At 32.1% G+C, this 72,089-nt stretch overlaps 2 protein-coding genes and 1 pseudogene across 2 annotated transcripts; 2 read left to right on the top strand and 1 right to left on the bottom strand.

Annotated features, from left to right (window-relative positions):
- The first annotated feature begins 19,334 nt into the window (after positions 1–19,334).
- On the top strand, positions 19,335–20,001 carry LOC118062750 (monothiol glutaredoxin-S6). Its single transcript, XM_035076594.2, has one exon. The coding sequence runs from the start codon at positions 19,417–19,419 to the stop codon at positions 19,726–19,728; it is 312 nt and encodes a 103-aa protein (XP_034932485.1). The 5' UTR covers positions 19,335–19,416; the 3' UTR covers positions 19,729–20,001.
- Positions 20,002–33,672: 13,671 nt separating this feature from the next.
- LOC118062772 (monothiol glutaredoxin-S6) lies at positions 33,673–34,321 on the top strand. The gene has a single exon (XM_035076619.2). It carries the CDS (start codon positions 33,761–33,763, stop codon positions 34,076–34,078), a length of 318 nt encoding a protein of 105 aa, XP_034932510.1. The 5' UTR covers positions 33,673–33,760; the 3' UTR covers positions 34,079–34,321.
- A 25,083-nt stretch (positions 34,322–59,404) lies between these two features.
- Positions 59,405–67,873, bottom strand: LOC140955318 (uncharacterized; annotated as a pseudogene).
- Positions 67,874–72,089: the final 4,216 nt, after the last annotated feature.

Below are 72,089 nucleotides of genomic sequence, written 5' to 3'. Positions count from 1 at the left end.
ATCGATCAAAAACTTATTTAGTTATTTTAAAAAAATAAAAATCAAAGTGATTTTATTTTGACCATTTTAAAAAATTACATTGGATTGCTTGGGAAAACTTTTTCATCCTATAACTTGAATCTTGTTCTAGATCCATCTCAAATTAAGTTTAATAACTATGTTCAATTAAATTTTGCTCTTTAGTACACACGGAGTTAAGTTTTCTATAACTTTTTTCAAACATCTTTTGGCTAGTTTTGCATATCAAAATTGAATCTCCATTTTTTTTCTTGAAACACTTCAACACGTACGATGCATTCATGGGAGTTTTCTTTATCTTTTTGGAAGTTTCTTAATTCTATAATGATTTTTAATAGGTAGCGATATAGTTTTCAAGTGCGGCAAAGATTTTTTTTTAAAAAAGTTTCAAAATCCTTCTCGTATAAGGGTTCTTTACTTATCTTGGCCTTCATAATGAAGGAGGGTTGAGATATTTAATGACAGATTAGTTTGCTTGTTTTGGGTTATTTTGGTTTTTTTTATTATTTTGGATTTGTTTTAATTCTAATTTGGACTTTTATTTTAATTTGGGTTATTGACAACCCATTAGTCATTTGGATTTGGAAAATGTATTAATATGAAAAAATAAAAAAGAATCTAAAAAAGGTTATTTTAATGCATTTTCAAGTAAAAAATATTTTTTAAAAATATCATGTACTACAATACCAAGAGATTAATGAAAGCAAAACTTAAGCATTACAAAAATATAAAGAGAGAGCAAGAACATGATCTTGATCTGAAAAACAAGATGCCTAAATGAATGAAAAATGCCTCATTTTATAGGCTAAAATTCAGAACTATTCATTTAGTAATTGATTATTGATGTAGTGGCCAACTATTGATTTAGTGGACTTGGTGGACAATAGCACTCAAGCATTTTGGCTGGATGGAATGACATTGATGCAATCAGAATTTGGCAAATTGTTCTTCATGAAAGTTCCAAAGTGTTATTCATGAAAGTTGTTTGAAATTGTCTTGTCCTTCCACCCACCAATGTTTGGAGCATTTGGATCACTACAGCTCGAGATATATCTAAAATACAAAGTAGTACTACTGGTGGACGTGGTGGATAGGCCTCAAGCTCTTGTCTGGATGAAATGTCATTGCTACCATCAGAATTTGATCATGTCTTCTATATGAAAGTTGTTGGAAATTATCTTTTTCTTCCACCCACCAAATTTCATGCCATTTGGCCTTCTAGAACTCTAGATATGGGTAAAATTCTTAGCAGTGTTTAGGCTGGATTGCAGGACAAATTCTGACTTCTCTTTTATGGCAAAACTTTGAATTTGAAAAAGGCAGATTTGGGTCTTTCCCTATTCATGAAAGTTGAAGGCCTATTTCTTATATTTCCAGCCACATAAACCAAACTGAAATCCAAGATTTATAGCTCCAGATATGATCCAATAACTGAATAGTGTTCGAATTTGAATTGAATCGGCATCTCCTTCCTAAGCTTAGCCTTTTCTTTGTCCTTTCACTTTCAATAGTTAATCACAACAATCAATCTTTTGAATTGTGAGATATACCTGCATTTAAAATGAGCATTTTCCATAAATTAAAGGTATCTTATAATATCAGACTTGTTATTTTAAAACATGCTCTAGTTAAGGAGTTATTGATACTTCAAGTGTAAAATGATTATATAAAACTTTGGTAAAAATACACTTTTAAATACTAATCGAACATCTAAAAAATACTAAGCTTTTTTTAGAGGGTTTCATAAAAATAGAGAGGGAAATTGATTTGATATGACATGTGACTCAAGTTGAACTCGATAAAAAATGTATTGAGTTATTTTTTAAAAATAAAAATCAAAGTGATTTTATTTTGATCATTTTTAAAAATTACATTGGATTACTTGGGTAAACTTGTTCATCCTTTAACTTGAATCTTGTCCTAGATCTATCTCAAATTAAGTTTAATAACTATGTTCGGTTAAATTTTTGCTCTTTACTACACTACACACGGAGTTAAGTTTTTTTTAACATCTTTTGGCTAGTTTTGCATATCAAAATTGAGAGTACATAGTGTGGTTAGGATTCTTATTCAGCCTTTTTTTTAAGATTTTTTTTTCTTCTTATTCTCTTTAATTTCTTAGTTCAGGCCAAGTTAACGATTATGTCAAGCAGCTTAGATGCATTTAGTATATATGAAAAAGGATATCTAGAAGAGAAAACTAGAGAGAAAAAGAACCATAGGTGATACACTTTAGGAAAATGTTAAACAAGGAAATTCAAATTCTAGCGTAATTGTGCCTACTATCTAGTTTTACAATATCAAGTATTAATCTAGATTGACAATTGGATCGGGCTAAAATTTTACCAGGTATTTCCAGACATATTGTTCTACATCGAATTAAAATTTTAAGTCAATCAAAGTTTATTAAGATCTTGCGATACAGGTCAACATATGTAATACAAATTTTGTTATATTCTTTTGACTTATGGACTTCATATTCGAGATGATTCTTTTTCCAATAATACAATGATATTCAGCATCTAGTTTTGGAAGTTTCTTAATTCTATAATTATTTTTAATAGGTAGCGATATAGTTTTCAAGTGTGGCAAAGATGTTTTTTTTTTTTGAAGTTTCAAAATCCTTCTCACTACAAGATTTCACAGTTTTACCGACGGAAATATTTCGTCGGTGTGTGATAGAACTTTCGTCGGTAAAGTATTTACCGACTATATTACCGACGGAATACTCCCGTCGAAATACCTTTTGTCAGTGATTCCACATTCCATCGCTATATCGGTCGGAAATACAAAAAAAACTTTTACCGATGGACCGTGCGCGCCAAAAAAAAAAAGTTTCCCGCTTGGAATATACCGACGTAATATTTTTCGTCGGTGTTATAAAAATACCGACGGACTAACTCCGTTGGCAAAAGTGTCGGTGATATTTTATACCGACCAAATATTTTCGTCGGTAAATACGTCGGTAAATTTATACCGACGAAGTTGTTCCGTCGGTGATGGTCGGTGACGGTGGTAGACACTGTCCAATGCCGACGGAGTTTTTCCGTCGGTAAATCCCTGTGTAATTATTTTTTTTAATTTTTTTTAATTATTTTGAAAAAATAATATAAATTAATGGTAATACAAACCAATTATGCAAATAAAATTTATATTAAGCAACAAAAACTCATAGTGAAATAATATTCATTACAAAATGAATGTGTTTCAAAAAAACATTAAACAAAATTTTAAATGTAAATAATGTTTATTAAAAATTAATATAAAGGTGGAGGAGGAGGAGGAGGAGGAGGATGGGGGTTAGGCGGCCAAAAAGGATTAGGCGCACATGTTCCACCTTGTGTCATGTTCATGACCATTTGCCGAAGCTCTTCATAGGCCGCTCTTTGTTGTTCAGACTCTGTTCTGTGTTGTTCGTTCGCCAATCTTTGCTATTCTTTGAGTTGTGTGTATGCCTCTGATAGGTGGTCGCACCTTTGCTGCAAGGCCACAAACTCCTTAGATTGGGAGCTCGATACAGATTGGGAGCTCCCAGCGGTTGAAGCAGTACCGGTCGACCGCAAGTTGGCCGCGGTAGTGTTGGAGAGCCCGTAAACCCGATTTTTATAGGGTCCACCTGACGATCCAGCCTCCATCCACAAATCCGGATCAAATTCCGGATGGGTCGATGGATCGTCTCCGTATCTCTCCCTCAACCGAATATTATAGGTCTCCTGAAAAAAAAAAAATCATCATATTCAATTCAATAAACATAATAATAACTTACAAAATAAAATGGTTGAACAAACATACCACAAAATGTTGAGTACGGTTGTCAACGAACTGTTGTGTCCCCTTTTGGCGGTCATGACTTCGCACGTGCATCTCCACAAACAGCTCCATAGGGCTCGGCTCACATCCAAGAGACGTAGCCTATAATAAAAAAAAATGTATTAACAACAAATTAATTGAATGATATATTTCATTTAAATTAATCTTACCATCCGTTTTGCATGTGCAGAAAACGGAACGGAGCCGCCGGTGTGCGTTGTCACCGAGTCATGAATTGGCCGATTCCGGTTGCCAGCACCGGACTGTGAGCGTCGAGTGAACCGCTCAGACGTCACGTGCTGAAGATAGTGCGGCCATATATCTTCCGAGATGTATATTGGTTTGAAATCCCTTCAAACCGCAACATCGTTCCAGCCTTGAAACCCCTTATCCCTCGCTGTTTTTTTTGCTTTTTTCTGGGTGTCATACCAAAAATCACGCAACCTAATTCACGCATGAAAAAATTACATTTTGAAACATAAATAATTATGTAAAAAAAAGTCGTATTGTTTTCCATGTTACCTAATTGCCGCGTGATTTTCCCACACCATCCTCACAACAGTGTCATGTTCATCGTCCCAGTAGAATCGATGTTGTATATAAAAAAATAATTTTTTAAAATGTTAATAATTTATTTACAATTATAACTAGAATTTATTAGAAATAAGCTTAAAAATTATATATTAACACGAACCTCAAATCTACGAAACCATGCATTGATTTGAGGCATCCATTCAGGATGTCTGGATATCTGACTCCATTGAAACAATGGAACTCCATCGACGCTTTAAACGCCGATGATATTACTCGGGCGGCCTCAATGTTTGTGAACCTGAAAAGAAATGAAATTAATTTGTGATTACTTCATAAATTATGTTTTAAATTTGTTTTTTTATATATAAAAAAAACTAAAACCTTAACAAACTTACATTGAAAGATCGTCCTTCCACTGTGCCTCGTACTGGCGGGTAAATTGATTCCGCTTCGAAGGCACGCCGCTTCTACGATGTGAAACATCACTGGAAGAGGCAACATCGGTTGATGGCACAGGTGGTGTAGGTGCCTCTTCTTGAGAGGCACCTAAGGAAACATCATCATCGCTGCTAGACGAACTTGATTTGACTGGACGTGAACGACCAGCTCTAGTTTTCATTTTGCGCATCTAAACAATTTTATATTAATAATTGTATAATAAAATTCAAAAGTTAAAAAAAAATCGGCAGCACCTCCCCTATACTGGATACAAACAAAATCCACAAACTTGCAAATATTAACAATAGCCACAACCAATTGAACCAATCTATACTAATTATTCCAACATATTCAACTATTAATCCTAAGATAAATTCAACGTTAACAATTACAATTCACAAATTAATCAATAATTATATTCAAAACAATAAAAAATATGACAAAAAATAAATTCAATAAATTCAATAAATTCAACAAATTATAATTCAACAAATTAATCATTTTAATTCAACATTAACAATTATAATTCAACAAATTAATCAATAATTATATTCAAAACAATAAAAAATATGACAAAAAATAAATTCAATAAATTCAACAAATTAATCATTACAATTCAACATTAACAATTATAATTCAACAAATTAATCAATAATTATATTCAAAACAATAAAAAATATGACAAAAAATAAATTCAATAAATTCAACAAATTAATCATTATAATTCAACATTAACAATTATAATTCAACAAATTAATCATTATAATTATGACAACAAAACAATAAAAAATATTCAAAAAATTCAAAAAAAAAAAACCTACATCAACAAAAGGAACGAAATATACATACCTTAATAATGTGACAAATTCAAAATTTTATCTACATTACAAAAAAAAAACACCAAAACAACAAAATAACAAAAATAAAAACAACTAAAAATAAATTAAAAGTAAATAAATTAAATTGGAAATCGATAATTATTCCAACAAACACAATTATTAATTCTAAGGTAAACTCAACATTAACAATATTAATTCAATAAATTAATCAATAATTATATAGGCAATACAACAATAAATTATATTCAATAAATTAAAAAATATATATAGACTAACAATTAAATTAACAAATATTCAACAAATTCAAAAAATTCAAAAAAATTCAAATATTCAACTTTAACTAATAACAATTCTAACAACACAACAACAAAAAAATATTAAAAAAATTCAAAAAAAAAACCTACATTAAGAAAAGGAATGAAATATACATACCTTAATAATGTGTCAAATTCAAAACTTTATCTACATTGCAACAAAAAACACCAAAACAACAAAAATAAAAACAACTAAAAATAAAATAAATTAGAAAAAAAACACATACCTTTTAATATGATGAAGATTTACAACACCAAATCTTTCTAGAGATTAAAGGTGAAAGTGTTTAAGGATTGAGGGGAAAAAAATGAAAAATCTGAGGTGAAAAACGGAGGAGAAGCGAAGCGGCGGGGAGAAGAAGAAAAAATGAGGCGAAGCGGCGGGGGCTGGAACTTATAGGGCAGTTTTACCGACGGACTCACCGACGGAATTAATATCCGTCGGTAAAAGGTAAAAAATTCCATCGGTAACAAGTCAAAAATCCATCGGTATTTTTTGAATTTCGCCCCGAATTTTTAAAAGCCCTCCATATTTTTCGCAGTCCGTCGGTGATTCCGTCGGTAATATGACAAGTTCAGAGGCGTATTAATTCACACACTTTGGAAATCGTGCGGTCCGTCGGTATTTCTGTTGGTAATATGTGTGACCGACAAATTACCGACGGACCTATTCCGTCGGTATTAGCGTCGACAAATATGTCAGTGAATCCGTCGGTCATTGTGGCATTTTGTTGTAAATATTTTCGAACTCTCTGTGAGATACCGAAGGACTAGAATCCGTCGGTATACCCGTCGCTGATTGTGGCATTTTGTTGTAAATATTTTCGAACTCTCTGTGATATACCGACGGAATATAATCCGTCGGTGAAGCCGTCGGTAATGTCGTTGGTGTTGGTGGCATTTTGCGTAATTAATTTTGAACTCTCTGTGATATACCGATGGATCACTATCCGTCGGTATGGACGTCGGTAAGATTGCATGATGCAGGATAGGTTGTCTTTGTATTGCCTGTTTACCTTCCTGCAGAAACTTAACTGATAAACTGTCCAGCACATAAACACAATAACCACATTGCTTAAACAGTAAATATTTTGTTTTACAAAATACATCATCTATAATCTAAATTACATGAGACAAATGTTTTTACATAGGGCTTCATTTTCATAATTAGTCGGAATTTTCTTCTTCTTCCTCATCAGTTGAATTGTCATCATCTTCATCGCAATCTTCAATATGGATATTATCTTCTTCATCGACATTTGCTTCTCCGCTAGAGCTGAGAACAACATTCAACTCCTCTCCGTCAATATCAACAAGACTATCATCGAGAACTCGAAAATTTGAATTTTCTTCCAATTCAATCGAAGGAGCAACTCGATATGGTTCAACCAACTTACGAACTTGAAAGACTTCATCTCGCACACTTGTGTCTTTGTTCTCATCCTGAACAACCTCGACACGACCCTGTGGTTTCGTTTTTAAAATGGAAAACCAATCAACTCTTGAACGATCCTTTCTAAATGAAGGGGTGTATGTGTAATAAACTTGTTGACATTGCTTTGCGAAAACAAAGACATCGTTTATGTTGCGGAGTCTAGCTTTTGAGTTGATTTCGACCAGACCATGGTGCGGATCAACTCTGATTCCTCTGTCCGTCGTGTCATACCAATAGCATTTGAATAAAAACACTTTATTCTGCTCGCTATGATTTTGCAGTTCGACGACCTCTTCTAATCTACCATAGTAGTCAACTTCTAACTGGCTACTTGTGGATCCCTTAACACAAACACCGCAGTTGTATGTCTTTCTTCCTTGCCCGTATTCTTTAGTATGGAAAACATATCCATTAACAAAATACCCGTTGTAGCACCTAACTTTTCTTTCAGGGCCGAGGCTTAGTGAAGACAATGACTTGGGCGCACTCCTTCCCATTTGATAAACCTTGTAAATATATGTAATTAAATGTACATCAATACACAGTAAATGAACGAGAATCTCGTAATGACATGCATACGTTAGAATGAGTTTGTGATAGTGCTTACATGTGTTCTGAACCATGTGGCAAATTGTTCATCTTGTAATTGAAAGATCTAGGATTCGGTCAGCTGCGAGTTATTGGAGAGCAAATATTGTCGATGTTGCCTGCAAGTGATAATGAGTGTATGATATTACAATATATAATTAACAGTATATTACTGACAAAGTTTAATTAGTATTACACATATATAGACTTACTGAATAAATAGTCTCAGCTCATCACAGTTAAATAGAACATAGTTGTGTGCTTGTTTGAATTCTATTTCCAAAAAATATCTTCCTCTTACGGCATTTTTAGGTGTGGGTCGTCCAGTATTGGAGAATATTGACAAGTTCCCACTGGAAGGCACTTCACCGCCATCGTCATGCCGTGGAACGCGATTGATTCTTGTTCTCAGATGAGGTTCGAAATAGTACGAGATAAATGTTGATATCTCTTCAACAATATAGGCCTCAGATATCGAAGCCTCAACATGCGCCTTGTTCTTAACCTTTTTTTTTAGATTAAACAAGTACCTGCATTGAAGTACAATTCAAGTATTTTCAAATAAGAAAAACATAGAAAATACTTTAAGATATGAATTCCATTGCAACTGTAATATCTCACCGTTCGAATGGGTACATCCATCTATACTGGACCGGTCCTCTAGCTTTTGCCTCGAACGGTAGATGTATAGGGAGATGCTCCATTGAGTCAAAAAATGAAGGGGTGAATATCATCTCAAGTTTGCATAGTGTCTCGATGATATTCGTTTGAAGCATCTCAATGTGCTCAACATTCATCTTGCTGGAGCATATATCTCTGAAGAAATGACTGATCTCCGTTAGTGCATCCCATATTCCCTTTGGCAACAAATCACGAAAAGCTAATGGGATGAGTGTTTGCATAAACACGTGGCAGTCATGGCTCTTCATTCCATACAATCTGCAGTCCTCTATGTTAACAAGCCTTGATATGTTCGATGCATATCCATTCGGGAAACGCAGACTCTTAAGCCATTTGTAGACTAGCAGTTGTGCCTTTTTCTCTAACACGAAGCTTGCCCTTGGTTTTGCAACCCGTGACTCCTCATAAACCAACTCCATATTTTTACAGTTACAGTATAAAGCTATATCCAATCTAGCCTTCATGTTGTCCTTTGTCTTCCCCTTCACATCCATGACGGTGTTGAAAATATTCTCAAACACGTTCTTTTCGATGTGCATGATGTCAAGGTTATGGCGGAGAAAATTAGTCTTCCAATACGGAAGCTCCCAAAAGATACTTCGCTTTACCCAATTATGGGTCAAACCAAAACCATGAAACTTTTGCTTACCTGATTGAAGGCCAAACACAATGTCACCGTACTCTGATACAACATGATGCAATTCTTCACCAGAAAGACGCGGGGATGCAACATCTTTTTCAACTCTACCAACAAAGAAATCTTTTCTATTCTTTCTAAACCTGTGATTAAGTGGCAAGAAGCGACGGTGACAGTAAAAAAAAGAAGCTTTACCTCCGTTTGCTAGCGTGAATGCCTTGTTGTTTTCCATACAGTATGGACATGCGAGTTTCCCATGCGTGCTCCAACCAGAAAGCATTCCATAAGCTGGAAAATCACTGATAGTCCACATCAAAGCCGCCCTCATAAAGAAATTTTGTTTCCTCGATATATCATAAGTCAGAGATCCGGAGGACCACAACTGCGCCAGCTCATCTATCAACGGTTGAAGACAAACATCTATATTCTGCCCCGGGCTGCTTGGACCGGGTATGACAGTAGATAGAAACATGAACTCCGGCCTCATACACATTCCCGGTGGCAAGTTATAAACTGTGAGAATGACCGGCCAACAAGAATAGGGAGCAGCAAATGACCCAAATGGGTTGAACCCGTCTGTACACAACCCAAGTCGAACATTCCTTGATTCAGCAGAAAAGTCAGGATGAACACTGTTAAAGCGTTTCCACGATTCGCTGTCAGAAGGATGCACCATCATACCATCAACGACATCGTATGTTTGGTGCCATGTCATGTGCTCAGCAGTCCTTGGTGACATAAATAACCTCTGCAGTCTAGGTGTGATCGGGAAATATCTAAGTTTTTTATATGCCACTAGAGTTTTCCCCCTGCCAGTTCTGGGTTTGTAACGGGAATGCCTGCATGTCATGCACTCGGTCATCTCAGCATTTTCAAGGTAGTATAACATGTAGAAGTTAGGGAACATGTCAATTTTCTGGTATCCTAAACCGAGGGGTTTCATCATGGACTTCGCAGCATAGAAGTTCTCTTTGAGCATGTTCCCTTCAGGTAAAATGCTTCTTGCCCAATCAATAATTTTGTCATACCCGGCCTCACTCAACCCGTGATCTGACTTGATGGTGAACACCTGTGCCACAGCCGATAATTTACTGTGGTTTGTGCAGCCATCCCATAATGGTTCGTCAGAATCTTTTAACAAATCAAAAAACTTAGTTGCCTCTGCATTAGGTTCTTCTTCTACGATTGGACATTGATTGACATTATCTTGATTCATTCTCATTGCATCCATAACCATGTTTCTGTAAGGATTAGTGTTGTCATTTGCTGCTTCATGCACGTTGCTAGCACTAGAAGTTGACCCAACCACCGTTTCTCCCATTCTCCTATTACTAACAAATACCTCTCCATGTGCATACCAACACTCGTAATCCTCCACAAACCCTTTGTGTAGAAGATGCATCATTACAATATCTGGATGCAAATACTTTTTATTTTGACACTTCCTGCATGGACACCTAATACCGCCTCCAATAAAATTTCTGGGAATAGATGTTGCAAAATTAATAAAACCCTGAACCCCGTTACAATAATCCATCCTCCGCAATCCTTGGGGTGAATCTAGATACATCCATGAACGATCATCCATGACTTCTATCGAACCTCTATAAAAAGGACCCATTAAGCAAGCTCTTAATTATTTCAAAACATAACATGTAATTCGGTAATTCTACAAATTAAGTTTTAACAATTTTCAAACAAATACAATCTTACAAAATCTAAAACAAACCATAACAAGTATAAAATTATACATTCATATACTACAAGTTTGTTTGAGAAATAACAATAAAACATGTACATCTACTAAAAAAAATACATATACTAAAAAAACAATAAAATTGACATCTAAATGTTAAAATTTTGAAAGATAGAATTACTTACAAAAAATGATAAAATCCGTCGGTAAATCAGAACACGGATGCTGTGACCACAAAACTTCAAGAAATACAACTTGTTGTGCTAAGATGAGGAAGATTTTTGTTTTGGGGCGAGGGGGGGCTGGTTATTTTGCAGATGGGGAGGGTTAGGATTAGGAAGAAGAAGGAGAAATGGGGGAGAAGAGTGTCGGCAGAGTGGCCATATATTCACTTTTGCCGACGGACTTACCGACGGTTTTTATTCCGTCGGTGAATCCGTCGGCGAAACCGTCGATACTTCTGACGGGCAATTGACACGTCACCGCACGGACCTGCTATTCAAATCCCTCGGTGATTCCGTCGGTATTTTTAACGATGCACCGATCACGTCACCGGTACGGATCTGGCATTTCAAATCCGTCGGTGATTCCATCGGAAAAATCACCTGCCAAAACCTCCGCGCCACCTACCCGCCCTTTTTTCATTAATTCTGAATTTTCTGTCGGTGATTTCGGCCGAAAAATACCGACAGAAAAAATTCCGTCGGTGATTTCGGCCGAAAAATACCGACAGAAAAAATTCTGTCGATATGTCCGTTGGTATTTAGCGAATTTCTGGTGGTGTCTCTTATAAAGGTTCCTTACTTATCTTGGCCTACATAATAAAGGAGGGTGGAGATGTTTAATGACAGATTACTTTGCTTGTTTTGGGTTATTTTTATTATTTTGGATTTGTTTTAATTCTAATTTGGACATTTATTTTAATTTGGGTTAATGACAGCCCATTAGTTATCGTTTAGGGTTTATTAAGCATTTTAGGGTTTAGTTTTAATAGGATTCTGTTTTGAGTCTTTGGTATATAGATGATCTATTAGGGTTTTTAAGGTTGTTTGTTAAGTCAATTTAATTGTTTAATGCTTTCAAATTTCAACAGCCATTATATTTTGAATGAACTTTTGTTTTGCATGATACAATATTTTTTTTCTTTGATGGGATGAAGAAAAAATTTGACTTATCGAGATATAATTGACCTTGTGGCAACTTCACATACTTCAGATTCTTGTTTCACAAAAAAATAACGAGTCCAAGTTTTTTTTAATAGCATTGGTTCTTAGATACAATGTTATATCTAGGTCAAGGTTTCTATCCAAACTTTAATTTCAACTTTATTTGGTTGTTTATCTATTTTATTATGGGTTTTAGGATTGTTATCCTAAGGGTTTGCATCAACGAGGAGGAAGAAAACTAAAATCTCACTTAAGAAAAAAAGGCCCAATATGTTTTATAAACATATAAAAAATAATTTTTATATCATAGAATTATGCTTGTGTTGTGTGACTTTTTATAAAATAAAAATTTAACATGTAAATGCATGAAAAAAAGAAGTATCTTCATAAGAAATAAAGAAATTATGCTATGAAATATTTCAATCGGTGTATACATAAATATTTTTTAAAAAAGGTTGGAGTGTGAGAAAGAAAGGATAGGAAACATGTTTCAACAAAAAATACAAAAATATATAGAAAACCTACAGAAAACAAAAAAGCAAATGAAAAATTTTTAGAAGGAAAAAGACACAAGATAAGTCTGTATATAGTATTGCATTTGGAACTATGTTTAAATGTGTTTCAAAAGTGCTTTTGATTTGAAAAAAAAAATCAAATGGTTTTTTAGATGTGTTTCAATTGATGCTTTTTAGTGCTTTCTGATGATTTTGATATATTAAAATTAAAAATAAAAAAAGAAATTGAAAAAAGATTATTTTAATGCATTTTCAAGTAAAAAATATTTTAAAAACATATCATGTATTACAATACTAAACACACATTAAGCCTCATAAGGCTAAAGATAAGATGTTATCCTCAAATAATGCTTGTCTTTCTTTGAATCTTGGAGTTTGACTCGCCTAGTTCTATAGGTTAGAAATATTTTTTTCACCTTATTACGCTTTTTTATGTAATAGTAAACTATATTATTAGATTTGTTTGTTTATACAAAACATGTTAAAACCATCCTTATAACATCATGTTTTTTTTTTAATTCTTTATATGATTTAACATCCAAAAAATACTAAGCTTTTCTTAGAGGGTTTCATAAAAATAGAGAGGGAAGTTGACTTGATATGACATGTGACTCAAGTTGAACCATTCAAAAACCTATTGAGTTATTTTGAAAAGAAAAAAATTAAAGTGATTTTATTTTGATCATTTTTTAAAATTACATTGGATTACTTGGGTAAAATTGTTCATCCTATAACTTGAATCTTGTACCAAATTCACTTCAAATTAAGTTTAATAACTATGTTTGTTTAAATTTTTGCTCTTTACTACACACATAGTTAAGTTTTCTTTAACTTTTTTTCTAACATCTTCTGGCTAGTTTTGCATATCAAAATTGAATCTCCATTTTTTTTCTCGAAACACTTCAAGAGGGTGCATTCGTGGGAGCTTTCTTTCATCTCATTTTTTTTTCTTCAAATTCAAACGCGAGATGATCATATATATGAATAACAAACTCACTTACCCAACATCTCATTTGTTAAAATGTGAATGGTTTTGTCAATTTCCACTTCCGCTGATTGAGTCCACATGTTCAGAAACAAAGTTTTGAAGATTTTATATCACAAATTTAAAGATTTAACTCGCTAATTATCTTTCTAGATTGAGTACAAGATTGCAAGATGCAATGTAACAATAAGGTTTAGTTATTTTATCATTTAATTAAGAATCCATTTGGCATGATTTATGAAAATTAATTTTTAATTCCAAGTAACAATTTAAAAGTTATTTTATTCAGAAATAACTCTTAAATTAAATTAAAAGTATTTTTGATAAGAAATGACTCAAAGAAACTATTTTTAAACAGAATGTAAAATAAGTTAGAATTTATAAATAAAAAAGTAAAAAAATTAAACTTTTTGATGCATATCTATATTGTTTTTAATCAAAATTTAAGAACTTAAATAAAAATTCAGAATTCATATCGAACATAACCTCATTAAGCTACCTTAATTCCCCACGTATGCTTTAATTCCTCATATATATCCATGGTTACAACTTGTGCAAGATGTGCAGCATGCCAAATCCCATGAATGTTCACATCATGCATAAAGGCAAGAAAACATGGAATATATAGTGAATCCATTCAGGCTCAAAGATGCCCAATATATCACACTATCTATCTATCTATCTATCTAGCTAGCTAGCTAGGGAATTTTATGACACGATCGACCTTCAGCCTGTCATAGAGATCAAAGATCAACTTGAACATAGATTTAGAGAATAATTTTTAGTAAAGATGAGTGATCTTATCAAGTGCTGTGAATTCCATTCCATTCATATCCTGTACTCTTATCTCGAAAGGATTATCGAGTATTATTGAAGAAGTTTATAAGGATTTTCAGTAGATCTTAAAAAAGATATGCATGGACCAAAAAAATGAAGAGAGATCGATAGGAGATATTAGCGGGCTTCTGTATGTCTGAAGTTTCTCAACTCGGCAGCTTTAAAGTCTAAGCTCCGAGAAAAGAGAGATGGAATCACAAGTACTTTGTACGAACAATAACTTCGGTCCCTTATTAATCCAATCCATGTCCATGTGATTCGAGGAACTGACCTCGCATTTCTGCTCCAGGCTCTAGCGAGCTAGCTGTAGATGATGTTCATCCATCATTCAAAAGAAAAAATAATATTCCTCCATGCTGAAATTAACTCTTGATCATATATTCTCATGATCGATCCTCTCGAGCGGTCATACGGAACTAATATTTGTTGCTTTGCACGGGTACGTACGATTGAGTGAAACCCACAATTCTAAACTTAAACAAAATTACAGGCTTCAATTTCCCAGTGAAATTCTCTGTAAGATTTGTTATATAATTGTAGTGGTTAGGAATATCATTTAGATACAATCAAACCATACAAAAATTGTAATGAATGGTACACGTGGTTTTAAGAAACAATGAGTACTTAGTAGAACATGATGTTACCCTAGTTTATATATATATATATATATATATATATATATATATATATATATATATATATATTTTTTGTATGATTTATTAATTTGTTTGTACGGTGAGGCCTCACATTATAGTTCTTCACTTTACCTTATCTGTTTTTATAACAATTTCTATTGGCCACCCCTTGAGATTATGGCTGCTATATTTAATTAGTCCCATGTATTTCACAACTACAAATATTAAATTTATTGGCATTTATATTTTTTGAAAAACAAAAATCACCAAAAAATAAATAATAAAATAAAACATGATAAATTTACTTTGACATCATAAGCATGTCAAATTTATTAACAGTTATAATTCATTTCATGAGGCAAGTGTCAAATTTGTGGATAGTTATAATTATGTTAATACAAATATATTCTCTGAATTAATAACACATGGTTGATAAAGCCCATAAACTAGTGGCTTGTTTTTTATATGCTTGTTTGTTTTTAGGTTTTAAAAATATTTTTAATAAAATTTAAAAGTTTTTATTTTTTATTTTAAATTAATATTTTTTTTAGTATTTTTAGATCATTTTGATATGCTAATATTAAAAATAATTTTACAAAAAATAAAAAAAATATTATTGTAATGTATTTTCAAGTAAAAAATACTTTAAAAGGCAACCACTACCATGCACACTCCCCAATACCCCTATGTATAAGAAGTTAGGATGCCCACATGCCATTGATGTGAAAAACCTGCTAAATAATATAACACAAACTAAACTAGAAAAAATATAATATTTATTGTGGTTTGAGAATGTATTTATTTTTATAAATGTGAGAAATTTTATATTTTATCAAGTTAAAATAGAATTATATAATATGTATTTATAAAAGATTATAAACCATCCCAAAAAAAAATCTATCCACTTAAAGAATATTAAATGTCCAAGAAATATCAGTAATTCATTATTTTTTTTGGCTAATACCCGTGTTGTGTATAAATTAATATATTGATAAAGTGAAGATGATCACGATAAACCAGAATACTCGTCATAAAATGCACGTATTGATTAAGTTTGATTTCATTCAAAAAAATGTACTGATAAAGTGAGGGTCAGAAACCGGAAAACTCTACAAAAGTGGCCCTTCGTTTTATCATGAGCCGGTGGAGCGACTATATTCCTGCTCATCGGAGCTTTCTAGACAGCAGGACGTGGCAATATCTTATACCTGTAATTTTTGCATGATAAACATTCATCTAATATACAGAATTTAAAAAATTCTCAGCTGAAAAAGAAGAAAGGACATGTGTCAGAAATATGATTCTAAGGGCGGATACCTGATAGAATTCGACAACAATGAGAGATCATGATATCGAATTCTCAGGAATATCATCATAATAAATTTTCTTTAGTTAAGAATCCTAGTTCTGTAATCGGCACACTATTCGTTGCATGCTTAAATTTAACGTGGAGTAAACAAATATACCATAAACAGCTAGCCTCCTCTTTTTTTCTGGGCTTTTCAAGTCAAAGCTCTGCAATTGTGGAAATTGCTGACCGACCGTACATGCTGCCTAGACATGATGTAGAAACTTTCGTTTCGCCATAGATTAAAGAGAGGGTTATTAATTTCTTAACAAGATGCTAATCATAATATAATATTTTGTAGGCCTTAATCTTCAATTGTTTGTAAGCACTTATCAGGTGTTTTATGCAGGGAATATCTCAGTGTGATTTACAATGTTGATGATGTGGTGGATCTTCAAGAAACAATCTCCTTCTTGTACGGCCCTTGCTTGGTTTTTGTGATTTTCCGTGCTAATTAAAGGGTAGATCGCTTTTTGACAAGCATCTTCTCTCTTTCCAAGTTTCTGCTTTTTGTTGCCCATCTGTCAGCTTTCGGTTTTCTTTGCATTGAACTTGTGCGAATCTTGAAGATGGAAAAGAAGGCCCACCAATCGGATAACTCAATTTCTTCTCCACCCCATATGCTCGTGTTTGAAAATATTCAAAGGTAATGGCCTTAATTAATTATGCCTTTTCAAGAACGAAATAGCAAAATGCCAAGAAATGGTTTCAAAATTTTGAAGATTACTCTAAAAAAAATTTAACGGATGGCCAGATGTTTGAAACATCGTGTTCAACAAACTGCTACAGAAGGTTGTCTGTCACATTTCATTAAACCTGTTGTTCAAAACATGGACTCAATGCCGTTTTTGGCATAAGCGTTGTGCCTTTGATTCTAATACAAGGCACTGATGAAACCACCGATCGAGAAATGACCGATCGCGACCATCACCAGTTCCAAAAATCAGTCGGTCAATTTTAAGTCACTTGGCCATTATGGTCAGGGGAGGTAGCTAGGGTTCCTTTGTGCAACTCAACTCTTGAAAAGAAAATCACAAAGGGTCATAAAGACTACTAATTAAGAGGGCATATTGGCTTATATGAAAGATGATGGATGTTAGTGTATATGTGTTTTAGTTAATTTGTTGGTTATACATGATATTGACTTTATTCATATAAATATATTTAATTTATTAATAAAGACTTATTTATATTTAATATTTATCAAATATTTTATTAATAAATATAGAATAAAGATAAGTCATTGCTCAATTAAAGCTGGACATCAATTAGAGATGTTGAGACTAATACATATTATGTTATTTTATTTATGAAATGAAATACTTATTCTCATAAGTTAAGATATGAGAAATATATATAACTAATATAGAAGTGTTTATCAAATAACATGTATACTAAACTAATCCATAGAAGATTTTCTTAAAAAGAGATCATCAGTGTTAATGAAAAACTTCATATGATAGTTGTGTAAGTGATCCTTCAACTTAAGATCACTAAGTTATATATCTTATATATAAAGTTTTATATTTAATTAATCCTATTACACATTGTCCTAATCAATAATAATAAATGGACAGATTTTATATATAACATGAACTATATGAAGACATTTAAGTAATCAAAAGAAGATTCATCATCTTAGATGAATTATGAAAAATATTTAATCGTTGTCAAATGGTATTAATTGTAAATCCTTGCACAAGGTGGAATAAAATTTAAAAAGAGTTTAAATCTTTTTTTTTTTTAATTAATGACTATGATGTTGAAAACAAAATTATTTGGCAAAACAAACATCATGCTATAATGTCTAAATTGAAACATTGTTGATGATAAGATAACGATTACATTAAGAAACTATTTATTGAAAGGTTAATGCAAATCACTTATGACAGGTTGACAAACATTATACTTGATTAACAAATGTAAATCAAATAATTGTTGAATTGATAATATATTAAATTGTTTAACTTATTTAATCATATTTTATTTAGGGTTATATTTATATTTGGGACAATTTATTAGAAAATCTAATGAGTCACACACATAAAAACCATTGGTCATAAATAAAAATGAGATGATTAATCAAGTATGACTTGATTGTAAATACGTTTTTGAAATTAAGGATTATAATGTAATTAATACATGGGATTACAATTTTAGATTTAGAAACAATCAAATAAAGACTTGATTGAATAAATTTTTAAAATTAGCCTAAAATAATATATATAATGTTATTTAAGGGGAAATTTGATATTTTTTTCATTTATAAGGTTTTTATTTTTCCCTCAAAATAAAAAAGTATATTTTTTATTTTCTAAGAAAAGTAAAGTACAACATAAAAATACCTAAAACATAAAAAAAAAAAAAAAAAAAAAAGCTAACATTCACAAGTATAACAATTTCTCTCTTCTAAAAGGGTTTAAAAGATTTCGCATTGTTAGTTTGTATGAAATATCATTAGAGACTAAACATTTAAACAACTTATGATTTATAGCAACATAGCATTGAAATATTTATTCAAAGTAAAAAATAAACATATGATCTTTTGATAATTTTGGTGTAAAAACCAAAGAACCCTAAAAATATTAAATTTACAGTTAAAGTGACCTGGGAATCTGTCATTTTCTAATTATTATCGTCACATTTTGCATGTTAATTAATGCTCGTGATGGAAATGTCTTATTCGTAAGGTTGACATCAAGTAATCATCAAGAGTACATAGGGAATCAAATTGATTACAAATCTTAACATTCTATTCCCTTTTTTCAGCTGATATTCTATCAAGGAAAGCATGCAATTAACCCCTCCATATGGCTAGTATAAATAGACCATCCAAGGATGTCAAATTCCTCAAAGCAAAGCCGTGTAATCTCTCACAACAAACCTCTCAAGACATAACATTCCCTTTGCCAACTTAACTTCTGTTAATTCTTCGTAGATATGGACAGCGTGAGAAGGTTGGTTGCGGACAGGCCAGTGGTGATTTTTAGCAGGAGCACTTGTTGCATGAGCCACTCCATTAAAACACTTATATCTAGCTTTGGAGCAAATCCTACAGTTTATGAGCTAGATCAAATTTCAAACGGGAAGCAAGTTGAAAGAGCATTAGTGCAGCAGCTAGGATGTCAGCCAAGTGTACCAGCTGTTTTCATAGGCCAAGAGTTTGTTGGTGGTGATAAGCAAGTCATGAGCTTACAGGTCAGGAATGAGCTAGGCCCTTTGCTTAGGAAGGCAGGAGCTATATGGATTTGATCAGATGGCAGTATTAAGTGATATTTACACATGCATTAATTCCGTACTGTGCTTCGCTGGTTCTGAACAAGCAGAATAAGTAGTCTTTTCTTCCTTTTTTTTTGTTTTTTTTAATCCAGTTTTCATACGATAAATGTTGATCATCGGCCAAGGCTTCAGATATTTTGTAGAGCCTCTTGATCCTTTTCGGCGGTCAGGATTAACATTAAACATGTCCAGCTATTATCTCTAGCTAGTCTGTACTAAATAAAAGGAGACGTATAGCTTAATTAATTACATGCATTACGCTTTTGCAATATTGGTGTTACATGTCTTTCATTTGCAGGAAATCAGTTGAGAATTAATCCAACTCCTAAAATAATCACAACAAACATAAAGTATTTGTGTACGTCAGGAAAGTGAAATAAAAGTTTCTCATCTTCCAACCATCTGTTCTTATTTGATAGTTGAGCATTTGTTTACCAACAAGAAGAAAGACTGACGTCTGTTTTGCAGAACTTGAGTTTGTTTTCATTTTTCAGTAAACTCTGCATAATTTAATGTGAAAACCCAATGTCGCAGATTTTTCCCGCAAGGCTAGAAATATTTGTTAGGAGTCATTTTTATTTGAAGCTACCGTTTTGCTTTGATCCTTCATTTTAGTTTCGAATACCAAGCCATGTCTAACGTGGGTACCTGGACATGATATCCAGTACCCTTGTATACTCCAATTACATGAAAGATAAAAGAAAATTATGGTTCATAATGGATTTGAAATTAGAGCCCAAAAAACATCGAGAACTAGTATATGAAGTCGATAAAATGTAGAAGGACTGCAGGGAAAGTAGCTAGGTTCCCCTAGCCTGGTCCGTCTCTGTTAAAGAATTCTACCGATAATATTGATCGAAATAGGATGTTTAGTTCATCAAGATTAGTGATAAAAATCAAAATATATGTTAACCACTGATGTGCAAAAATATATATAGATAAATGACAACTTGGAAAATATCATAGTTATTAAATCTGATCCGGGGTTGACCCGGCTAAGGAATCGGGTTCCAGGTTACACCAGTTAACTTGGGTCACCCGGGTCAACCCGAATCAACTTGGAAAAAAATTAAAAAAATATTTCAAGTTTTAATATTTTATATGAAAAAATTTTAAAAAACAATCCATGTGAATATAGGGTAGGGTATACATGTTGTAAATAATGAAATTTAAAAGATTATTTCAAAAGGTTTTTTATCCTACATTAAAAAAATACTATGTCATCATTTAAAATTGAAGTATTTAAACCAAAAAGGTTTTTTATTCCATATTGAAATTTTTTCTTTTTTTTTTGTGAACATAGAGTATATATACTAAATGACTTCAAATCTTATATAAAAAAAATATATATATTTTTCTAGTATTTATATAGTAAACTTTGAAAAGGGTAAATAACTAAATAAAAAAAAAATGAAAAAAAGGGGTCTTTAGCTAAGAGAAAAAACACATTTGAAAAAAAAAAAAAAGATCTCTACCAGGTTTGACCTTTTTTTTGCTCTTGCAGGTTTTCATCTTAGTCGGATCGGTCCAGCCATCGAGGTAACCAGGTTGATTGGGTCTCAAATCAACCCGTCGGGCCGGTCAAGTCCTGGGTCGCACTACCAGAAATTCACTTAATAGCAACGGAATCACCGACAGAATATTTCTGTCGGTAATTTGAGGTCGACATTCCTAACGGAATTTTTCCGTCCGTAATTCGGTCGATAATTACCGACGGATACTTCCGTCGGTAATTACCGACCGAATTACGGATGGAAAGTTCGGAATTAAAAAAAAAAAGGGCGGGTCGCTGACGTGGAGGTTTTGGCGGGTGATTTTCCAACATAATCACTGACGTATTCAAAATGGGTGACCGGTACGGGTGATGACAGACTCACTGACGAATTCGAAACGGGTGACCCGTACGGGTGACAGGACCGGTTAACCGTCAAAAATACCGACAGAAGCACCAAGGGATTTGAAATGGCAGATTCGTCCGGGTGACGTGACCGGTTCATCGCCAACAATACCGACGGAATCACCGAGGGATTTGAAAGCTGGTTCGTGCGGTGATGTGTCTATTTTCCTGTCAGAATAGCCGATGGAGTCACCGACGGGTTTATTTCGTCGGTGAATCCGTCAAAAAAAGTTAATATATAACCGCTCTGTCGACCCTCTCCTCCCCCATTTCTCCTTCTTCTTCCTAATCTTAACTCTCCCCATCTGTAAATAACCAGGCCCCCCTCGCACCCAAACAAAATTCTTCCTCATCTCAGCACAATAAGTTGTATTTCTTAAAGTTTTGTGGTCACAGCATCCGTGTTCTGATTTACCACAAAAAGACTCGTCGAACCGGTCCAGATTTAATAACTATAAAAAAGACAACAAAGCCTGCGGTTACTCTCCTAACCACAAAACAACTAGACATAGGAAATTTGTTTTAAAATACATTAATGCACATATTTACTCATTTTTTAGGTTAAAATTTTGTTGAATTTATTTTTTAACAAACACTCTTAACATAGTGAATGAAAAATTGATCATAAAAATCCTTTTCTTAGCTTGTTTTTGTAAAACCTTAAAAACTTTATTTTACATAGGAATGAAAAAAAGATTTTCTTATTGTTTAAAGTGTTAAAATTGAACAAAAAAATACCCAAACTTTTTGAGAGGAGAGAGCATAAACAAAATGGAATTTAGGTTTACACCACACAACGTAGTTCTACTTTTGCCTAGGCTTGGGTTTAGGTTTACTGTAAAATAAATTTTTGGTTTACAAAAATAATTATTTTTTTACCAACCTATTTTCCAAGCATGTGTTTGGGTTTATAATTCTTTAACCCATAAGAATTGTTTTTTGTTAGCTCGTTAGCTTTTTCACCTATGAATAAAAATACGATTCGTTAGTCTTTTTTTTCACCAACTCGAAGAATTGTTTTAGTGCTTAAAACTTGTATTTAAAGCTAAAATCTTCAAGTTTAGTACTGTTTTATGGCCAGAAATTAAGATCGATAATGGAGAGAATTTATTATGGTAATTATCATAATCCATTCTATACAATTTTGGCTCCAAAATCCATTATAAAATGGTGTCGAAGGAAGAGTGTTTTAGATACTTGTTTTGCTCCTTTTTTCATTTTATTCTCTTATTTTTTAAGCTGATTTTTGTCATCTTAATTTTCCTTGATCCTATTCTAGAGCTTAAGCTAAAGTTAAACTTTTATCTAGTTTATTATTATCAAGAAATTTGTTTAAAAAATATAATAGATGAATGTGGTACTATCCTTTTGAACTAATTAAGCAATTAAAACCATATATTTAAATGTATTATCTTTATCTTTGTTTAGTTTATATATGTTTTTTCAATCTTGTACGTGTATTTATGCTAATTGTTTATTTAAATTAAATAAGTTAATATTAGTGTGATGCATGTTATAAGAATACCATATTGATCTAAATTTATCAAAACTTGATCTTGCATAGTTGAAAAACTTTGTTTGTTTGGCTTTTGTAATTACTATATATATATATATATATATATATATATATATATATATATATATATAAAATTTCCTCTTGTTGTTTTATAGAATTTTACCATGATATCAACTCAAGATTTGATTGCCCTAACTAATGTTGCAATAGCTACATCTTGAATGGATTGGGCACTAGTATCATAAAACATGTATGTGTTGAGAAAAGGATTTTTTTCACTTACAAAGAAGTGGACGGAAAACACCTATATATGAAGAATTTATTAACCTTCAAGGTATTAGGTTTTGGGAAGGTTATAATAATGATGACTTTCAAAAACCTTATAATCCTTAACAATGTACTTTATATTGCTGATATTAGAAAAAACTTAGTGTTTGACTCATTGTTAAGTATAAATAATTTTAAAATTGTCTTTAAAAGTGATAATGTTACTCTTTAAAAATATAATGCTTAGAGGAAAGGGTTATCTTTATAATAACCTCTTCAAAATGAATATAATAATCATTATAACCAATGATTAAAATAATAATAATAGTAATGATATATGGCATAACATGTGAATTATAATTTTATATAAAGGTTAATAAATCTTAAATCATTATCAAGTGTAATTTTTTAGAAAAATCATGTGTGAGGTTTATGTAGAATTAAATTCATAAAGCATTTTTTTTTTCAAACAGTTCAAAACAATAGCGAACCTCAATATTTAATTCAACTTGAATATTGGTGATTTAAAGTTTATAAAAACTTAAAGTGGAAAAAGGTATCACACTACTTTAATAGATGATTATGCAAGGTGTTATTAAATCTATTTGATTAGGATCAAAGATCATGCTTTGAAATGTTTAAACATTATAAGAATAAAGTTGAAAATCAACTTAATAATAAAATAAAGATAATAAGAAGTTATAAAGGTAAAGAATACAATACACCTTTTGGTGAATTCTTTTTTTCAAATGGTATTATCTACTAAACTAGTGCTTCTTATTCATATCAACAAAATATCATTATTAGAAATAAAAAATAAACATTAAAAGAAATGATGAATCTCATATTGATAAGTTCAAGAACACCTTAGATCTTCTAAGGAAGACATTTCTGACTGTCAATTACATGCTTAATAAAGTACTGTAAAAAAATTAGAAAATATATCATATGAATTGTAGAAAAGAAAAAGTTCTTCTTACAGATACCTTGAAGTATATGGGTGTCAATATGGTTGTACCTAATAAAAAAAAATCAAGATATGACCTAAAATATGAATTTTTTTTTATCGGATATGCTTACAATAGTAGTATATATCGATTTACTATACATCAGTCTACCAGTGCATGTTGTTTGATACAAAACCCCCAAAGCAGGCCCTAAATATGTTATTTGAGATAGTTTTGTTATTTTTCCTAACTCTTAATTTTAGATTTTATATTATTTTTCCTTGTTGTTTTAGAATTTTGATTTTTTCTACCTTATAAAGGTATGTTTCTAACCTATTTAGAGATTTGCAAAGCCTTTTAGAGAGGTAGAATAAATCAAAATAAAGCTACAAATTAAGATCATTTAGGTGCAAATTCTTTTATACCAAAACTATTTTTGTTACATGCAATCTTTCTTTGTTTATTTTTTTGTCTACATCAGTTACTTAGTGGTATTAAAATAATATGGTGATGACAATTGGATATCTAACTCTAAGAATTTAAAATCTATTAGTGAATATGTCACTTCGCACTTGGTGGAGTAGCTATATCATTAAAATCATCTAAACAAACATGCAACGCAAAATCTATGAAGGAATAAGAGTTTATCACTCTTGATTAAAAAAAAAAGGAAGTCAAATGGCTTTGAAATATCATAGGGATTAAGTAAAATGACTTCACTACGAATGGTTCATAGTAAGAAGCTATCTATTCTAATATATTGAACCATCAAATTGATATTTCTCTAAGAATCTTTAAGTCTTTTATTCTGGTTAGATAATTACCATTTATATGGGTGATTGTTAAAGTTTTATTTTAAAACATGGTTAATAAATATATTTAAGACTAAATTAAAAGTTGAGTCTAGTTAAAACTTTGTTAAAATTTATTCTTCAACAAAAGGTATTTAACATGGAATATTAATCTAGTTAAAAAAATACCTATAGATGAATGAAAAATTAATCTCAAAGAATCCCTATAAGATATGTTTTTATGAAACCCCAAAACTATATCCTACATAGTAAAAAAAAACAAGATTTTCTTATTGTTTATATAAAAGGAATATGAAAAGCGAAAATTGAGCTCAAATGGCACCTAAGATTTTATATGAGAGAGGATCTAAGTAAAGTAGGCTTTGGGCGTAAACTACACGTGCATGGCTGGTGCCTAGGATTGTGTTTGATTTTACTTTAAAATATTTTCTTGGACTATAGAAAAATTATTTTTTAGGAAAATTACATTTAGTATCCTTATTTTGGTCTGAATTATGATCAACTGTTATAGTTTAAGAAATTACATTTTACATTTTAGTTAAAAAAATTAAAATGTGATGAAATGATCAAATTATCTTCATATATATATTACAAGATGACATGCTTGTACGCTGTCGCGGGCTTATAAAACAAATGCACTTGATAGTGTCATAATTATAAACCAATGCTAGATAAGTAATAGAAATTAAAGGTATGATGGAGCAAATATTTCATGACGGAAAAAAAAGGTTGTGTTAGTGATTAAAAACTTAGAGACTGAACATAATGATTTGTAGCAATCTACAGTGTTTTGTGAGGAAAGATATAGTACTTTCACCACATGATTTAGCTTTTCTATTAATAAAAAGCAAAAAAAAAAAAATTTAAAAGATAAATTCTCTACCAACTTAATATTAAAAAAAACCAACAAAGATAATTTTGGAAGGAAAAAAATCCATGAGAAAAAACGTTGTAGCAATTGACAATATTTTGTGAGAAAAACTACATTGCTTTCCCCAATAAAATAAAATAAAAAACCATTTAGAGAAATACTATAGCAATCTACAATGTTTTATGAGAAAAATTACAATGTTTTCCCAATATGATTTAGCTTTATTGTAATTATAATTCTTCACCAACTCAATATTTAAAAAAAAAACGACAAAGATACTTATTTAAAAAATTATATGGGAAAACACTGCAACAATTTACAGTGTTTGAAAGAAAAAAATTACAAAACTAAATTCTTAATTAGCTCAATATCAAATAAAAAAAATCGACAAAGACAATTTTAGGAAAAAAATTAAAAAAACACAAAAAAGGAGAAAAATCATGTTGGAAACACTGTAGCAATTCACAGTGTTTTGTGATGAAAGCTATAGTGCTTCCCCACATGATTTAGCCTTATTTGTAATGACTTGTAATTGTAATTCTCAAATAGCTCAATATTAAAAAAAATAAAATTGATAAAGATAATTTTAAAAAAATTATAAGAAAAAAAAAACCATTTAGAGAGACACTGTAGCAATCCATAATGTTTTGTGAGGAAAGTTATAGTGTTTTCCCCACATGATTAAGCTTTATTATAAAGTTAAATTCTAACCAGCTAAATATTAAAAAAAAAAATCGACGTAGATAACTTTGGATAAAAATATTACAAAAAAAGAAAACACAAAAGAAACTGAAAAAAACCATGTGAGAAAAAACTATATCAATCCATAGTGTTTTGTCAGGAAAAACTTGTATTTACTTATAATTGCAATTCTTAACCAGCTTAATATTTAAAAAATAAAATTGACAAACATAATTTTAGAAAAAAAACATAAACAAAACAGAAAAAAAAACCATGCGGGAAAAAAACATTGTAGCAATCCATAGTAATTTGTGAGGAAAGTTATAAAAATTTTCTCCACATATTATAAATATAATTTTTAACTAGCTCAATATTAAAAAATAAAATAAAATATGATAATTTCATAGAAAATTATTAAAAAAAAACATGTGAAGAAACACTATAGCAATCAACAATGTTTTTTTTTTTTTAAATTACAAAATTAAATTCTTAATTAGCTCAATATTAAAAAAAATCGACAAATATAATTTAAAAAAAAAATATGTGGGAAAATACCGCAGAAATCCACAGTATTTTAAAACAAAAAAAAATTACAAAAAATTTTTTTTTAACTAGCTCAATATTTAAAAAGTAAAACAAACAAAAATAATTTTGAAAAAAGAAATGAATGAAAAAAAAAAGCTGAGGAAAGTTGAAAAAAAGTGGAAATTAATTTTGGATAAAAAAAAGAAAAAAGGGAAAAGTTGGAAACAAAAATTAAAAAATGCAAAAAAAAAAAAAAAAAAAAGGAATGCACCGTGGATTACTATTGTAATCCACAGTAATTTTAGGTATGGAGGAACAATAATTCCCCCACACCATTTAGTGTTATGTATAATATCAAAAACCCCAAATTGAAGCCTAGAAAAAGCCCTAATTTTTTTAATATTGTCTCTCCCTTTTCTTCTTCTTCACTGCCATCTAGGGGATGGGAAATCAGAATTGCAGCAGTCTCATTATATGTTTTTCAATGTTCAAGCTAACCCAAAATCATATAGGAATTTGCTTTTGTTTTCAAACTAAGTCTGCGAATTTCATTTTCTAACTCAAAAGTCTTAGAACTAGACTCAAAAATCATAATCGTCTATTTCAAACTCATTACCATGTTTTGAATTTCCTCATCCAAAGGAGAAGCCATGACAAGATCAATTTTCATTTCCTCTGCAACATCTTTTGAATTATCACCTGCACCTTCTCCAATTTTATTCAATGGCAAATTTATATTATTTAACATAAGGATTCTTAGTCATTAAATGAATTATATTGGCAATCCTGTAAATAATTAAATTTCAATTTTTTTTTTAGGAGGATCTTAAGTCATAGCAAGCATATAAAATTTGGGATATAAAGTGTAATTTTTTAAACAATATCGGGTGATCACAATTTGGGACTAATTTATAGTATGTTAAGGATAATTTTTTTTTTTTATGCCAATCTATTTTCTAGACTTAGGTTTGAGTTTATAATTCCTTTACCTTTAAGGAATTATTTTTCACTAGCCCATTAGTTTGCCTAACCCATGTACAAAAATTGGATTAGTTAGTCTTATTGTTCATCAACTTGAACAATTGTTTAAATACTAAAAACCTATCTTTAAGGCAAAATCTATTAGACTTAATAATGTTTTATTACAGGTATCTAAAAATTGATGGAATTTATTTTGATAATTATCATAATTAGTTTTATATCATTGTGTTCCAAAATATAGTCTGAAAGGGGGATAAAAGGAGAGTGTACTAGGTTTTTGACATGTTTTTTGTACTTTTCTTTGTCACCACTTTTTTTAGTTTATTATATAATGTTTTAAACTTGGTTTTTTTTTCTTCTTAATTTTGCTCCTATTTTGGAGCTTAATTTAACTCATTGTGGAGAAATGGAGAAATATGAGAGTACTATTTTTTTTAGTTATATAACTTGTTTAAAAATGCATCTAAATAAAATGGTGTTGTTGGAGTTTTGAAAGGTTATTTGCAAACATCATGTTTGTACCAAATAATGAGTAAATATCCTACAGTGGTTTTGTTTAAATATAAATTCACTACATGCTTAATATGCATGCTAGCATTAATTTCTTATTCTGGTTAGAAATTTTTCTTGAGATATATTTTTCCATGCTATATATTATGCTCATTAGTATAATATTTTTGGATAACTTTTGAAATATGAATAGTTGTTGCGATGTCGCAGTCATACAAATTAATTACCCTAACTTAAAATATAACATACAAGATAGTATAGAGCAAGCAAGGGATTGATCCCACGAGAAAGGTTCAAGTTAGATTTTTTATGTTAGATGATATGCACTTGGGGAGGGGGGGGTTTGGACGTTATCTAAATTAAAGAAAAAAAAAAACAGAAAACTATCAAGTGAAATTAAATAAAATCAAAAAATTATCAAAAGAACAAACCTTGGTCGCAAGTAAACATTCACCTACGGAAATTAGAACTGATCATGGAAACGATACATCAATTTATATTCTGAATATTTATCTCTTCTTAACACTGGTTAGTTAATGCATTCATCGTATAACTAACCGTAACAATCAAATAACTACAGTATTCGCACTAGTAATTTAATTTAATGGCAGCCTTAAGAACTAGATAAATTGATTAATCAAGAAAACATAATTGTCTGTATTCTATGTTTGAGTTGATTGAATGTTCTCTCTAAGATTAATAACATAGATCCGAAAAAATTATTAAACTCAGTTTCTTAACAATTTCATATACTAAAACTCCGGTTTTGATATCAAACTTAACAATATATTATCTACAATAATAACTTAAAGTCCACTTTAGCAATTTAAATAAACAATCATAGAAAAAATAAGCATAGGAGAACAAACATACTCATCATATAAACTAAAAAAAGAAGGTAAAATAAATCTCACAGTTCTTGAAATCCGAAGGTTTTTGTGTCATTGCAACCAAAACAACGAGTTTAGCTTTGCATCTTTGTTGAATAACTAATAAAAAAGAAGAAGGAATGCATGATTTCGGGTTTCTTAGATGAAGGGGGCATTTTTCTCTTCTTGGCTGGCTCCCCCTTCTCTTCTCTCATTCTTTTTATATCTTAGAAAACCCTAGTCTCTATTTTACAAAATAGTCCTCTCTTAAGTAGACAGTTTATATTTAAGCACTTCAATAACTATTTTCCTAAAAAAAAAAAAATAGCCTTGCATGAAAACTTCAAGATTTGACTTAGAGGAGATAAATTACTGAAATAAAAACTTGGATATCAGTTTAGATCCTTCAAAACATAATTTGAAATCGTTTCTTCACAAAACTTGTTTGCTGACAGAATTCAGTTGTCATCTTTTAAAAATCATATCCCCCTCATAGGACATCTTTTTGGGTTGAAATTTGGAGCATTGATAGAAATTTGTGTACGGAATGAAAAAAAAATTGAGTTTGCATCAATTAGACTTTTGTAGCTTCATATATTCAAGTCGGAATAGATGAAAGTCAACACTAACATATTGTGAGATTTGATTTTGAAGGCTGTGATTTTTATGCTTTTCCTTATTTTATTTTCTTACCTTAAATATCTAGAAAGGTATGGATGTTAGCTTTTTAATGCCACTAGAATCATTTCATTTTGACCTCTAGAGCTTACACTCTGAACAAAACATCGACTGAAGGTCAAACTTGTCAATTACCTTCAATTTACTTATTTTTGCATCTTTCATCCAAAAATACATTCAAAACATAAAACAAAGAATATCAAGGCATTTTATATATAAAACATAGACAAAACACTAGTTAAATGTGAGTAAAATTATCGAATAATATGGTTGGATCAATAACAAATGTCATGATCAAGAAAAGTAAGGTGCTTGTATCTACCTGAAGAATATATATCATGATATTGAAATTCATCTTGTTGTCATGAGCAATCTTGATTAACTAGAGATTTAGCGAATAATTTATATCTTGATAAGAATATTTATCCTAGCATATAATTGTTGTGACTTTATATAGAATTTTCTACGTGACATGCGTATATTGTGTTGTACTAGCATGATTACATACATTACTGAAAGGTGAAATGAATTAAATTTTGTCATTATCGTCTGTAAAAGCATCAAATGTGGATACGCAGCATATTAATAAATCTATTTTCACATATATATATCTTTTATAAATTGTATTTCCATATTAATAAATCCTTCTACTTATTTTCTTTGATATTTAAATAAGTATTTTCATTCAAACCAAGAAGATAAAAGTTTAATTGGACTAACAAGTAAGATATACATGTGCTACTCATTACTTTTATGATTGAGCTATATTATTGATAGAAATCTCTGGTCAATTTAATCATATATTAAAAGAAAAAAACGAATAGGTCAGCTCAATATTTGACATTTACATTAAGATAGAAGGGCTTATTTAAGAAACGAAGGATAAGCATGAGGGTCACATAAAAAAAATAAATTAAAGAGAAGCTAGCCACATTAATAAAATAATTAAGAAAGAAAAAGGGACTTGGTGGAATGAAATTGATGAAAGTTGGATATTTTGCTAAGATCTCAAGAAGCTGAAACCATATCTGTGATTCTAGGAACCGTCCTTTCTCTTGTTTTGCCTTTTTCTCATATTCCATCTCTAGACGATCCTAAATGACTCACCAAAGTTGATGAGTTCTTAAATACTTATCCTCTGATCTGTCATTTTCCTGTCTATAGACGTAATTGTTGATGTCTGGAAAGAGCTAGCTCTAATATATATATATATATATATTTCAATCTATAATTTTCGTTAAATTTAGAATTATTAATGACTGCAGGTTCTATAATTACATTCACAGAGCGAGCATATACATGATACATCGTAAAGAGAGTAATTAAGACAGCGTATCATGACATGATTTGTGCATTAAACTGATGGGAAATAGTTATTAGCAGCTGAATTGGAGGCAAAACACAATACTCAAATGACCATCTAATCTAGGCTTGGGCTTTATTTCACGATCAAGTCAGCTATGCAAGCGGATGATCATGATCCTCCATACCTTCTGTCGTTTTTTCTTTCCGGGCGGCAGATATAGCTTGTAACAGACATTTACATAAACAGACATTTTGGATATGAACACTAGCAAGCTAATATTCAAATATCGAGGGTCAATCCCCCAGTAGCATTTCTTAACTAAGACAGCAAGTTGCACGTGAGAATATGGCACTAGAAGGTAGAAGTCACAGCAAGTTGCACGTGAGAATATGGCACTAGAATGTAGAAGTCACAGCAAGTTGCACGAATAACACGAGGGCAATGATATAGTATAATTTATTCGCAGTCACCCTGTCTTTTCTGATTGCTCATCAGGATGTCTTCGTACTATATTATTCTAGGTTCTGCAATGTGTAGAAATTGATAATGTGGTGGCTCCACACGGTACCTTGTATATTTTGTTTAGTAGAGTGGGAGAATTTGGATTGTTTGTTATTCCATTCTTGGTAATTAATTATAGATAAAATTCTTACAATGATAAAAAGTATCCTGGTGCACAATCTAAATTTATTGATTTATCGGTAGTTTTCTCTAGTGAAAGATAGATTTCAAACTTGGGTTTGGAATTTTCTTTTTTTTAGCATAACATGCAGTGTTTAGCTTATAAAAAATAATCTTGTTTTTGACAGGGTGTATCAGATTAAGATTTAAGTTTCTTTTCGATCTTATATAAATTATCAGTTTGTCTAAAGTATAGCAAATCTAATTTTAACCAACTACATATTAACAATCTTTATTTGTAGTGCAAACAATATTTTGATATAAATAAATATATATCATTAATTCAATTGTTCTTTCCTATCTTATTTATAATACAAATATATATTTTTTTTTTTATAAATAGTCATTTAACTTTTCATGTTACCTTCTAAATGAAAAAAAAAAAAACCCAGTAAGAGGTTTTTGTTTCATGGCCATGCTATCATGGGCGAGTGCTGTCTTTCTAAATGCATCATTTTTTTTGTTTTTATATTTTTTGCAATTCCGTTTTCTTCTATTTCAACTTGTGCGAATCTTGCTATATATACAGAAAGTGTCCTATTCAAATGGATAAACCCAATTATATATCAACCTCAGCGAGCAGATATTGCTCAAAATATGATAGAAATGGAGCTCTATGGTTTTGAAACAGGGAAAATCTAAGAAAAGAAAAATTGCATCCTGGACTATTCAACCCATAGCTTACCACACGATACCATGACAAAAAATAAAATAAAATAAAAATAAAAAAATAAAAACTATTAGCATATAGCATATTGGTCAGTTTGAATCAGTTAGAAATGTGATGTATGAACTTTTTAGAAAAATAAATTTTTTAGTTAATTTTTTTATTCAATATTATTAAATTTCTCAAGTTTTTTCTATATAAATTATTATATATAAATAGACTTTGATAAATAAAAATTAAATGTTTTATCATGTTATTAAATTTTATAAATTTTAAATTATAATTTAATTATGTTATGCTTCATTTACAACTTCGTCAAATTGCTTCAAGCAAGTGACAGATTTTTACTTTTTTTATCAAGAAATTCAAGTAAAAACAAATTAAAATTTAACTTAATTGACTAGTTTGTTTTTAAGAAATTACAGATTCAAGTTTTACAAATCACAAAATCATTAAAAATTTATATAATTATTAATTTTAAAATTTATAAAATTTAATCGAGATATGTATATACCATCAAATGCACATATTAATCTAAAATTAAAAAAAAAAATTAGGCAACTTGAGAGGATTGCATCTTTTTAACAGTTAATGTCAGACCCTCGTATTCTATCATGCAGGAAACAGTACTGTGGAAGCCTATCATTTCAGAAGGACTCTATAAATAGCCTCCATAGGTGTTCAATCTCCTCATAGAAAAGCCTTTTAGACTCTAACAATTCTCATCAACATACACCCTTCGCACACCTTCTAAAGCCTCACAACAACCGCTTCAAACTCTTTCAATCATCGTGAAAATGGACTTGGTGAATGTAATGATTCAAGGAAAGCCAGTCGTGATTTTCAGGAAGAGTTCTTGCTGCATGAGCCACTCCGTCGAGTCACTTATACGTGGATTTGGAGCAAATCTAACTGTTTATGAGCTCGACAGAATAACAAATGGACAACAAATTGAAAGGGCACTAGTGCAGCTGGGGTTTCGACAGAGCTTACCCGCTGTGTTCATAGGCCAGCAGCTGGTTGGCAATGAAAGGCAGGTGATGAGCCTCCACGTCCAGAACCAGCTAGCACCATTGCTTATACAAGCAGGTGCTATATGGATGTGGAATAAGTAGTTTCTCACTGACATATATAGGGCACGGATCAATATCATGCTGCTGAACATTTTGATAAGCTACTACTTTTTGTTTTTTGTTTTCAGTTTTCCCCAAGTAGGCGAAAAGTTATAAGAGGCACGGCTCAGGACCTCTTTCTGTTTTTAAATTTTCATTACAACTTCCACGCATCTATTCTGTGTATAATAAGGATGCACTACTTTTGTTACTTTCCTCGGGCTCAAAACCAAGTATTTGGGTGCACATACGGGTATGTGAGATAAAGAGCATGAGCATTTTGTTTGAGGATAACAAGGGCGGGGAATTGGACTTGTGAAGGTGAACATTTCCCAACCCTTTTTTTTCAATAAATGAGAATTTTCATTAGTAAAGCTGTTCATTGCTGTCATTCCCAAAGTGACACAAGTTAGAGTAGGTAGCATTAATTTGTGATCGCCACCTAAAGAAGCTTAGTGCCATACAATCTGTGCTGAACTTTGCACAGTTTTCCTGACAATCATTCATTCTGTGGCACAACCTGAATCGTGGAGTTTGTTGTGGCTTACATTTCATATGAAATGTATATCAGAAACACGCTCCTGATTAAAATTGCTGGAAATTTCCTCTGTTGCTGATGTTTTTTAACCTATTGTAATTTAGTCACCCAGCAGCAGCTTCTATTTCACAAAGTGGCAGCAGAATCCGCCATGCTTTTTAGTTAGATAGCCATGTAAAAAGCATGTGATCACGAAATATGATCTTGATTTTTCTGCTTTTGGTAGTTATTTGGGTAGCTAGACAATAAAACAGTGTCTTGAAAAATGCATTAGCCCTCAAAGTAGCCTTCACAAAAAGCCAACCTACACCGTCGGGCTAAAATTCCAGGTTAAATATGTAGAATTATGGAAATAAATGCAGAGATTCTATGCAGGATGCAAGTGCAGAAATCCTGCATAGATCTTCTGCTAGGATCACTCTACTGAGAGATCCTTTGCTGAGATCTCTCTTCTAGAATTCTTCCTTTTATTTACTTCATGATTTCCACATTACTTGTAATTCATTATGTTCCCATAAACTCTGCAGACAAATCATGTACATATATATATATATATAGTAAAAATCAATGAGCTGTAATATGTGTAATGCCTATTTAAAGGCAAGGACAATACATAGAAATACAAGTTTAGCTTTTCCCACATGGTATTAAAGCTTTCTACCCCTATGGCATCTTCTTCCTCAGTTCAAACGATGCCCCCTGCTTCTTCCCTTGAGATTTCACTCCCAAAATCACATCTACCTGATATCTCCATCAAGCTAGCTTTAAACAATTACCTTATGTGGAAAGTACAAGTTATTCCAATCTTATGTGGCTATGGCCTTTTTGGATACGTGAAGGATGAAGTCCCCTACCCAGTGTCAACTATCATTGGTGAGAGAATGGTGAGTTGCAAACAAATCATGTCGCAGCAGTATGGCTGCGTATTGATCAATTGATCCTTGGATGGATCAATAGTTTCTATTTGATGGACCTATTTCTCAATTCATCAGTAGTGAATCTTTGCATGATGCATGGAAAGTGTTAAAGACTCTTTATGGTACTCACACTCGAGATTGCATTCAACAAATCAAAGGCGAGCTACATTCCCTAACCAAAGGTACTTCTTCATTGGAAGATTATTTATACAAAGAAAAATCTTTGGCTTTGTCTCTCTGTGGTGTAGGAAAATCAATGGATGATGATGAATTCATCATCTGTATTCTTTGAGGATTAGGATATGAATTTGATCCTATATTAGCAGCATTAAATGCTAGAGATGTCTTTCCATGTCCTTGAGATCTCTTGAAGGAGTTATTGGCAAACTCTGCGACTTTGAAATTCGATTTTAAGGAGCACGAACAACTACTCCCTCTGTGGCTTTTTATACAAATTGTGGTTGCACAAACTCAAAGCCATCCACTAGCAGTACTTCATCATTATGAGCTAAAGAGACTCGTTTCCCTCGCCAAAATGGAAGCTCTACTTGAACTCGTTAGAAACAAACCTCACATCATGGTAGTCGTGGTCGTGGTGGTATCACTTACTTTCGATGTGGGGGACCTAATCACAAAGTAGACGGATGTTCTGCGTCTGATGAAGAACCTAATCAGTACAAAGCTTTTACTATTATCAAAATTGGGGATACTGCAAAAGAGACATGGTATTCTGACGCTGAGGCAAACCAACATATGAAATTTGACACAAATGAAGTTCAAGGTATTACCTTTTATCCTGGAAATGACTTTGTTATGGTTGGCAATGGTCAGGACTTGCCTATCACTAGCATTGTACGCATTATTCTTCCCACCACTAATCTCAACCTAAATGTTGTTCTTGTGGTTCTGCAATTAAGAAGAAACTATTATCTATGTCTTAATTTACAAGAGATAATAACTGTTATTTTCTATTTTATCCATGAGGATTTGTTCTCAAGGACATGAAGACGAAGTAGGTAATTCTTAAAGGTTTCATAAAGGATGGGTTACATCCGATCAACCTACAGCAACTCTCCACATCTTCAGTCATTTTTTTAGCCAATAAAGTATCTAGCAACTTGTGGCATGCACGGCTTAGCCATCCTTAAGCCCACATTCTTACAAAGTTATGTTTACCATCTATGAATAAACAAAATACTTTTTGTGAAGGTTGTGTTTGGGAAAATCAACAAAGTTACCATTTGAATATAGAAAATCATATGCTAACTCTTTTCTGCATACACTTCATTTCGATGTCTGGGGTCCTGCATCTGTTTCTTTTTATGATGGCCATCAATTTTATTTAATTATTGTTGATGAGTATTCCCAATATATATGGTTCTTTCCTATAAATCGCAAATATGATGTAGCAACAATATTTCCTTCATTCCTCAAGTAAATGGAAACACAATTTGATACTCATGTTAAAATAATTCAAAGTGATGGGGGTGGTGAGCTTGTTAATCAAAGTCTGTAGATCATAATGCTATTTGGATTCTATTATCCGTATAACTTTCATTTTGAAATAAGTTTCCTACAAGGTCTAAGGTCTAGGACTAGTATAAATAGGATTGTCTAACTTATTTATTAATAGGGATTGATTATTTATAAAATTTATTTAGAATTGTCAAATTCTTAAAGTTTCTTCCTTTATGGTTTAGGAGTGGAAAATTTTTAAGGTTTAAGGAACACTAGTTTCTTATTGATATATATTGTATTAATTAGTATCAAAACAAGTTGGCCTATTTGATGAATGAAGATGTTAATAACATTATCCCACTTAAGATGCATGAATGGAAGTCATTTGAAATGCTATGAGGGCTCAGGAGGTAGCACAAACAAAGAAATATATTATAAGGATTGGATTGAATGGAGTGTTTTTCTATTAAACATAATGGAATGATTGGATCAATTGCGGTTAGGGAAGGTGAAAACATGAATTGTGATGAGGAGAGAGATGTGCTTAGAGACTTATCTTGAGACAAAGCAAACCCTATACTTTTCCCTGTAGTTCCACATAGACACCCACAACTTTTCTATTTGAAGGAGTTTGCTAAGGAAGAGATTGACAGAGGTTGTAAGGGTTTTTTCTGAATATAACAAGACTAGGCTTAATACACATTCTTATGAGAGGATTAAATTTTGTTTGAAGGTTTATATCATAACTTTTAGTGGAGATTTTAGTATTGAGTAATTTATGGATTGGCTTACTAATTATGATAGAGTGATGGTATGGATGAGATTCTCTAAGAAGAAGATACGGTAGTCTATTAAGATGTTATTGAGATGGACAACTTTTTCATGGTAAAAACAAGTCCAAGATATGTTGTTAGCAAAAGTTATGATATATATTTGAAGTTAGTGATGCATGAAATAATTATTATGGGATAGATATATTCTTTTAGATTACAAGTATTAAAAAAAAATGCAAATATTCTAATTATAAAGAACTAGTTGATGCAATCAATGATCCCAAAGTTATTTTGAAGTCGAAGTCAATGATAAAGGATATAAAGCGCTTCAATTAAAGCATGACATAGCTCAAGATTTCTTCATAGAATGGAAACTCCTTAAACTATCTTCACCTCAACAAGAAAAGTATAAGCATGAACCTTTACACTATACTAGTTAATGTTGTCTCAATAAATCCAAGTGACTTGGGAGCAATTAGATAATCTGTTAATTTCTTGGTTCTGATAATGTGATCCATTCTCCCTAACCAAGGTGGTTGGTGGCTAATAGTCGGTGCTTGATACTTACAAAGGCCCTCTTTGATGAATTTGGGAAGTAAATATATTTTTTAGTGAAAAAGCTATTATACTTCAAAGAAAAACTCTAAAAATATATATACCATAGAAAAGAGAGATTTTGAACCTCATGTTTGAAGGATTTATGGTCTAATTATAGCCCATAAGTTTTGTTTCTTTCTAGAAAAGAAGGGCTAAAGTGTAAGCTAAAGATTTCTGACTCATTAGGATAAAATATCTCTAACTCATCACAAAGTAAAATATCTTTGACTTATTAGAGTAAAATATTTCTAACTTATTAGAGTAATCATTATACCTAAGATTTTTCGGAGCTAAAAAGAGCATTGGCTTGCACCTAGCTGAGTCCAGAGATGGTAGGTATAACAGTTCGTTAGAACCATACATGTCTAGTCTCAATGCTTGGTTATGCCTAGAGATGATGGGTCTGATAGCTCGACAAACACATACATGTCTAGGCTTAGCGCTTGGATGTGCTCAAAGATGTTGGGTTATTACCATGTCTTTTGTTATTCTGTTAGAAAAGAAGTTCCAAGTAAAAACAAAAAATACTATTACATCACTAATAATGATGGAGATGAGCCAAAGAAAAGCAAGAATTATGCTTTTACAAAAAAAAAAAAATAGCTTAAATGATGATAACGTTTAGATTACAAAAAAGCAAAGAGCTAGGAAGATGTTTCAACAAAAAGAGACAGACATGACTTTGGTAACATAATGAATGACATATGGGAGCCTACATTACTAGAAAATTATGAAAGGATTCTTACATGTCAATGAAGAAAGAATTTCATTAATAAAAGATACAAATTGTAAAGTAACAGTGATGATTACATGTTTTCAGTCAACAAATCTAATACATGCTACTTTATGAATGAATAGACTAGTCACAATACTATATTCAAAATATCCATTATTTTAGAACGACATAGTTTAATTTGTGATAGTTAAATTGAGAATAACTTTTTACAAGTAGAGGGGACTGATATGGAACACAAATCCTATTAACTTATTCTAAATAATTTTCATTGTAATATTTATTCAATTGTTAACATTTTTTAGAAGTTGATAGTATTATAAAACTATATTTCAAGAAGCATACAATAATAAAACAATATAATTAATAAAGTGTAAATAGAATATATAAGAACATTGGAGATTAGGGGGATGAAAAGGGAGCGCTTTTATTTCATATGAATTTGTAGTTATATATGTGTCTATCATATTCTCTCAACAATGCTCCTATTTATAGTCATATGAACATAAATGCTTGTAAGCTCAAAGGTCATAAGAAGATGTATATTCAAATGAACTTGGAGAGATTCAAATGAACTTAATGATGATGAATGAACATAATAATGAAGGGGTTTGGAAAGACACCTAGGCATCCATATACAATATATGATTTTATAACACTCCTCTTTGGATGTCTATTATACAGAGCATATGTAGCTGAGGTTAATGATTGGCATCATAGATTGCAAGTATTTTAGCATGATTAGATGAAGTGATAACTAATGTTTGCTTTATATATCTCCATGATATAGCAATATTTACACACGAAAAGAGATAACCTGTTTGAGATCGACCTTTATATAGATCAGATAAAAATCCTGCATCAGCATACCCAGCTAATTTATGATTAACATCATTTGAATAAAATAAGCCCATATTTGTATTTCCTCGTAGATAACAAAAAATATGTTTAAGTCCATTCTAATATCTCTAAGTAGGAGAAGAATTATATATTGCTATCAAGTTCATAGTGAATGCTATATTACGTCGTATATTATTAGCAAGATTCATTAGCACACTAATTGCACTAAGGTATGGTAGTTCAAGACCAAGTAATTCTTTATTATCCTCATGAGGTCTAAAAGGGTTCCTTTTCACATCAAATGACTGAACAACCATTAGTATACTCAATGGGTGTGCTTTATCCGTATAAAATCTTTTAAGGACCTTCTCTATGTAAGTTGACTGATGAATGATAATTTCATCTGTTAAATTCTTGGTTTGTAGGCTGAGATAAAATTTTGTTTTTTTCCTAAATCTTTCATCTCAAACTCTTTAAATAATTTATTGTATTTGGTATTTCTCCATGAGTTCCAATGATATTTAAATCATTAACATATACAACAATAATAATGAAATTAGATTATGACTTCTTTATAAAATACATGGACATATAGGATCATTATTATACCCTTCTATCAATAAATATTCACTAAATAATTATACCATATGCGTCCTGATTGCTTTAGCCTATATAAGGACCTTTGTAACTTGGTTGAGTAAACTTTTTGGGGATTTGAATTATATGCTTCAGGCATTTAAATCCTTCAGGGATTTTCATATAAATATCATTATCAATTGACTTATATAAATAGGATGTCACTAATTAGTATTTAAAAGTGCATTTTTTATCAAGGTTTTATATCATCATTTTGCACTTGAAGTATCCATAACTCCTTAATGAAAGCATGTTTTATAGTAACATATCTAATAATATAAGATACTTTTAATTTATGATAAATATTCATCTTAAATACAGGCCTATTATATAAATGAAAGGATTGATTGATGGGTTTAAGTACTGAAATTGAAAGGACAAAGAGAGGGCCAAAGTTAGAAAAGAGATGCTGGTTCAGTCCAAACTGGAATACTTTTTGGTAACTGGATCATATCTGGAGTTGTAGATCTCGGATTTAGGTCTGCTTTATATGGATGAAAAGATAAGACATAGGCCTAAAACTTTCATGTGGAGTTAAATATTTAAAAAGGTCGTTTTCAAGTCCAAATTATACAACAACAGAGAAGTCTTAATCTATCATGTAGCCCAAATATTGTTCAGTGTTCAGCCCATATCTTGAGTTCTAGAAGTCCAAATGACCTCAATTTTTTTTCTTGAAAAGCTGAGACAATTTCCTAGAACTTTCATGAGTAAAGTTGGTTCAAATTTGGACGTTATCAATGATGTTTTGTTCAGTCAAGAAGATAAGGATTGTCACCAAGTCAAGATGTGGCCACCCACTCAATAATTAGTAATCAAATCAATAGTTCCAAATAGGTCTGGGCATATTAGAAGAGATCTTTCATATTTCCTCTTGGGCCCAACTGCACATTCACCATAAACCTATAGGTTTTTTCAATGTTAATGGTTTTTATGTTAATTTGTTTAAGTGTTCATTGTTTCAGGTGATGTCTTCTATACTCTATCTTTCTACCTTAGGACATTGAGGACAATGTCTTGTTTTGGTTGGGGGGAAAAGGTAGTAGTTGATATTTTTTTAAAAATAAAATTAACTAACTTTATTTTCTATTTCATAAACTATTTGCAAAACTATTGTTACTACAATGGAAGAGTAAAGGAGTTCTTTTGACTCTTGAGACACATCTTAGTAAACATTCTTAAAAAGGTTTATCAGAATACTTCTTGAAATATTCAGGTTTACAAACTCTCGCATTGTTATTACTTGATTCTGCTCATATACTCATTTAACAAGTATTCTTAAACCTTTGTTTTCACACACACACTTTAACATATGATTGTGGGTTGCACATTGGATAATTACATTATTTATGTTCTTTTGTTAACGGTAACAACTAAGAGAAAAGGATAGTATATAATTTGCAAAAAAAAATTAATGATAATAATAATATAGATAAGTTTAGTTTCGTAGCCTCCCTAACTTAAGCAATTAAGCCCGAATGGGTGTTTTAACACCTAATACCCTAAAGTCAACTAACCTGGGATCTATTGACTCAATGCTTGTTACATGGGTTGAGGAGAAAAGCTTAAAGGAATCAAACATCGCATTATCTACGTATCAATATCTGCAACCCGAGTTACTAAACTTATAGGGGTGTCTCATCACCTAATGCCCTAAGACCAACTAGTCTAGGAGTCATTAACCGAAAGCTCGTTACATGGGTTAAAGATGCATTGTGTTTTAAGTTATATGTATGTATATTAAAAAAAAATTAATAACAGAAGAAGATAATAATCTCAACCCAAGGAAGTTAACCTTAAACATTAAAATAAAAATTTTGTTTTCTTCCAAGTAAAGTTCTATAACTATATGTTGATAGTTTGAGCACAAAAGAAAGGTTTATTAATATCTTGTTTAAGAGGTATTTAGCAGATATATGAATTTAATGAGAGTTTGTTTATCTGGATAGATTAATGAAAGTTGAATGATGAATGCCTTGCTTTGTTGAATTTGTAAATTGTTTTTATATTTTAACGTTTTGATTACTATGGACTAGTAATAAGCTGGTTAAGGGTGTGATTAGTACTTAAAAGTGCATTTTTATCAAGGTTTTATATCATCATTTTGCACTTAATGTATCAATAACTCCTTAACCAAAGCATGTTTTATAATAACATATCTAATAATATAAGATACCTTTAATTTATGGTAAATGTCCATCTTAAATGCAGGCCTATCACATAAATGAAAGGATTGATTGATGAGTTTAAGTACTGAAATTGAAAGGACAAAGAGAGGACCAAAGTTAGAAAAGAGATGCTGGTTCAGTCTAAACTTGAACACTGTTCGATAATTAGGTCATATCTTGAGCTGTAGATCTTGAATTTAGTTTTGCTTTATATGGATGGAAAGATGAGACATAGGCCTAACACTTTTATGTGGAGTCAAAGATTTACAAAGGCTGTTTTCAAGTTCAAATTATAGCAACAACGAAGAATGTCCTAATCTATCCTGCAACCCAAACACTGTTCCGTGTTCAGCCCATTTCTCGAGTTCTAGAAGTCCAAATGACCTCAATTTTTTTTTCTAGAAAGCTGAGACAATTTTCTAGAACTTCCATGATAAAGTTGGTTCAAATTCAGATGTTATTAATGACATTTTGTTCAGATAAGAAGATAAGGATTGTCATCAAGTCAAGATGTGGCCACCTAGTCAATAATTAGTCATCAAATCAATAATTTCAAATTTTGTCCTATAAAAGGAGGCATTTTCCATGCATTTAGGCATCTTGGTTGTTCAGATCAAGAACATGCTCTTTAATTATTTCTTTATATTTTTGTAATGTTTAAGTTTTATTTCATATTATATTTTCCTTAATCTCTTGTTTATGTTTTTCATTTCCTTTACTATACTTATGTTCTTATATTGTTTATTTATGTTTCTCTTCTTCATTATGTTTAGGTAAGTTATTATGTCAAGGTGAAAAGGTTTCACTAATGATGTTAGAATAGGTATAATATAAACTCAACAGGGACTTCAATGTTTATATTCAAGAAAGTTTGTTATTAGCATATCTTATTATTTTATCTTACTAATTCTTAATACCTTGCTTGTTAAATGATTAATCTAGATTTGTGTTGTATAACACTTGGTACAACAAATACTTGACACTTTCATAGCCAACCATATGGTATAACCTACACCTATGCTATGAAAGGAACTTTATTTGTTGTTAACATAAGTTAACATCAAGAATTCCTGAAAATATTTAAAAGTTTGGTGTTATTTAAATAAGATAATTAATATGATCATGTTAACAATTTATAATGAGCTATTAATGACAAATCATCTTATTGGAACCTCCTTTGTGTGTGGTTTCTAGTTGAGTAATAAAAAGAATGTATACTATATTTGTTTGAAATACCATTAGTGGATCCTCTAATCTTGACATTTATCTTTTATTCTTCTTTAATCCTCACATTAATCTTACATCTCAAAGTCCTTTTTAACTTATTATTATTATTATTATTTATAGTTTATATAGTTAACCTCCTGGTGGTTCGACCTTGGTCTTGCCGAGTTATTTATTGCTTCAACACTCCTTCACTTGGGATAAGACATCAATCTTTTGGTCGTGTGAATTACATCCATCAAACACATATCTAGCCTTTCATGATTTGTCAGGCTAATGAGATACTAAAATGTAATTGCATCTACTACATGAGAATATATTTCATCATAATCAATGCCAGGTCTTTGTGAAAACCTATTGCCATAAGTTGTGCTTTATATCTTATGATTTCATTTTTCTCATTTTATTTTCACATAAATACCCATTTGTATCCAACTGGCTTTACACCTTCAGGTATCTGGACTACAAGTCCACAAACTTCACATTTTACAAGTGAATTTAATTCTGTTTAGATTCCTTCTTTTAATTTTGGCCAATCATTTCAATTTCGACATTCTATGACATATTTAGGCTCAAGATCCTCATTTTTATTAATGATATCAAGCGATATATTATATAAAAAGATATTGTCGATAATTATTTCATTTTCGTTCCATCTTTCCTTTGTAAAGACTAACTTATTAAGATCTTCTTATTTTTACTGTTTTTAGGTACCTAAAACTCTTTTGGGGTTTTATGGCAAGTTATGTCTATCTCCTCATGAATATTTTATTTCTCAATAATGCCAATTTGATTATTTGCTCTCTCGTTTTTAGGATTTTTATCTTTTGAATCAGTTGGTTTACCACGCTTCTAGCATGCCATAGACTCATTTTTATAATTTTGGTGGGTTGTCTTGCAGGGAGTTTAATTTGGGCTGGAGTATTTACAGTTGGTATATAAGATTTGGTTACTCTTTTTGAGTCGGTGAATGCATTTAGTAGTTGATTTGCAATGTCTTGCAAATGAAGTATCTTTTGAACTTCTTGTTCACATTGTTTTGTACGATGATCAAAATTCAATAATAATAATGCATTTCATGTAATATCTTTATCCAACTATTTGATTTCTCCCCTTAATGCTAGAAACACAGTCTCATCAAAATGACAATCAGCAAACCGTGCTGTAAATGAATCACCTATTAAGGGCTCAAGATATTTAGTTATTGATGGGGACTCAAACTCAATATATATTCCTAGCCTCCTTTAAGGACCCATCTTTGTATGTTGTGGTGGATAAATTGGAACATATACCTCACAACCAAATATTCCTTAAAGGGAAAATGTTTGGCTTATAACCGAAAACCAATTGTAATGGGGAGAATTTGTGATACGTTGTTGGCCTAATGCATATAAGTGTTGCTGCATATAAAACAATCTACCCTTAAGTAGAGACAATATTTTTTTTTTAAGCTTGACAGTGCTTTCTCTTTTTAGTTTTGGTGTTTTGTTCAGGGAGTATGTTCCCTCTTTTGTAAATCTTGTATATGAACTTACTAGTTCTCTAACCTTGTATATTTTTTGAGCTGATATATTTACTTACTGATTAGTACTTAAAAGTGCATGTTTATCAAGGTTTTATATCATCATTTTGCACTTGAAGTATCAATAACTCCTTAACTAAAGCATGTTTTATAATAACAAGTTTGATATTATAAGATACCTTAATTTATGGTAAATGCTCATTTTAAATGCAGGACTATCACATAAATAAAAGGATTGATTGATGAGTTTAAGCATTGAAAGTTAAAGGACAAAGAGATGGCCAAACTTAGAAAAGAGATGTCGGTGCAGTCCAAACCGGAACATTGCTCGGTAATTGGATCATATCTGGAGCTCTAGATTTCGGATTTAGGTCCACTTTATATGGATGGAAAGGTAAGACAAAAGCCTACAACTTTCATGAGGAGCCCAAGATTTGAAAAGGTCATTTTGAAGTCCAAATTGAAGGAACAACGAAGAAGTCCGAAGCTGTCCTGCAGCCCAAACACTATTTAGTGTTCAACCCATATCTTGAGTTCTAGAAGTCCAAATGACCTCATCTTTTTTTTGTTGGAAAGCTGAGACAATTTTCTAGAACATTATTGAGGATTCTGGGCAAATTATGATGTTAGCAATGACGTCTTGATCAGACAAGAAGATAAGGATTGTTATCTAGTCAAGATGTGGCCACCCACTCATCAATTAGTCAACAAATCAATAGTTCCAAATTTTGGCCTATAAAAGGAGGCACTTACCATGTATTGAGGCATCTTGGTGTTCAGATCAAGATCATGCTCTTGCTTTCTCTCTTTGTATTGCTTATGTCTTGCTTTCATTAATATCAAGTTTATGCACTTCATTTCCTTTCTTTTACTTAGTTAACTTCTTTCTCATTTATGTTCTTATCTTGTTTATTTATGTTTCTTTCTTTCATTATGTTTAGCTAAGTTAATTATGTCAAGGTGAAAAGGGCACACTAATGGTGTAAGAATAAGTATAATATAAACTTAACATGGACCTTAACGATGGATACTAACATGTTTTATATTTGTTATCTTGTTCACTTTTAATACTTTGCTTGTTAAATGGTTAATCTAGATTTATGTTGTATAACACTTGGTACAACAAATACTTGGTACTTTCATAGCCCATACTGTATGGTATAACCGACACCTGAGCTATGAAAGGGACTTGATTTGTTGTTAACATAAGTTATAATCATGAACGCCTGCCAACATTTACAAGTATTAGCTTTATTCGAATAAGATAACTAATGTAATCATGTTAACAATTTATAATCTGATTGGAACCTCCTTTATGTGTGGTTTCCAATTGAGTAATAAGAGTTTATATTATACTTGTTTGAAGTACCATTAGTGGATCCTCTAACCTTGACATTCGTTTTTATCATTGTTTAATCCTTACATTAATCTTCCAACTCAAAGTTCTCATTAATTTCTTCATCTTCTTCTATTGCTACTACTACTACTATTATTATTTTTATTATTGTTGTTGTTGTTATTTACATTCTGTAATATATCTCTTTGATCTTTTCATAAACTCAGTATATAGGCTGGAAACCTGTGACCCGATCTTTGGATCATTCTCAGGTGTAACAACGCCACGTACTGAGTATTATAATAATAATTATTGTTATTGTTGTTATTGTTGTTGTTGTATTGTTATTTATAATTTATACAATTAACCTCTCTGTGGTTCGACCCCCGATCTTACTAGGTTATTTATTACTTCGACACTCCTGCACTTGGGAAAAGACATCAAGCTTTTGGTCGTGTCAAGTTTTTGGCGCCGTTGCCGGGGAGGTAAATTCTTGTATAAATTATAATATTTAATTTATTTTTCTCTTTTCACTTTTCATTTTATCTATTTTTGTTTCCTTTGTTTTGTTTTGTTTCTTTTTCTTCTATTTTCTTTTCTTGCTTTTATTCTCTTCTTACACGTGCATGAGAGTTTGGTCACGTACATTAAGTGGTAGACTTTGTAGGGTATCCTCATCATTTTCAGAAAATATGGCCGAAGAAGATAATCAATCACTTCATAATGAGAATAATGAGAATAACCGTATGAGAACACTTAGAGACCACATGAATCCCACAAGAACAAGTGCACCCTCATGCATAGTTTTCCCTCCTGATGCATCTCATTTTAATTTTAAGCCAGGCATTATTCAACTCCTACCTTCTTTTCATGGTTTAGACTTAGAAAATCCATACTTGCATTTAAGGGAATTTGAGGAGGTCTGTAATACCTATAATGACTCAAATTGTAGCATGAACACCATTCGATTAAAGCTTTTTCCTTTTTCATTAAAAGATAAAGCTAAAACATGGCTATAAAATTTGAGACCAGGATCCATTCGTGCTTGGGATGATATGCAACAACAATTTTTAAAGAAGTTTTTTCCATCTCACAGAACAAACTCTTTCAAAAGACAAATCATCACTTTCACTCAAAAGCCAGGAGAAACATTTTACCAATGTTGGGATAGGTATCGAGATTTGCTTAATACTTGCCCACATCATGGTTTTGAAACATGGAGATTGGTTTCACATTTTTATGAGGGTTTAACACCTAGAGATAGGCAAATGGTTGAATTGATGTGCAATGGAACTTTTGAAGATAAAGACCCTAATGAAGCAATGGAGTACCTAGACTTGCTAGCTGAAAATGCTCAAAATTGGGACACCACAGGTACTTATGAGGCACCAGGTAAAACTCAACCTCATACATCTAGTGGGGGTATGCACAACCTTAGGGAAGATCATGACCTCCAAGCCAAGTTTGCATCTTTAGCTAGAAAAGTCGAGGCACTAGAATTAAAAAAGAGTGGTCAATTAAAATCTGTTCAAGACATTGTGTGTCAAATCTGTGAAACAAATGAGCATGCAACCAATGATTGTCCAACTTTGCCTTCTTTCAAGGAATGCCTCCATGAACAAGCCCATGCTTTAAACAGTTTCCAAAGACCCAACCATAACCCATACTCACAAACATATAACCCTGGTTGGAGAAATCACCCAAATTTTAGTTGGAAGAGTGATAGCAACAATGCACAAACTTCACATCCACCGTTTCAAGCACACCATAATTTCCAAAATTCTCATGGATATGCACCTCCTTATGCTCCACCTCCTAGAAGAAATTTTGAGGAAACATTGCATGCATTCATTGAAAAGCAGGAGACAATCAACACTCAACTTGCTCAAAGCATGACCGATTTTAAAGATGCTCTTGCAAAATTAACATCTGCTCTCAGTTTCCAAGAGAAAGGTAAGTTTCCTTCTCAACCACAGCAAAATCCAAAGGGGCAATACAATGCAAATGCAAGTAGTTCTGGAAGCCAACACATGGATCAAGTCAAATCAGTCATCACTCTTCGTAGTGGTAAGGTTATTGAAAAACCTATTCTTGAACCTTGTGAGAAAGATGATGAGTCTATCTCTGAGGGTAAGGAAGGGGTTGAACCTGAACATTGCAAAGAAAAGGCTGATTCCCCGCCAGCACTTCCATTTCCTCATGCCATGATCAAACAAAGGAAAGTTAGTCACAACTCTGAAATCTTTGAAATTTTCAAACAGGTAAGGATCAATATACCTTTGTTGGATGCTATTAAACAGGTTCCTTCCTATGCTAAATTTTTGAAAGATCTGTGCACTGTGAAGAGAAAATTGAATGTGAAAAAGAAAGCATTTTTAGCCGAACAAGTAAGTGCCATTCTTCAGAACAATAATGCTTTGAAATATAAAGACCCTGGTTGTCCTACAATTTCTTGCTTTATTGGAGAACATAAAATTGAAAGAGCCTTACTTGATCTTGGAGCTAGTGTGAATTTACTTCCATATTCAGTTTTTCAGAGTCTCAATCTAGGTGAGTTAAAACCAACCTCTGTAACTCTTTTACTCGCCGATAGATCTGTAAAAGTGCCTAGAGGAATAATTGAAGATGTGTTGGTACAAGTTGATAAATTCATTTATCCTGTGGATTTTGTTGTCTTGGACACGCAACCTGTTGAAGCATGTAATTCAATTCCTGTCATTTTAGGACGTCCATTTCTTGCCACTTCTAATGCATTGATTAATTGTAGGAATGGACTGATGAAGCTATCATTTGGAAACATGACATTGGAGATGAATATTTTCAACATTTACAAGCAACCTGGAGATGATAATGATTTACAGGAAGTGGACTTTATTGAAAAATTAGTTCATGATCAATTTCAAACCACTTCTAGTGAAACTGAGATTGATGAATCTGATGATTTGCAAATGGTCTACTTTCAGGAATCAAAGGCATGCAATTGGAAACCACAAATTGAAGAATTGCCACCACGATCAATTGAGCCCATACCTTCAAGTGTTCAACCACCAAAACCTGAATTGAAGCCGTTACTATTTAATCTCAAATACTCATTTTTGGGAGAAAATGAAACTTTTCCGGTAATAATCTCTTCCAAACTTAATGCGCATCAAGAAGGTAAGTTATTACAGACTCTGAAAATGCACAAAAATGCATTAGGATGGACCATAGCTGACATAAAAGGAATTAGCCCTTTGATTTGCACACACAGGATTTATTTGGAGGAAAATGCTAAACCCTCTAGAGAAATGCAACGAAGGCTTAATCCTAATATGAAAGAAGTAGTGAAAAATGAAGTCATTAAGCTTCTAGATAATGGAATCATTTATCCTATTTCTGATAGCAAATGGGTAAGTCCTACCCAAGTTGTACCCAAAAAGTCTGGAGTCACTGTGATAACAAATGAGAAAAATGAGTTAATTCCAACTAGGACTGTTACGGGTTGGCGCATGTGCATTGACTATAGGAAACTTAATTCAATGACTAGAAAAGATCATTTCCCTTTACCTTTCATGGACCAAATCCTAGAAAGAGTTGCAGGTCATGAATTTTATTGTTTCCTAGATGGTTATTCAGGTTACAATCAAATTGAAATTGCATTGGAAGATCAAGAGAAGACTACTTTCACATGTCCATTTGGTACTTTTGCATATCGAAGGATGCCTTTTGGATTATGTAATGCACCAGCCACGTTTCAAAGATGCATGCTTAGCATATTCAGTGATATGGTTGAACGTTTTCTTGAAATTTTTATGGATGATTTTTCTATTTTTGGTGATTCATTTGATGATTGTTTGACTAACTTAGAAAAGGTTTTGAGCAGGTGTGAAGAGAAGAATCTTGTACTGAATTGGGAAAAATGTCACTTTATGGTAACAAACGGCATTGTACTTGGTCACATTGTTTCATCGAAAGGAATTGAGGTTGACAAATCTAAAATCGAGTTAATTGCCAACTTACCAACACCAAAATCTGTTAAAGATGTTAGATCATTCTTAGGACATGCTGGTTTTTACAGAAGGTTCATCAAAGATTTTAGTGTAATATCTAAGCCCTTGAGTAACCTTCTAACAAAGGATAATATTTTTGAATGGACTGAACATTGTGAGGAAGCCTTTGTTAAACTTAAAAACTTGCTTACTTCTGCTCTTGTCATTCAACCTCCTGATTGGTCATTACCTTTTGAAATAATGTGTGACGCTAGTGATTATGCCGTGGGTGCTGTCTTGTGACAAAGGAAAGATAAGAAACCTTATGTGATTTACTATGCAAGTAAAACTTTAAATAGTGCTCAAATGAATTACACTACCACTGAAAAAGAATTACTTGCAGTAGTATTTGCATGTGACAAGTTCAGATCTTATCTTGTTGGCTCACCTGTTATTGTTTTTAGTGATCATGCAGCATTGAAATATCTTCTCTCTAAGAAAGATTCTAAGGCTAGATTGGTGCGGTGGATTTTGTTACTTCAAGAATTTGATATCACAATCAAAGACAAGAAAGGCACCGAAAATGTTGTCGCGGATCATTTGTCAAGATTGACAACCGATTCGAGATCTGACATTACACCAATCGATGACTACTTTCCTGATGAATCTTTATTTTCTGTCTCTACGATGCCTTGGTTTGCTAATATTGTTAATTTTCTTGTTTCAGGACAATTGCCAGCTCATTGGAGTACCCAAGACAAAAGAAAGTTCTTGAACGAAGTAAAGAAACTTTTATTGGGATGACCCTTATTTATTCAAATACTTGTCCTGATCAAATATTTCGAAGATGCATTCCTGACAATGAGGTAAGTAGTGTCATTAAATTTTGTCATTCTGAGGCATGTGGGGGTCATTTCTCATCAAGAAAGACAACTGCAAAAATCTTACAAAGTGGATTCTATTGGCCCACCATGTTCAAAGACTCACATGCATTCTGTAAGATTTGTGAAAATTGTCAAAAGTTGGGATCTATTTCGAAACGTCACATGATGCCTTTAAATCCTATTCTTGTCATTGAGATCTTTGATTGTTGGGGTATAGATTTCATGGGTCCATTTCCTCCATCATTTGGTTTCTTGTACATATTGGTCGCAGTAGATTATGTTTCAAAATGGATAGAGGCAATTCCAAGTCGAACCAATGATCACAAAATAGTGATAAAGTTTTTGAAAGAAAACATTTTAAGTCGATTTGGAATCCCTCGAGCCATGATAAGTGACGGTGGAACACACTTTTGCAACAAGCCATTTGAGTCTTTAATGAAGAAATATGGAATCACACATAAAGTTGCCACCCCTTATCACCCTCAGACAAGTGGACAAGTAGAGCTTGCTAATAGGGAGAATCAAACAGATCTTGGAGAAAACAGTGAACCCTAATAGGAAAGACTGGTCTTTAAGACTTAATGATGCACTTTGGGCTTATCGAACTGCTTATAAAACATCATTAGGTATGTCACCTTATAGACTAGTCTATGGAAAACCTTGTCACTTGCCTGTGGAAATTGAACATAAAGCTTATTGGGCTATTAAAGCTTTCAATTCAAGCCTTGATGATGCTAGTCAGCTGCGAAAATTGCAAATAAATGAGCTTGAGGAAATAAGAAATGATGCATATGACAATTCAAAAATTCATAAAGCAAGAATTAAAGAGTTTCATGACAAGAAAATACTGAGAAAAACATTCAATGTTGGTCAAAAAGTCTTGCTTTATAATTCTCGACTCCATTTATTTCCTGGAAAACTAAGAACAAGATGGAGCGGTCCTTTTATTGTGAAACATGTGTATCCATATGGGGCCTGTGATATTGAGAATCCAAAGAATGGCAATGTTTTCAAGGTAAATGGGCATCGTTTGAAAGTTTATTTTGACAATTTTTCGGTTGAAAATGACTCTATTGAATTGAGTGATCCTGTATATAAAAGATTGATTCTTTTTCTCACATTGTTTTGTGTTTTGTTGTTTTGCTAGTCTCTCTTTCACCCCGGTCAAATGGCGGATAACGGTACTCCGTGACTTAAGTCGGTTCTTTCAGTTTCCCAAATAACTGATATCTGTATATGTTTGTATAATTCTTAGCTCTTTCTTCCTTCTTTGAATCGCTTCTCTAATTCTCTTTTGAAAATGGACACCACTCTTGAAAAGTTGAAAAGGTATTTTCCCGTTTTGCCTCCAAATGCGATTAATAAAATTTACCGTGCTAGGTGTGCAAGATTGAGGTTGTTAATGAATCATGGAATTCCTGAAGATATCCGTTGGTTAATTGAAGCAAAGGTTCGATTATCAGGTGAGTCATCCAATTCTTTCATTTCACACATGCCTGGAACAGGTAAAAGCACTTTTGCAAAGAAACGTCGTGCAAAACGACTGAAAGTCTGTCATCGATGTGCCAGATGGACTTGTAATATGACATGTCGTTCTTTAGGAATGGTATCTGTAAACCGTGAAGATAAGATACAATTCATTAAGGATGGCCTGAGTAAGGGGTCTTTAGATAATCTTTTGTTGACCCTTGAGACGCATCCTAGTGGAGATGTGCATCGTGTAATTCATGATTTATGGCCACAATTCCATAAAGAACATGATCGACTTAGTCTTGGGAATCTGACTAAAAAAGACTCTGTTTGCCAGTTTTTAAGAAAACTGGATGGGAAGCCTATCCCCGACCCATAGAGGGCGTTTAAGCCGTTCTTGGACGTAAAACCAAGGGAAGATGTGAGCCACAATCACAACTACCTGTACATACATGCTTTTTCAAAATAAATAATTAATAAAGAGAGAGAGAGAGAGAGAGTTTGTGAGACTACAGCTGGCCTACATATAGGTGGTATGATTGCATTTTCACTTTTTCATCTATAAATTCTTCTCTTCCTTCCCTTCATTTCTACTCATCCCATATATTCATCAAATATAGAAGTGTGTAGAAATGGCAGGTTCCTCAAGTCATCATATAAGAAATATTTGTGTTTTCGGTGGATCCAGTTCTGGGAAAGAAAAAGAGTTTTTAGAATCAGCAAATCATCTTGGTCGGGTACTAGCTGAGAGAAAGATTCATTTAGTGTATGGGGGAGGCAGCCTTGGGTTAATGGGAGGTGTGTCAATGGCTGCATTTTTAGGAGACAGTCAAGTTTTGGGGGTTGTCCCCAAAGCTTTAGCAACTGGGGACATCATTGGAAAAACAATTGGAGAGGAACTACAGGTCCCAACAATGTCTGACCGACTGAATACCATGTTTAACCATGCTGATGCCTTCATTGCCTTACCAGGTGGTCTGGGCACATTGGAAGAGATCTTTCATATTTCATCTTGGGCCCAACTGCACATTCACCATAAACCTATAGGTTTGTTAAATGTTAATGGTTTTTATGATAAGTTGTTGTCTTTCCTTGATCAAGCTGTGGAACAGGAATTTCTAACATCTTCGGCACGACGAATCATAATCTCTGCTGCTACTGCTGAACAATTGATTGACCAACTACAATCTTTCATCCCTGTCATTGATCCCTGCATGAGTCGTCTAGATTGGTCAACTAAGGAAAGCCGTAAAAAGCTTAGATTAGATTTGAGCCTTCATCTGTGAAACCTTGTGTCTTTTGGTTTTATTAATAGCATATTATTTTGTTTTGTTACTTCTTATGTTTGTTTAAGTGTGTTTCAGGTTTGTCATTGTTCGCTGTTTCAGGTGATGTCTTCTATACTCTATCTTTCTACCTTCGAACATTGAGGACAATGTCTCGTTTTGGTTGGGGGGAGAGGGTAGTAGTTTAAAAAAAAAAAAATACTAACTTGCTAACTGTTTTTGCTATTATTAAAACCATTTGACAAAATTGTTATTAGGATGGCAGAGTATGGAATCAATTTTATTGACTCTAGAGACGCATCTTAGTAAGTTTCATTACCAAGGTCTATCATAATACTTCTTGAAATATTCAGGTTTACAAACTCTCACATTGTTATCACTTGATTCTGCTCCTATATACTCATTTAACAAGTATTATTAAACCTTCATTTTCACACACACACTTTAACATATGATTGTGGGTTGCACATTGGATTATTACATTAATTATGTTCTTTTTGTTGAAGGTAACAACTAAGGGAAAAGGATAGTATATAATTTGCAAAGAAAAAAAAAAAAGATAGTATTGATGATAATAAAACGTGGATAAGTTTGGTTCCGTAGCCTCCCTAACCTAAGCAATTAAGCCCGAAGGGGTGTTTTAACACCTAATACCCTAAAGTCAACTGACTTGGGAGCTATTGGCCCAAAGCTTGTTACATGGGTTAAGGAGAAAAGCTTAAGGGAATCAAACATTGCACTATCTACGTATCAGTATCTGCAACCCGAGTTGTTAAGCTCGTAGGGGTGTCTCAACACCTAATGCCCTAAGACCAACTGGTCTGGGAGTCATTAGCCTAAAACTCGTTACATGGGTTAAAGATACATTGTGTTTTAAGTTGTATGTGTATATAAATAAAAAGAAAATAAAAAGAAAAAAAAAGAGAAAAAAAAAAAAAGAAGAAAAAAATCCCAACCCAAGGAAGTTCACCTTAAACATTTGAACATAATATTGTTTTCTTCCAACAAAAGCCCCATCATCTATGTTTTCATTGAGCACACAAAAAGAAGGTTTATTAATATCTTGTTTACGAAGTATGAAGCAGGAATATAAATTTAATGAGAGTTTGTTTATCTAGATAGATTAATGGAAGTTGAATGATGAATGCCTTGCTTTGTGGAACTTGCAAATTGTTTCTCTATTTTAACGCTTTAGATTACTAGGGACTAGTAATAAGCTGGTTGGGGGGTGTGATTAGTACTTAAAAGTGCATGTTTATCAAGGTTTTATATCATCATTTTGCACTTGAAGTATCAATAACTCCTTAACTAAAGCATGTTTTATAATAACAAGTTTGATATTATAAGATACCTTAATTTATGGTAAATGCTCATTTTAAATGCAGGACTATCACATAAATAAAAGGATTGATTGATGAGTTTAAGCATTGAAAGTTAAAGGACAAAGAGATGGCCAAACTTAGAAAAGAGATGTCGGTGCAGTCCAAACCGGAACATTGCTCGGTAATTGGATCATATCTGGAGCTCTAGATTTCGGATTTAGGTCCACTTTATATGGATGGAAAGGTAAGACAAAAGCCTACAACTTTCATGAGGAGCCCAAGATTTGAAAAGGTCATTTTGAAGTCCAAATTGAAGGAACAACAAAGAAGTCCGAAGCTGTCCTGCAGCCCAAACACTATTTAGTGTTCAGCCCATATCTTGAGTTCTAGAAGTCCAAATGACCTCATCTTTTTTTTGTTGGAAAGCTGAGACAATTTCCTAGAACATTCTTGAGGATTCTGGGCAAATTATGATGTTAGCAATGACGTCTTGATCAGACAAGAAGATAAGGATTGTTATCTAGTCAAGATGTGGCCACCCACTCATCAATTAGTCAACAAATCAATAGTTCCAAATTTTGGCCTATAAAAGGAGGCACTTACCATGTATTGAGGCATCTTGGTGTTCAGATCAAGATCATGCTCTTGCTTTCTCTCTTTGTATTGCTTATGTCTTGCTTTCATTAATATCAAGTTTATGCACTTCATTTCCTTTCTTTTACTTAGTTAACTTCTTTCTCATTTATGTTCTTATCTTGTTTATTTATGTTTCTTTCTTTCATTATGTTTAGCTAAGTTAATTATGTCAAGGTGAAAAGGGCACACTAATGGTGTAAGAATAAGTATAATATAAACTTAACATGGACCTTAACGATGGATACTAACATGTTTTATATTTGTTATCTTGTTCACTTTTAATACTTTGCTTGTTAAATGGTTAATCTAGATTTATGTTGTATAACACTTGGTACAACAAATACTTGGTACTTTCATAGCCCATACTGTATGGTATAACCGACACCTGAGCTATGAAAGGGACTTGATTTGTTGTTAACATAAGTTATAATCATGAACGCCTGCCAACATTTACAAGTATTAGCTTTATTCGAATAAGATAACTAATGTAATCATGTTAACAATTTATAATCTGATTGGAACCTCCTTTATGTGTGGTTTCCAATTGAGTAATAAGAGTTTATATTATACTTGTTTGAAGTACCATTAGTGGATCCTCTAACCTTGACATTCGTTTTTATCATTGTTTAATCCTTACATTAATCTTCCAACTCAAAGTTCTCATTAATTTCTTCATCTTCTTCTATTGCTACTACTACTACTATTATTATTTTTATTATTGTTGTTGTTGTTATTTACATTCTGTAATATATCTCTTTGATCTTTTCATAAACTCAGTATATAGGCTGGAAACCTGTGACCCGATCTTTGGATCATTCTCAGGTGTAACAACGCCACGTACTGAGTATTATAATAATAATTATTGTTATTGTTGTTATTGTTGTTGTTGTATTGTTATTTATAATTTATACAATTAACCTCTCTGTGGTTCGACCCCGATCTTACTGGGTTATTTATTACTTCGACACTCCTGCACTTGGGAAAAGACATCAAGCTTTTGGTCGTGTCACTTACCTTTGATAAAAAAAAAAAAAATAAGACAAGAAGTTTTGTTATCATGTGTAATGGTCTTGCAATTAACTGGAGGTGTTTAATAAGTGATTCAACAAAACCATTCTGAATATGAACATGGGAAACATGATGTTCAATTTTTATCTCAAATAACATGAAATAATCATTAAATGCTTGAGAAGTAAATTCACCAGCATTGTCAAGATGAAAAGTCTTAATTATATAATTTGGAAATTATGCTCGTAATCTTATAATTTGAGCAAGTAATCTCGTAAATGTCAGGTTATAAGTTGATGATAAAGACATGTGTGACCATCTTATAAATGCATCAATTAAAACCATAAAGTATCTAAATGGTCCACATGATAGGTGAATGGGCCCATAAATATCACCTTGAATAAATTCCAGAAATCTTAAGGATTCAGTCCCAACTTTAGCTGGTGATGGTTTAATGACCAATTTGCCTTGAGAACAAGAAGCACACGAGAGTTCCTTGAATTGAAGAATCTTTTAGTTCTTAAATGGATGACCTTGTGAATTATTGATAATTCTTCACATCATTATTGATCTAGGATAGCCCAACTGGTCATGCCAAATAATAAAATGATTTGGTTAATTGAACTTCTGGTTTATTATTGCATTGACTTTGATTGTACTAATATTTGTGTAGTACTAACCTAAAGATAAAATGGGTAATTTTTCTGATATTTATTTTCCAGTAAAGACATTTGATATGATGTAAAGATATTCTATATCATTGTCATTAGCAGTCTCAATATGTTAAGTCATATAAATTTGTGTAAGAACTTCCTTTGGAGTGGCAATATCTTGCAACACCATCAGGCTCTTGTTGCTTGGAAAACAGTTTGTCTTTCTAAAAAAGAAGGTGGTTTGGGGTTGTTTGACAGTAAGGATAGAAATAGAAGCTTATTGGTTAAGCAATTATTGAATGTCTATTCCAAAACTGATTCTCTTTGGATCCAATGGGTTCACCACTTTTATCTTCATCAAGCTTCCATATTGGATGTTACGACTCAGAAACCTCTTCACCATTGTGGAAATCGATTAACTCTCTCAAGAGTAAACTACAGCAAGAGTGTTGAGGACATCCTCAAGTCCTTCTTTGCTGCACAACTAGGATACCTCATCTGGTCTACACTCGATAGCTGCTTATGAACATTTCAGATTTACAAGTGCTATGGTTTGCCAGGATAAAGTGGTTTGGGAACAATGGTTATTGCTTAGGCACAACTTTGTGTTATGGCTAGTTGTAATGGGAAAACTCAAAACCCAAGACAAGCTATCTTTCTTAGATCCTGACACAACTTGTGTCTTGTGCTCTCAAGGTGAGGAGTCATATGGTCACCTATTTCTTACAATACACCATTAAACAGTTTTATCGACGGATTAGGTCCGTCGGTGTGAGGCACAAGAATCGTCAATAAAAATATTACCAATGGTCTCCTCAATGGAATCTGTCTATCAGAATTTTGATCGTCGATAATTTCTCATTTCGTCGCCAATTCTGTCAATAACAAAAAAAAACCAAACACCGATGATATTATAGACAACAAAGTGCACCAAAAAAAAAAATTCTCGTGAGAATTTTACTAACGAAATAAATCTATCTGTTTTTCCAACAGTATTTACCGACAGACTATCCATCAGTAATTATGGCATGAGCGGTAAATATTTCAGAACTCCTTGTCAAATACCGATGGAATATATCCATCGGTAATAATAATGGAAAATATCGATATAATATATCCGTTGGTGATTATGGCATGGGTGGTAATTTTTTTACAACTCTCAGTAAAATACCGACGGCATGTTTCTGTCTAGAAATCCATTGGTATTTATTTAAAATATTAACAAAAATTATTTATTAACAAGAAAAAAACTTAATAACCAAATAAATTTGTAATAAACATTAAAAATATAAAAATAATGTTAAATAATATTTATCCAAATATTCATTACAAATTTAATGTTTAAAAAAACAAAAATTAACTAAAATAGCGGCGTATCTGGAGGAGGAGGAGGTTGGTTGTTATCGAGACCGTACAACAAAAAAGGAGCACATGGATCATCACCCATCTTTGATCTAATCTCCATAACCATTTGACAGAGCTGATCATAATCCGTTAAGAGGCGTTCATATTGTTGTTTCAAGGCTATGAACTCCTCTAACTGGGTGCTCGATAATGATGGAGAGCTCTTAACGGTTGAGACACTATGGGCCAACCACAAGTTTTTGGCCATAGTGTTGGAGAGATTGTTGACCCGATTTTTATCGAGTCCACCAGACGATCCGACCTCCATCCATAAATCCGGATGGGTCGAAAGATCGTCCCCATATCTCTCCCTCAACCAGCTATTATAGGTCTCCTGAAATTGTTTTTTTAAAAAATCATCATATTCAATTCAAGAAAACAATAACTTACGAAATAAAATGATTGAACAAACATACCACAAAGTGCTAAGCACGGTTGTCCACGTATTGCTACACCCTTTTTTGGCAGTCTTTACTCCGCACATGCGTCTCTATAAATAGATCCATTGAACTCGGCTCACGTCTAAGAGACGTAGCCTGTAAGGAAAAAAAAGGTTGCAAGTTAAATATATTTATAAGCAACAACAAATTAATCAACAATATATTTTATTTAAATTACTCTTACCATCTGCTTTGCATGTGCGCTGAACAGAATAAAGCTGCTAGTGTGCGTGGTCACCGAACCATGAATTTGTCGGTTTCAGTTATCGGCTCCGGACTGTGAGCACTGTGAGAACCGCTTAGACATCACGTGCTCAATATATGCCACCCATTTATCTTTTCGTCTTTTTTTGGGTGTCATACTAAAAATCACGCAACTTACTTCCATAGTAACCAATTAGAATTTAGAACATAAAATTAAAAATTAAAAATTAAAAATAAATATTATTTTCAATGTTACCTAGTTGCCGCATGATTCTTCTATACCCTCCTAACAACATTGTTATCCTCGCTATCCCACTCAAATTTATTCTGTGTAGATAAATATTTCATTTAAAATTAAAATATTACAAGATATAAACTTACAAAATTTTTTTATTAAAAATAAACTAGAAATTTAAAATTAACACCTACCTAAAATCACTGAAACCAGACATCGATATTAGGCCTCCACTCAGGATGTCTGGAGACTTGACTCCATTGAAACAATGGAATCTCCATCGATGATTTAAACGCAAATGTTATTGTCGTAGCAGCCTCAATGTTTGTGAACCTAAAATTAAATAAAATTAATAAAAGATTAAGTAGTTGTTCATAAATTATGTTATAAATATTAAAAATAAACTAAAACCTCAACAAAGTTACATTGAGAGGTCATCCTTCCATTATGCCTGGTACTTGCGGGTGAATTGACCTCGTTGTAAAGGCACACCGCCTCTACGCTGTGAAGTCACGCTAGAAGAGGCAGCATCACAAGTTGGTGCAGATGCCTCATCATGATCAGCAGCTAAGGAGATGTCCTCCTCGTTGCTAGAAGAACTAGCTGCAACTGTCTGCTGATGATGTGCTGTAGATTTCATTCGACACATCTACACTAATGTATATGAATTATTACATAATTAACATTGATTATTTTTAAAAAAAAATTAGCAGCACCTCCCCTGTACTAGAGACTACCCATAGTTTCCAAACCTGCAATCTTTACAATAACCACAATCCAATTGACTCCAGCAACATCATATATACAACCTAACATCTTTATGAATTCAATTATTTAAAAAAATTCGACAGCACCTCTCATATATTAAAGACTACCCATAGTTTTCATACCTACAAATATTGATAATTACACAAATATTGCAAAATCAACTCTATACAACCTAACATATACAACCTAGCATCTATAGAAATTCATAAATAACAATTAAAATTAATCAAAATAATAAACAACATAACAAATAATAATATCCTAAAATTAAGATAAATTAATTAAATATTATTATATTTTTCAATTAACATTTAAAACATAAATTCAACAATAACAATTATGGAAAAACAAACAATAATATCCTAAAATTTAGATAAAATAATTAAATTTAATTCTATATTTTAATTAAAATTTTGAACATAAATTCAACAATAACAATTATGGAAAAACAAATAATAATATCCTAAAATTTAGATAAACTAATTAAATTTAATTACATATTTTAATTAACATTTAAAACATAAATTCAACAATAACAATTATGGCAATACAAACAATAATATCCTAAAATTTAGAAAAGCTCAAACATCCTAAACACAAAACAAACAATACAGAAAACTAAAAAACTACATAAATTCAAAATAAATTTAGGAATAAAAAATGCTTACCTTAATAGTGTATTGATTTTAAGATTTTATCTACAAACAATACACAAAACAAAGAACACAAAAAAAATAATCATAATTAAAATTAAAAAAAAAACTAAAACAAAGTCAAAGATAAAGAAAGAAGAATACATACCTTTTAATATGTGTAAAACTACCTCCAAAACAACAAAATCTCTTGCAAAAACATAATACAAACAGAGAGGAGAAGAGAAATAGAGATAATGGCTGAGAGAAAAAATGAACTAGAAAGGGGGGATATTTATATTGTAATTTTTCCGATGGAATTACTGACGGAACTTTATTATTATCGGTGGAATTAAATTCCATCAATAACCACGTGTTAGAGCCCGGGCGCCTTGGATTTTCCGCGTGTGTCTACAATTCGTCGGTTACTGTGCCGATCGACCAGGCGTTCTGACAAGCGTGCGCTTCAGGAGTGTGCCAATCGTCGGTAGATCCATCGGTGATTATGGTAGGGGCTGTAATTTTTTTGCAACTCTCAGTCAAATACCAACAGGTGCAAGTCCGTCGATATAGCCGTTAGTGATAGTGGCAAAATTCCATAAATTTTTTTCAACTCTCTGTAAAACACCGACGGGTACTAGTCCTTCAATGTACCCGTCGATGATTGTGGTAACATTTCGTAAATATTTTTCAACTCTTGGTTTAATACCAATGGGTTCCATATTGTCGGCAATTCTATCGGTGAAACTGTAAATGTTTTTGTAGCTTCTTCATGTATTTCTGTCTATCCTCTTGCATAAAATCTTGAATTGCAAACTTACATCACACACATCACAATAACAAAAGCTGACAATTAATGAAGAATAAATATTTCATATTCCAAAATATCATTCTTAATATTACATTATAAAAAGAAGGCTTTACTACAGCATGTTCAGTTAGAATTTTCATCTTCGTCCTCAATTGAATTGCTATCATCAACTTTATCGCCCTCTTCAATGTGGTTATCATCTTCTTCATCAACATTCTCTAGTCCACTAGAGCTCGAAACAACATTCAACTCCTCTGCATCAACATCAATAAGACTATCATCAAATTTTCTTCTAAGTCAATCGAAGGAGCAACTCGGTATGGTTCAACCCACTCACTAGCTTGAAACACTTCATCTATCACACTTTGTTCTTATCCTAAACAACCTCAACATGACCCCTGGGTTTTGTTTTTAAAATGGATAACCAATCAACTCTTGATCGGTCCTTTCTAAAGAAAGGGGTGTATGTGTAATAAACTTGTTGGCATTACTTTGCGAAAACAAAGACATCATTTACATTATGGTGTCTAGCTTATGAGTTGATTTCAACAAGACCATAATGAGGATCTACTATGATTCCTCTATCAGTTGTGTCATACCAATAGCTTTTGAATAAAAACACTATATTATGCTTGCTATGTGACACAATCAAAAGACTGATGTCTTCTTCCAAGTGTAGGAGTGTCGAATTAAAAAATAACCCAGCAAGACTGGGGTTGAACCATAGGGAGGTTAATTGTATAAATTATAAATAATAATAATACAACAACAACAATAATAACAATAATAGTAATAATACTAGTAATAGTAATAGTAATATTAATAATAATACTAATAGTAGTAGTAATAGTAGTAGTAATAGAATTAGTAATAATACTAATAATAAAGAAGAAAGTTGATGAGAATTTTGAGATGGAAGATCAATGTGAGAATTAAACAATGATAAAAACAAGTGTCAAGGTTAGAGGATCAACTAATGGTATTTCAAACAAGCATAATATAAACTCTTATTATTCAACTGGAAACTACACACAAAGGAGGTTCTAATCGGATGATTTGTCATTAATAACTCATTATAAATTGTTAACATGATCATATTAATTATCTTATTTAAGTAACACTAAACTTTTAAATATTGTCAGAAATTCATGATACTAACTTATGTTAACAAAAAATCAAGTTCTTTTCATAACACAGGTGTAGGTAATACCATACGGTTGGGCTATGAGAGTGCCAAGTATTTGTTGTACCAATTGTTATACAACATAAATCCAGATTAACCATTTAACAATCAAGGTATTAAGAATTAGTAAGATAAAAAGATAAGACATGTTAGTATTAAACATTAAGGTTCATGTTGAGTTTACACTATACTTATTCTTATACCATTAATGTAACCTTTTCACCTTGACATAATAAACTTAGCTAAACATAATGAAGAAGAGAAATAAAAATAAACAAAATAAGATACAAGTTAACTAAGTAAAGAAAAGGAAATGAAAAGCATAAACAAGATATTAATGAAAGCAAAACTTAAGAATTACAAAAAAAATATAAAAAGAGAGAGCAAGAGCAAGTTCTTAATCTGGACAATCAAGCTCTTAAATACATGGCAAATGCCTCATTTTATAGCCCAAAATTTGGAACTATTGATTTGATGACTAATTGTTGAGTGGGTGGCCAACTCTTGACTTTGTGAAAATTCTTATCTTTTTGTCTAAACAAAACGTCATTGTTATCATCAGAACTAGAACCAACTATGCTCATGAAAGTTATAGGAAATTGTCTTATATTTCTAAGAAAAACAATTGAGGTTATTTGGACTTCTAGAACTCGAGATACGGGCTGAACATTGAACAGTGTCTAGGCTGTAGGACAGATTCAGACTTCTCTGTTGTTGCTATAATTTGGACTTGAAAACGGCCTTTTTAAATCTTGGACTTCACATAAAAGTTGTAGGCCTATGTCTTACCTTTTCATCCATATAAAATAGACCTAAATCCGAGATCTACAACTCTAGATATGACCCAATTACCAAACAGTGTTCCAGTTTGGACTGCACCACCATCTCTTTTATAAGTTTGGCTCTCTCTTTGTCCTTTCAATTTTAGTATTTAAACTCATCAATCAATCCTTTCATTTATGTGATAGGCCTGCATTTAAGATGAACATTTACCATAAATTAAAAGTATATTATATTATTAAATATGTTATTATAAAACATGCTTTAGTTAAGGAGTTATTGATACTTCAAGTGCAAAATGATGATATAAAACCTTGATAAAAATGCACTTTTAAATACTAATCACTATGATATTGCAATTCGATGATGTCTTCCAATCAACCGTAGTAGTCAACTTCAAACTCACTAGAAGTTGATCTCTAAATACAAACACCGATGCTATATGTCTTTCTTCCATGCCTGTATTCTTCAGTATAAAAGGTACATCCATTGACAAAATACCCGTTATAGCACTTGACTTTTCTTTCAAGGCCTAGGCTTGGTAAAGATAATGAAATAGTAGCACCAGATCCCATTTGATAAACCTTGTATATTTAATACAACAATAATCAATAAACGAATGTTATGTAATATTGACGTACAATTAATTACATTGCAAGAGATAATAAGTTTGTGATTGGACTTACATGTGTTCTAAATCACGTGGCAAATTGTTCATTTTGTAATTGAAAGATCTGGGATTCGGTCAGCTGTGAGTTATTGGATGGTAAGTATTGTCGATGTTGCCTGTAAGGTTGTTCCAAATTATATGAGTTTATAGTATCACAAAATATAAATAGTACACTAACAAAGTTTAAGTCAAACATCTACTTACTTAATAAAAGGTCTCAGCTCATCACAGTTAAATATGACGTAATTGTGTGCTAGTCTGGACTCTATTTCAGACAAATATCTTCCCCTCGCGGCATTTTTAGGTGTTTCGTCGTCCATGATTGGAGAATATTGACAAGTTCTCACTTGAAGGGACTTCACCACCATTATCATGCAATGGGACACAATTGATCCTTGATCTCAATTGAGGTTCGAAATAGTATGAGATAAATGTTGAGATCTTCTCAACAATATAGGCCTCACATATTGATGCCTCAACATACACCTTGTTCTTAACCCTTTTTTAAAATTTGAACAAGTACCTACATATATATAAATATATAGAATTAATAAAAAATTATCAATTAAAAAAAACATTTAATTATGAATTACATAACAACTGTAATATCTAACCTCTTGAATGGATACATCCATCTGTACTAGATCGGTCCTCCAACTTTTATCTCAAATGGTAAATGTATGGGTAGATGCTCTATTAAGTAAAAAATGATGGAGAGAATATCATCTCAAGCTTGCATATTATCTTGACGATATTCGTTTCAATCCTTTTAATATGATCAACATTCAACTTACTAGAGCATATATCTCTAAAGAAAAAACTAATTTTCGTTAGTGCATCCCATATCCCATTTGGCAACAAATCATGAAAAGCTAATTGGATGAGTGTTTGCAAAACACATGGCAGTCATGACTCTTCATTCCATATAATCCACATTCCTCTATATTAACCTGCCTTGATATGTTTGAGGCATGTCCATCAAATAAACGCAGACTCTTAAGCCATTTATAGACTAGTAGTTATGCGTTTTTATCTAACACGAAGCTTGCTCTTGGTTTTGCGACTCGTGATCCATCACAAACCAACTCCATATTTTTATAGTTACAGAACAACGCTACATCCAATCTAGCCTTGATGTTGTCCTTTGTCTTCCCTTTCACATCCATGATGGTGTTGAAAATATTCTCATACACGTTCTTTTTAATGTGCATGACATCAAGGTTATGGCAGAGAAGATTGGTCTTCCAATAGGGAAGCTCCCAAAAGATACTTCACGTCACCCAATTATAGGTCAAACTAAAACCAGTAAACTTCTGCTTACCTGATTGGAGACCAAACACAATGTCATCGTACTCTGACACAACATTAAGCAATTCTTCACTGGAAAGACACGAGGGTGTAAGATCCTTTTCAACATAGAAATCCTTTTTGTTCTTTCTATACTTGTGATTCGGTGGAAAGAAATGATGATGACAGTCAAAAAAAGAAACTTTACCCCCGTTTGTTAGCGTGAATGCCTTGTTGCTCTCCATACAGTATAGACATGCTAGCTTTCCATGCGTGCTCCAACTAAAAACCATTCCATAAGCTGGGAAATCATTGATAGTCCACATCAAAGCTGCTCTCATAACAAAATTCAATTTCCTTGAGATGTCATAAGTTAAAGTTCTAGAGGACCACAACTACATCAACTCATCAATCAACGGTCGAAGACAAACATCTATATCACACCTTGGATTGCTCGGACTTCGTAAAGCTCTAGATAAAAACATGAACTCCAACCTCATATACATCCCTGGTGACAAGTTATAAACCGTCAATATGACTGGCCAACAAGAATAAATAGTAGTAAATGACCCGAATGGGTTGAATCCATTTGTACATAACCCAAGACATACATTCCTTGATTCAACTAAAAAGTGAGGATGTACACCATTAAAGTGTTTCCAGGCTTCGCCGTCAGAATGATGCACCATCACTCCATCAACCGCATGATGTGATTGGTGTCATGTCATGTGCTCAGCAGTCCTTGGTGACATGAATAACCTCTACAGTCTAAGTGTGATTGAGAAGTATCTAATTTTTTTATATGCCACGAGAGTCTTCCCTCTACCAGTTCTGGGTTTGTAATGAGAATGCCCACATGTCATGCACTCGGTCAACTCAACATTTTCAAGGTAGTATAACATGTAGAAGTTAGGGCACATGTCAATTTTTTAGTATCCTAAACCGAGGGGTTTCATCATAGACTTGACAGCATAGAAGTTCTCTTTCAGTCTGTTCCCTTAAGGTAAAATGCTTCTCGCCCATTCAATAATCTTGTCATAACCGACCTTACTCAACCCATGATCTAATTTGATGGTGAACACCTGTGCTACGACCGATAATTTACTATGGTTCATGCAACTATCCCAAAATGGTTTGTCAGAATCTTTCAACAGATCAAAAAACCTTGTTGCATCTACATTAGATTCTTCTTTTATAATTGAACATTCACTGACATTACCTTCACTCATTCTCATTGCATCCATAACCATGTTCCTGTAAGGATTATTGTTGTCATTTCCAACTTCATGCATGTTGCTAGTACCAGAAGTTGACCCAACTATCCTTTCTACCATGCTCTTATTAGGAATAAATAGTTTCCCGTGTGCATACCAACACAGGTAATCCTCCATGAACCCTTTGGTAAGAAGATGCATCGTTACAACATCTTGATGCAAAAACTTATTATTTTTACACTTCCTACATGGACACCTAATATCGCCATTAGTAAAATTCCTTAGGATAGATGTTGTGAAATTAATAAAACCCTGAACCCCGTTACAATAATCCATCATCTGCAATCCTTAGAGTGAGTCCCGATACATCCATGAACGATCATCCATGACTTCTATCGAACCTATGTAAAATTATGACGACAACATGTATTAATTAACTATGTTACATAAATAAACATAACAAAAATGTTGGTTTACCCCTACATTATCCAACAAACTAAAAAAACACTTATGTTAAATATTCATTATCAATTATCAACTATCAACATCCATGCAAATCTATACATATATAAATTTACAAAAATCACAACTTAACAATAGAATTGATAAAAATTAAAATGGACCCATTAAACAAGCTATTATTTTTTTCATCACAACACATCTAATTTGGTATAATTCAAACAAAGTTTATTTACAAACAAATATAATTTTACAAAATCTAAAACAAACTATAACAACTAAAAATTATACATTTATACTACAAGTTTGTTTGACAAATAACAATCAAACAAGTACATACGTTAACAAAAAACATATACTAAAAAAAAAATTCACATTTAAATGTTAAAACTACAAAGGATAGATTTACTTATAAAAAATGATAAAATCCACAATAACATATATTGTTGTGACCATGTACAAAAGTATAAAAAACTTGAGTGCTTGTGTTGAGAAGAGGGGGAGAGTTGGGATGGGTGGTTGGCTGCAGTTTGGGAGGGGAGAGGTGGAATAGGGAAGAAGAAGGGGAAGAAAAGGAGAAATAGAGGAAGAGAGTGTCGGCAGAGTAGGTATATATGGCTTTTACCAATGGAATCATTGATGGACAAGTTCTGTCGATATACCCATTGGTGATTTCGCAGGTGAATGTGTCATGTCACTGTATGGAGATCCTGGTTTGAATCCCTCCGTTAGTAAAATCATTTGAAAAAAATCCACGTCATCACACCGTTGCAACTTTCCAAAAAACTATATAATTTGTCAGTGATATGGTCGGTATACGATGGATTGTGTACATTGGTATATACCGACCATATCACCAATGGATAGTTTTTGTTGGTATATATTGACAAAATTAAAGATGAAATTATGTTTGTCGGTAAAAATTACCAATGAAAAAATTCCGTTGGTAATTCCGTTGGTTTTCAACGATTTTCTAGTAGTGTTACTTGTACCTGGGCATCTTTCCTATGGACTAAAATCAGGTTGTGGCTACATATTACAAGGCATATGTCAACTTTTAATAGCTCTTTGAGGGGCTTAAAATCATGTCACAATCAACTAGAATCTAGAATGAGAAGGGTTTCTCTTACCATAGTTGTCTACCTTATTTGGCAAGAAAAGAATAAAAAAGTCTTTGACAGCAATTGCAACTCTGTTGATCAGATGTTCCGCAAGTTCTAGATTCAGTTTTACACCATTTTTTACTTTCATGAAAAAGACCCTTCTCATATTGATGTTCATTAGCATGTGATTAGTACTTAAAAGTGCATGTTTATTAAGGCTTTATATCATCATTTGGCACTTGAAGTATCAATAACTCCTTAACTAAAGCATGTTTTATAATAACAAGTCTGATACTATAAAATGTTTTAATATATGGTAAATGTTCATCTTAAATACAGCCCTATCACAATAAATCAAAGGATTGATTGATGAATTCAACTACTGAAATTGTAAAGATAAAGAGAGGGTGAAGCTTAAAAAAGAGATGTTGGTGCAGTCCAAATTGGAACACTGTTCGGTAATTAGGTCATATCTCGAGTTCTAGATGTCTAAATGACCTCAATTTTTTACACAGATTCAGCACAACATGGGCCTACAACTTTCATGTGGAGTTCAAGATTTAACAAGGCTGTTTTCAAGTCCAAATTATAGCAACAACGGAGAAGTTCGAATTTGTCCTATAGCCTAGACATTGTTCAATAATCAACCCATATCTCGAGTTCTAGAAGTTCAAATGACCTCAATTTTATTTTCCTAGAAAGCTGAGACAATTTTCTAGAACTTTCATGAGTACAAGTGGTTCCAATTCTGGTATTAGCAATGATGTTTTATTCAGACAAGAAGATAAGGATTTTCACCAAGTCAAGATGTGGCCACCCACTCAACAATTATTCATCAAATCAATAGTTTCAAATTTTGGCCTATAAAAGGAGGCATTTGCCATGCATTTAGGCATCTTGGTGTTCATATTAAGATCATGCTCTTGCTCTCTTTCTTTGTATTTTGTAATGTTTAAGTTTTATTTTATGTTATATTAATCTCTTGTTTATGCTTTTCATTTCCTTTCCTTTATTTATATAATTATGTTCTTATCTTGTTTATGTATGTTTCTTTCTTTCATTATGTTTAGCTAAATCTATTATGTCAATGTGAAAAGGTTACACTAATGGTGTAAGAATAAGTATAGTATAAACTCAACATGGACTTTAATGCTTGATACTAACATGTTTTTATATTTATTATCTTGCTCACTCTTAATACCTTGCTTGTTAAATGGTTAATCTAGATTTGTGTTGAACAACCCTGGGTACAACAAATGCTTAGCACTTTCATAGCTCAACCGTGTGGTATAACCTACACCTGTGTTATGAAAGGAACTTGATTTGTTGTTAACATAAGTTATCACCATGAATACCTGATAATATTTATAAGTATTGGCATTACTCGAATAAGATAATTAATGTAATCATGTTAAAAATTATAATCTGATTGGAACCTCCTTTGTGTGTGGTTTCTAGTTGAGTAATAAAAGTTTATACTATACTTATTTGAAGTACCATTAGTGGATCCTCTAACCTTGAAATTTGTTTTTATTATTGTTTAATCTTTACATTAATCTTACATCTCAAAGTCCTCTTTATTATTACTATTACTATTACTATTATTAATATCATTACTACTACTACTACTACTACTACTACTACTACTATTGTTGTTATTAGTATTAGTATTAGTATTATTATTATTAATATTATTACTACTACCAATTATATTAGTCTTATTGTTGTTGTTGTTGTTGTTATTTATAATTTATATAGTTAATCTCCCTATGATTCGACCCTGGTCTTACTGGGTTATTTCTTACTTCGACACTCCTGCACTTGGAAAAAAACATCAATTTTTTGGTCATGTCAGCATGTCTACTCCTCCAAGTTGTTGTCTGTAGGTGATAGGCTTGTTTTTTTCATTTGTTGGTTCAATGTTACTTGGATCTCATTTTCATGCTGCTTCTCCCAATGGTAAAGTTGGCAAGCTTTCACCTTCTCGTTACAGTCTGGATGGTCTCTCCTCTAGGCTATGCATGTTGTCAAAGCTGTCAGTTTTTTGCCTTTTTTGCATCTTTTTTTTTTTGTTCGGTTAATTTTGACACCGTCAATCATGGTTTGGTTTTGTCCTCAACCTCTCATAGTTTTTGTTATTGTAGGCCTAGCATAGCTAGTTTCACTAGGGAGCTTGTTTCCTTTTTGGTTTTGTTCTTTGCTTAATCTCTGCTTCGGAGTAGTTGGCTATTATTGTATCGGTGAAGCTGTTTTTTAGTCTCTGTTGATTAAGGGAGCATGTTCCTTTTTTATCTGTTTATGTATATGGACTTGCTGGTTCTCCGGCATGGTTATTTTTTATCTTTATATACACTTACATTTTGATCAAAAAATATGTTAAATCATATATCTTTGAAACTTAGTAGATTTCTTATTGATTTAGTAGAAAACAAAGCATTAGCAATAATAAATCTTGTTCCATTAGGAAGCATTATATTAACTTTTTCAAAGCCTTCAATCAAGTTTGTTAAACCTAATATTGTATTCACTTTTGCTTTCATCATTCTCATATTTGAAAAATATTGCTTATGCCTAATAATGATATGTATCGTTGCACTATCTACTAAGCATATATCTTTACCACTGATATTGGGTTAATTTACAGCATGATGTGAATCTATATTCTCTTCATGAAAAGCAATTAATATATAAGTTCATAATAAGACATAATTATTATAACACAATCTTTTTCATTAAATAAGCCAACATGAAAGGAAGAAAACAAAATACATTGAAATATACTTACATAAAGGAAACACACTAAAAGGATAAATATAATTTTAAATTCTGACATTGTTATATTAACTAATTATTAT

This window comes from Populus alba, chromosome 2 (genome assembly GCF_005239225.2).
Source record: "Populus alba chromosome 2, ASM523922v2, whole genome shotgun sequence".
Taxonomy (NCBI): Eukaryota; Viridiplantae; Streptophyta; class Magnoliopsida; order Malpighiales; family Salicaceae; genus Populus; species Populus alba.
Note: the sequence above shows the minus strand (reverse complement) of the source record. Positions and strands in the feature narration are given on the sequence as shown.

What these genes read in the sequence shown, in the direction of transcription:
- LOC118062750 (XM_035076594.2), top strand. Translation starts at nt 19,417, where the DNA reads ATGGACAGCGTGAGAAGGTTGGTTGCGGACAGGCCAGTGGTGATTTTT.
- LOC118062772 (XM_035076619.2), top strand. Translation starts at nt 33,761, where the DNA reads ATGGACTTGGTGAATGTAATGATTCAAGGAAAGCCAGTCGTGATTTTC.